The sequence below is a fragment of the Pagrus major genome, chromosome 12, assembly GCF_040436345.1.
Source record: "Pagrus major chromosome 12, Pma_NU_1.0".
NCBI lineage: Eukaryota > Metazoa > Chordata > Actinopteri > Spariformes > Sparidae > Pagrus > Pagrus major.
In genome coordinates this window covers 20949210-21001888 of record NC_133226.1, presented here as the reverse complement: position 1 = coordinate 21001888, position 52679 = coordinate 20949210, and the positions used below count along the sequence as shown (strand labels likewise).

At 40.2% G+C, this 52679-nt stretch overlaps 1 protein-coding gene across 4 annotated transcripts; it reads right to left on the bottom strand.

Moving 5' to 3' along the window:
• Positions 1-1036: 1036 nt before the first annotated feature.
• Positions 1037-52032, bottom strand: ptpn13 (protein tyrosine phosphatase non-receptor type 13). Of its 4 annotated transcripts, none has more exons than XM_073478323.1 (49): positions 51725-52032; positions 43456-43575; positions 40015-40181; positions 38333-38398; positions 36430-36615; positions 36056-36143; positions 33050-33682; positions 26329-26421; positions 23618-23717; positions 21424-21640; positions 19726-19800; positions 19448-19619; positions 18989-19139; positions 18760-18898; positions 18355-18507; positions 17689-17871; positions 17417-17579; positions 15487-15907; positions 14772-14878; positions 14254-14307; positions 12688-12777; positions 12401-12508; positions 12125-12256; positions 11158-11630; positions 10636-10767; positions 9294-9387; positions 8804-8889; positions 8542-8707; positions 8203-8417; positions 8003-8101; positions 7548-7921; positions 7306-7459; positions 6824-6979; positions 6493-6664; positions 6123-6333; positions 5895-5980; positions 5742-5803; positions 5175-5330; positions 4800-4965; positions 4555-4644; positions 4352-4446; positions 4195-4250; positions 4017-4114; positions 3538-3686; positions 3362-3452; positions 2664-3001; positions 2371-2586; positions 2232-2294; positions 1037-2141 (listed from the first exon to the last, which is right to left on the bottom strand). In XM_073478323.1, exons 2-49 carry the CDS (start codon positions 43568-43570, stop codon positions 2064-2066), a joined length of 7689 nt encoding a protein of 2562 aa, XP_073334424.1. In that variant the 5' UTR covers positions 43571-43575; positions 51725-52032; the 3' UTR covers positions 1037-2063. The 4 variants fall into 4 exon arrangements, with proteins under 4 accessions (XP_073334424.1, XP_073334425.1, XP_073334427.1 ...); XM_073478324.1 differs by having other exon boundaries at positions 10651-10767; XM_073478326.1 differs by lacking the exon at positions 10636-10767.
• Between the last annotated feature and the right edge of the window lie 647 nt (positions 52033-52679).

The following is a 52679-nucleotide window of genomic DNA, read 5'->3' as shown; positions in this document are numbered from 1 at the left end:
TTTCTTGCAATTTTTTGCCTTTATTAAAGGTGCACTTTATACTACTATGTTAATAAATAGGACAAATGTTAGCCTATATTTGTGAGATTTCATTTTGAATATAACAGACTTTTGGAAGACATAACATTTTATATGCTAACAAATATGCAACCGTTCTCAAAAGGCACAATACTTGGACACATTGATCACATTTCTCATTTTGTCCCCTTAAAACTGATGGTTGCACTGAGAAAAGGTAAAAATAAATTGTAGACTTAGATTATAATAAACTTTTTTTTTTTTACTTACCTCAGTGGTCTACGTTACATTTAACCCACGGTTTGTTTTACAGCGACCAGCAGGCTAGCATTAGCATGCTATCTAGGTTGTCCACAACAATCGAAATTAGGCACACCATGTGTAAATTCATACTCAGCTTCTTACAAAATACCCTGAGACATTTTCACTGATTTCCCTTTCTACTTTGTTTGTGAATACTTTTTACCTATTGCATCTATATATTACTCTATTTGCTAGGGGTTTTGGTTGCTGTGTACATTTTTGTGAGGAAACAATAAAAAAGCATGATTAAAAAGATATTTTAACTGGGAAGGAGCTTTCGAAAGAGATCATTATGATTCGCTTGATCTTTTTTATCGCTTAATGGTGAGTTCTGCACGATTTGCATTGCTGTATCTCAAATAGCAAAGAAAAATATCTGTCAACACATTCAGCAATATAAGCTTTATTTTGTTTAAATGGGCAACTGAACAGCCAAGTGAGTGTGATGTCATTAAAAGACTTCTGGAGACATGGCCATGTTTCCAGAATTATTTTACAGTGATGGGATAATTTTGGCACCACATAGTGGTGAAACTGGTGCAAGACAACACAACACTGTCAGCAACACCTACAGCTTCCTGCTTCTGTATTTCTGGAAAATTACACGGTTCCATTAGATAGCTCAGGAGTGTGCATTCATTCATAGAGAACAGATACAGTAACATGAACATCTGTAAATGGCAAGAAAAAGTATATAAATATGAATTCTCCAATGTTCAATCTTTGCACAGACTTGTTTAATCATTTCTATGGTCAATTATGAGGCCAGTTTGTGGTTTCCTGTGGCATTACAGCCAAGATGTTTGATCCCTAGGTTGACAAATCAACACCATATATAGCAGAATGTCATCACAAATTATTGCTCTAAGAATGGAAATTATCACTCCCCTAACAGCCTCAGAACAGCTTCTCATTATTGCAATACTGTGCAGTAACTTGTAGTGTAAATAAAGTACATTTCAAGTCATCAGCCTTTACACAGGTGCACAAGTTGTAGCTTCTCTTCCTCCGACTTATCAGTGGTTTTGTTAGACATGAAGCTTTGAAAAATATTGTTTCTATAAATGAAGTTTGGAATGTGATGGCAACCTTTATACACAGCATGAACACAAACAGTAAAGGTATATATAAAGGTAATATGCATAAAACAACAAAGTCAAGGAAAAATATTTCAGATTTTTAAAACAAATGAAACTTTCCTCTACATAACATTTAAAACGTATCCAGTTTAATTTTCAGGAGATGAATATGTACACTTTTAATTCCATCATTTACCCTCAGGCAGTAAGCAATTACTGTATAATAGATTTACAAAGCAAATACTGACATAGTATTCTGTCAAGGCATGTTCCAGCATCAAAATAGGATTTAAAATACACAAGTACAATTTTGTTCCACATAAAATACGAAGTCGTTGATCACTTTCATAATTATTTTAGAATATTCAAGAATCTGGAAAAAAAAAACCCATAAGTGTTCTCTTGTAGGTGACAATAAGAAATACAATCAGCAGTTCTCATAAATGCATTGTAAGGGAGTAGCAGCCGAAGAGAGAGAACTCAAAAAGCAAACATAAAAATATAGACTTCTTTAAAAGGATTTACTCTCAAGAGAACTGAATATTTAAAGGCAGTTTAAAAACATGTAGTGTAAATTTGGCAATTTCTGCCTGTGTCAACTCTCCTCCATTTTTGTTTTGCTCTTGTGAAACAGTCACCCAGCCTCTACAAATGTGGTTTCTACTATCCTGAGATGTTTTCCTCTGCTTGAAGGCATCTGAGGACATAGAGGATCACTTGATAGCAGAAAATATATTGGTCCTGTAAGAAAAAAAACAGAAAACGTGTGAGCGAAAAACATAATCCAAAGAGGTGTAGAATCAAATTCAAAGAGTGAACTTTAAAACTCACCTCTGTTTGGACCATTCCCTGTCTCTGAAGTCTCATGTTCCGAACGACATCTGAAATATCAAACTACAAGAAAAAGTTTATAAGATTGTGATCATGAACAAAATAATACAAACAAGAATAAAAGCTTCCGTCTACTTACATCAGCATCTTTACCGATGAGACCCAGAACCACGTCTATACAGATGAGGGTCCCTGATCGACCGATGCCTGCACTGCAGTGTGTGATGATGGGCCCCGATCGATGAACGTGCCTCATGTAAGAAATAAATGTGAGCAGCTGCTCGGGTTGTGTGGGTGTTCCGTGGTCAGGCCATCCCGTGTAGTTCAGATGAGTTACACGCTGTATTTCATTGGTCTGAGGAAAGAGGAACTCTTATGTTAATGTGTCTACTAAGGCTCAAGTTGTCATAAGAAAATGAGCTATAAACTAACCTGGATGTCTTTGACCTCGATGAGTCGTATGACAAAGTTGTCGAGATATTGGTCTTTAATCAGCGTGATCTGTAACCTGTCGTCCACCATCTCTGCTGTCCTTGGTGTGTCTGGCCAGTACCGCTGACATTTCACTTTCCCTCCCTCTACTTCCTGGGTCATCATGGCGATCACGTTAGACTTCTGCTCCCAGACCATTTGCCAGAAGTCACCCAGAGTCGTGGGTAAGGGTCCCTGACAGGCGATGTACAAGTAGTTCTCATCTTTCACTGACATCTTGATGAAGTTGGCGTTGATGTAGCCGCCATCTTTGCCCAGCACGACCCGAGTTGTGTCAACTAGATGCATATACAAGAAAATCATATTTTAAACATGACCAACACTTTCAAGGGACAGTTCAGTTTTCGGTCACTGTTTGTATAGTGAACTAAATTACTTGGCTAGGTGTAGGCAAAACATAAAAAATACTTGGTTAAGTTTAGGGAACTAAAATACTTGGTTAGGTACTAAATTACTAAAAAACAATCTAGATGCATAAACAGCACTGCAGGTAAGAGAATAAATATATATTTCTGATTTTGGGGTGAACTGTCCCTTTAAGTATCAAGCATTGGATTTAGTGACGTTTATTAAAAAGCTTTAATTTTCTGTTATGAAACACTATAAATATGGACCAGAACATTTGTGTTTGCTCTTACAGGGAACAATATTCTTGTAGCGATTCTTCTTCTTGTTCTCCTTCGTCTGGCCTATTAAACAGTCGTCCAGAGGCTGGAGGTTCTGAAGATTCTGCCAGGAGGGAAAACAGATGTTCATAAAAATGTCATGACATGCCAAAAATTCACAGGCGATGAAATTTTAAGCAGATTCTCACTTCAAACTCCTGCAGTGGGACCTTCTGCTCGAGGAGGCCTCTCATCATGCGCACCACGGTGTTGAGCTTTGCTCCTGTGTACTGGCCGTCAGGGACCACTTTGACGAGGGGTAAAGAGGTCAGCTCATCCTCGGTGATAATTGGCCCATCTGGGAGAGACAGAATTAAGACACGAAACAGTTCAAATGTCAAGAGTAATGGCCCAAAAACTTTATGTCAGTCACGAAACTGCAAAATAAAATGAGAGTTCTGATATTGAAAAAATACCCGACTCTAATGACACAACACTAAGAATGAAAAGAGAGACTGGCCTGCATGGAATAACATTTCTAAGACCTGTTAATTCCTCTTTATTCACTCCAACTTATTAAATGTTGATAACTACATCTGATGGAGACTCTCCTACCGCACGTCATTTTAATTTGTTGCAAAGAATTAACTTTTTTAGAGTCAAATCTGAAATCCAAAGTCCGTCTTACCATCTCTCGATTTGAAGTTCATGTTTTCAATCGGTAGTTCATCACTTCCCCATGTGATTTCATCTTCTTCTGGCTGTCCAGCACTCATTTGCAGATAGCTGTTGATTCAAAAACATAAATGTGAGATGTGAAGGAGAATCATGTGAATATATTCACTGTCCTAAAAAGCAAATCTTACTTTTCGTTCCTTGGATCGTCAACACTCTCCTCTTGCCATTCCACTTTCCGGGAACTCTATTGTGGAAGAATCATAAACAAAATAAACAAAAACTATCTGATATAGCCCTCGTATAGTTATATGTTTCATGAAGTCTGATGTCAGATTTGATTTGTACCTCAGGGGAGTCTTCAGGTAAAGAAGATCCATCACAATCTGTGTCCTCTGAAAGCTCTGCGCTGTGCTCCGTCTCTCTTGGACCGTCTTCATAGTCTGTGAAATGTGTTTGTATCATTTGATTTACAAATTAAATTAATTAAATTAAACATTGTTCTGCTGAGATTTCAGCACTTTATGTTGTAATATGTAATATGTTATTACCTGCTGGTGGTATTGCAGGATAGTTGCCAGATTTGAGCTCATCATGGAGAGCACGCAGCTTAGTCTTTGCCCCACTGTCCTCACTCATGTCTGAAAGACACAGGAAGGAAAGTGTAATTATTACAAGACGAATGCTAGTAACAATATAATTTAAAAGAGTTTTAGAGCTTTGTAAATGATAAAAAAAACATGTGAAACGTTTATTAAAGGGATAGAAATCCTATGTTTTGGATCTCTGTTTGTACCTGTGTTTCCGTTGCACTTGTCAGAGTTGATGGGCAGGTAGGCCAGGTATGTGTTTGGGTTCTGGTCCGGTGGTCTGGACACCATGAGGTGAACCAGGCCTTTAGCTTTACGGATGGTGGTGACAGCTTTGGTGTGGGACACTCCTGTCATTAGTTCTTCATTCACCTGCAAGAAAAAGACAATCATAATTTAATCTCTTCACTGAAGGTTGTGTATCGTCCCAGAACATCCAGAGAAACTTTAATAGTGTTTAATACAAAATCACAATCATGTAACAGCAGATCAAATGTTATGTTACATTTGTTAGACAGTTTAAAAGTACATTTATTAATATGACCCTGAATTCTGAGCAGCAAATGTCAAACATCACTCACTTTCAGCAGCCTGTCTCCCACTTGCAGTTTGCCTGAGGACTCTGCTACCCCTCCTGGTGTGATGGACTTGACAAAGATCCCCCTCTCTCCTCCAATCACAGAGAAACCCAGACCTCCTGCAAGAGGCTTCTCCAGATCCAGCTTTATGACCTCCTCCTGCACATTCATAAAAACAAACAAGTTATAAAAAAAGAATTAAAGGTGATCACACATTTGTTTAGACAACTGTCTGGTAGTTAATTAGCTATTAAGAAGGCAAAGCTAATGAATTAAAGAATGCTGTAAGATGTAAGCTCGATGGCAACAGTGAAGCATGATAGTAATCAAAATATCATTGTGACAAGGGTATACATCCACATCACATCAGCATTAACACATCAATACAATTTTTATAGGGGGCCGAAACGGCTGAAATCAAAATTAAATAATAGGTCAATAAAGAAACTTAATAGTCTATTTAATGCACCAAAAATTTGAAATTTCTTAACAGAAATCTTAAGAAATTCCACAGTAGAAGTTTTAACTCAACATTATTGGAATATAAAAATAAAATGATATCAAAATTACCTCTGAAGGACAAAGTGCTGCAAGACACTCTGTATCTCTTGGATCTTCTCCTTTAAGAAAGCCTGTTAAAGAAAATAAGGTTGCCATTATGCAAAATAATACAAATGATTTATTTATTTTTTACAGGTGGCACCACTAAGATGTGAAACATACCATTCATGCTGGATGAAACCTTGGGGCTATTGTTGTTGTTAAGAAAAGAGACACTTTTCTGCCCAGGGGAAACTGGCTTTCCATCCCTTTGACAAAAAGAGAAAAAAAAGAAAAAGAAAGTTAGTGAAATGATGGCACTTAAAGTATCTGGAGCTTTTTTGAAATGCCATTCAGATCAAATAACAACAAATTCAGCATGAAAAATATGCAAAATTTTTCTTAGACTACCTGGTGGCCTTGAGAGAGAGGTCGTCGAGGGAGAGCTCCAACAGTCTGGTGCTCTCACTCAGAGTCAGGTCCTGGGTGGGAGCACCGTTGATGTAGTGGATCAGATCTAATGATCTCAGGCTTCCCTCCTCAAAGGCCACTGAACCCGGCTCAATGTCTTTCACAAACAAGACACTGTATATACTGTCACTGCCACCATCCAGTACCAAACCTGGTGATACAACAAAAAGTAAGACAATTTAGTTTGACTTGAGCTAGATTTTTTTTTATGCCACATCTGGGAAAAAGACCTATGAACAGTGGATATACAGTACCTAAATTTAACTTGTTCAAGGGATGTTTAATCTTGTTAATGAGGGCTGCTTCTTACCCATTGGTTCTTGGCTACCCTTAAAACAAATGTCAGGCAGCAGGTGAGCTTCTATGGGGGGCTTCGGAGCCTCCAGGACCCTCCCTACCACCAAGTCAACCACACGGGGGGCCGCACGCACAAGATTAACCACCTCCGTGTGGCCCATATTGCCCACATCAGTGTTGTTCACCTGGAGATAAAAGATAAAATATAGAGGAACTGTAAGACACTTTCGGGAAACACACTTGGCTCTTGGCAAGAAAACAAATTAACTATTTCTAGGAATGTTGAAATGACTGAAACATGCTGTAGGCTGTGACCAGAATAAGGGATTAGGGATGAATCGTACCATAATCATTCGGTCCCCGGGCCTGAGCCTTCCATCTCCTTTGGCTGGATCCTGGACAATGTCATGGATGTAACACCCATGATCGTTACCTTTGGTGAGGGTAAAGCCCAGGCTGCCCTGTTCTGACTTTACCAAGGACACCTTTAGCTCGACTTCCTGAAAACAGAGATGAAACTCGGTTAGAGGATTCAAAATGTCGAACCACATTTTAGTGCAATTCTTTGAGAGTCTGACTTATCAGAAATGTTTTGATCACTGATCCCCATTTCACACTGGACAACACCCACTCATATTGGGCTTTTGTCTTCAATAAAAAGAGCACAATCTGCATTCATTTCTGGCTCAAATGACTCTGCAGTAGTTCTGGATGGACATGCCAATTTTGAAAAGAGTCAAATGCCTATTTTTGGTGGGTTAGAAATTTGGTGTAAAAATGGTAGAACTTTCTAGTTCTATCTAAACTTCCCTTCTTTAGTCCTTACCGGGACAAATTCCTCTATGTCCTGTCCGTTGCCTGATAAGGTGAGGTTTAAGGGCAGAGGCAGCGGAGGAGGCAGGGGATCTGGGCTCGGGGCAGAGGTGGAGGACACCATAGGCAGGGCAGGTGACTCCACGTCCACAGGGGAAGAAGGACACCTGTCCAAACAACAGTCAAGACAGAACTATATGAGAAATCAGACAATATAATTATTGCAAATGATAATAATAATCACTGATATGGTACCTCTTGCTGAGGTCCGATCTCGTCATTGACAGGTTGGGGGAGTAGAAGGCTGAATGGATGGTGTCGTCCAGCTGGCCAGTGCTGTCATAGCGTCCCAGTCCCATGTTACTGCTGGGGGTGTGGTAGACGCTCCGCTCCCAAGTTTGCCTACTGTGCTCCACAGTGTTCGGGCTGAAGGCTTCTTCTACCTCCTCGTCCCCGTCGGTGCTGTCACTGTAGCTGTTGTGTCGGCCAGGAGTTTTGAGCCGCAGCCTCTCCAGGGCCTCCTCCACCGCACATTGACTCCTCTTGGCTTGAGGAGAGGTTGTCTTGCCGAAGCTCAGGCTGGATTCTGGCTGGGTCACCAGTTCCTTTCGGGGTGATGACATGGGCGTCTGGAAAGAAATAAGGTAAAATAAAGCTTCCAAAAATTCCTGGTCCACACAGCAGTTACAGAGTGTTATTTACTGACTCACTAAAGCTGAAGTGTCCATTTCGGGAAGAACCCCATGTTCAGGTCTACAGAGAAGCAAAGTCACCTCCTGTCCTGTTCCTCGCAAGGCTGATATCACCTCCTGAGAGAATCACATACAAAATTCAAAATAAAAGATGCTTTCAAACTCTCTTCTCCACCGATTTCCAGGCGTGACGGCAGCAGGGAGATAATCCGACTTACATGTTGTGAGAGTCCTTTGAGGGAGGTTTGGTTGACCCGCATGATGACGTCGCCCACGTTGATGCGACCGCTCTCTGCAGCCGGTTGGCCAGGAAAGAGCTTTTTAACCCGAACCATGCTGGAGCCGTGGGGTTCGTCTGGGATGCTCTCCTCTCGACTGAAACTGAAGCCCAGCCCTGATGTGTTCTTCAGCAGACACACCTCAAACATGTTATCTGTGCGGACAGAGACACATCAGAATGTCACGTCAGTCGTTTATCATCATCTGAAGAAAGAGTGAGATGCTAAAACTCAAAATGCACAGCAGAATCCGTAATCGTGTGGCACGCTTTGCCTCACCTGGTGTAACAAAGCTGTACTCTGGTCTTTCTTTGACCTCAAGCAGCTGCTCTTTGTTGCTCTGGTCTTGGTCGCTGTCAGCACATGGCAGCGTGCACTGAGGTGTGAGGGGAGCATGGACACTGTCTGTAGGCAGGTGACCCTTCTCCAGCAACAAGTGCACCGTCTGAGGGAGACAATTGATTCACTAAGCATCAGTGGCCAGCTAGGTAGTAGCTAACAGCTAATCAGCGGAGTGCTTGTGATAAATGTCATCCCTTACCTGCCCAGTGTCTCTGAGAGCCTCTACTGCCTGCTGATGAGTGGCTCCCTCCAGACTTTTTCCATTGACGGCCATCACACGATCACCTGAGTGTAGGACACACAGAGAGGTTATGACACATAAAGTCAAAACACATGTACACAAACTCTTCTGTTAATTCAAATACCTCTGACTCAGTTTATATGTTTTCAGGAGTAAAATTCAAGCACTTTTTAAGGACTTAAACCAACCATTTCCAGACTCTTGAAGCATTTATCATCATGTCTAAATGTCTTATTATTAGTTTATGTTAGCAGGCGCCATTTCTAAAGTAACGTTAGACACTGTAGCTCTCATTAGCTACTGTTAGCAGAGCTGAGATTGGCCCTGAGAACGTGCATAAAGTCACATCCATTGGACTGTCGCGGAAAATCCAATCAAGAGTTCTTCACAAAGAAATCCGCAATCTTTTTTACATCATTATTTCTAACCGTACTGCTTATGCTATTACCTTTCTGTATCCGTCCATCGAGCTCAGCAGCTCCTTTTGGTATGATGGCTTTGACGTAGATGCCTCCATGTCGAACAGTTGTGTTGACTCCGCCCTAAGAAATAATCACACCTCTTAGTCCAGTCAGTCAGAGAGAAAACGGTTGAATTTGTATTTTCTATGGGGGTTGATGAAAGGTGTGGACATTTGTTTTTTTTTTCCCATTTTGGAATTTTGTAATTGTTAAACAATAAATGCTTTGTCTTTACTCAGGTTTCAGAAATATCACAATAGAGAATTTTTTATTAATTTTCTTTAATTCTGTTGTTTTTTTTATTGATGGCTGTGTGAACAGCACATACAAACTGGCTCAGATTTATGTAGAGTAGGTGTTGCCATATTTTTTAAAAATGTTATTAGCCGCTTCATGCCTGGTGGAACCCATTTGAGCCAAAATAAATCAAGATTATTTATGTTCTCAGCAGTTACTTTTGTTTCCTTGACTCACATTTACTTTACTTTAATTTTTCCTATTCCTGTCGGTGGATGATCTTGTATTATTAACATATTAGACAGAAGTGACTCAATAGCCAAAAACATGGTTACATGTAAAAGAGAGTGGTTAATTTCTTCATCCTTCATTGGTTCGTCCTTAGAATAACTTTATAATGACAGTATTTTGTTTTTTAAATGTCAAAGACAAAGCAATTATCATATCACAATTATGAATTAGTTGAAAATGAAAAACTCCACTGATGTTATTGAAAAATTACCCAGAAGTCAAATCTAAAAGATCAGAGATGAATTTCTATTCAGTGCCCATTTGGTTATGATGGTCATGATAATGGGTTGATGGTTAAGATGAATTTCATGGTTATTTCAGTATTTGTATTATTAATACAACACTCAGTTATTACTCTAAACACAAATGTTTGACAGCAATCTTGGTTTGAACACAGCCACATGATTTGTTACTGAGTGTTATTGTGGAGTAAATGAATCCATGCTAATCAATGAAGTGTTTAAAATCCCTCAGAGAGAAATTATATTAGTTTCACTCCAATGAGTCACTCTAGAGTCAGCAGCAAACATGTAGGACAGCTCACTAACCGGTCCTGTTGAAACTGTTTAACTGTGAAGTACTTAAGATACTGTGTGACTAAAAGAAAATTCTTACTGATTAAAAGAAAGGCAGCATGCAAACAGAATTAAGCAGACAATAATCCCGCAAGTGCTTCCAGATCAGACAACATTCAGCGTTAAGAAAGCAACCAAACCAAGCAACATATAAACCCAAATGTACAACAGTGACAAGATGAAGGAGGGAGGGGGAAAAGGGCCAAAACAAAAAGTTGGTGAAAACCTTGCCGAACAGTACCGTGACACTTAAGCCCAGGCTGCTGTCTTTTTTGGACAGCTCAACGTCAAATAGTTCTCCTGGACAGAGACTATTGACCCCTGAGGCATTACCATTTAAATTATCCATGATGTTTTCCTGCAAACAGAGAACAGGGTATTAAGTTGAATTATCACAAGCTGGGACATGCAGAGAGAAGAAAGGGGTGAAGTGAGAGTGAGGAAGCTGAAGGAGGTGGAGCGGAGAACAAACAAGCAGATATAACATTCAAGGAAGGACATGCAGTGCAATTGACTTTGTAAATGCAAAAGGTTACATACGACAAGCAGTTAGTTGTACCAAGCATCTGATCAGTAATGCTTGTTTGTGAAAGAAGCATTCTTATCCTGTTTTATGTATATAAAGCTTATATTTGCTTCCCCAGGTTAAAAGAAAACCTTTTGTGAGTTTCATTCATAGATGTCCTGATTAGACTTAAAAGCAAAGAATCCATTTAAACCACTGAATTCATAAACACGAAGGCCGCACCTTTTTGACCTTGAGCTTCTCTTGACTACTGGAATAAGTCTCTTCATCCATGTCTGAATCCCCCCTGTCAGAATGCTCGGACACTTTAGGAGCTTCTGACACTTTAGCTTTCCTAGTTTTGGGTGGCAGAGCCGGTGGCATAGGATCCAAACCCACGTTAGGTTCTGGTCTGTGAAGTTGGACAGCTGTGGCAGCAGCTGTAGCTCTTTCTAGACACTGCTGAACTCCATTAGCAGCAGGGGGCTGGCTGATTTTAGTAACACCACTTGTCCTGGAGTCCTGAGAACTGGTGTGCTGATGGACTGGGGAGGAGGTGGATGATGGTGTGCCAGCGCTGTGGAGAGGAGGGCTGGGGCTTCCCGTTCCCACCTGCTCCTCTGACGAGGTGTCAAAGTCTAGTTCTCTTCTCTGGCCAGAGTTAAGTGCCTTCAAAGCAGACTTGGCTTGGTAGGGAACAAAACCCGGAGAAGATTCTGTCAAAACAAGGAAGAAGAACAGCAATGTTAACACTGGTAATCTTTATTAGGTGTTTTTGAAATTGGATCTTAAACCTCCAAACCTTTACTTGTAATTGTCTTAAACATCTTACATTTTAATTATTGTTGTTTTTTTTTTTTCAAATTATCCAACCCAGAACAATAGTTTTTAATGGCTTTCTTTTTCATGGCTAATTGTGCCCTAATTGTGGCTCATATAGTCTTAGTGTGTTTCATTCCAAAAAACACAAAAGATTACGGTTGTCTTAACATAAAACCAATGATCTGTTGGTCAGTGTTAGTCTTACGATGGCAAAGCAGTTGTTATATTGGAAATATAAATCGAATCATGACCTTAAAACTGAAAGTCAAACTGAATCATGAATTTGGAGAATTGTCACACACCTACACTCTGTATGTGATGACATGGAACAAAAACAAAAAAACATGAATTTTACACATAGCAGCAACAATCGCATCCCTGCTTTTACCTTTGTAGAGCCTCTCTTTGGGCTGTGACACCACCAGTGTGACATCATCAGGAGCATTTTGGAGGATATCGATCGTGGAGGCATGAGAGAGCCCTTGCAGCTTCACGTCATTCACTGAAATCAACCGGTCACCTGCATCAACATTACAACCGTTACACACATGGAGGACGACCAGGTGTGGCGAGACAGCCAACTGCTAAACATTATCACAGCAGACAACAACAACACCATAATCCAAACATATAGGAGGAAGATTGCAGCAAAACAGTGACCCACCAGGTTTGAGGCAGCCGTTGACATCAGCAGGACCCCCAGGAGTGATGGAGCTAATGATGGTGCCAAGGTCCATACGACCAGAGTTCTCCCCTCCTACGACCTGAAACCCTAGAGAACACACGCAAGCACGAACAGATGAAAACAACATTCAAAACACAAAACATCAGGGGAACACAGACGCCTTAAATGCAATTTATAATACTTGTCAACTCTGACAGCTGAGAAGTGGCAGCAGAGGCAGCGTGAAATTGAGTTGTTGTTTTAGGAAAACATGTATACACCCTTACCCAGGCCATATTTCACATCTTTCTTCAGGTTTACAGTTGTGATTTCTCTCTCTGGAGACGGTAAGGCACTGAGCTTCTTTTTGAATGAGTCTGTGCAGCAGAAGGACAGACAGCATTTGTTTAATTTACAGGAATATACTGTAGATGTAAGTGCTGGAATGTAACTAAGTACATTTGACGTACTTGTACTAAGTGTTTCCATTTTTTGCAAATTTATACTTCTACTCCGCTACATCTTTGTGGCATATATTGAACTTTTTACTCCCCTACATTTGTCTGAAAGCTGCAGTTACCACTCAGATTACAATATTTCATACCATTCCTGTCCAGTGAAAACCATGTTTCTTTACATTTGGTAATTTTGAATTTGAATTTTTCATGATAAACTGAAGGATTGGGAGTTTCTTTATGGATTGAGAAAATTCTACTACTTCTAAAAAGGGCTCTATGTAACAATTTGTAACTATTTACATGTATTAAATACTGCAGATTAAAAAGTGATGTGAAGAATGAGACCTTCCCCGTTTCTCTTGGTTGCCTATATAAGCCTTTGGATGATTTGTTTAAGTTGTTTCATGCTGCTGGACTGTGGAATCTTTTTTTGAGGGACAGTCCAAGGGATATGACTTAATGCTGCATCTCATTGTCTCTCTCCGCTCTGCTAACAGAGAGCACCAATAGCTAATGTTAGTTTATTTAGCGGACTCAATTTCTAAACAACGACGGCATCCAGCGAAACACAGAAGTTCCAAAGTGCCCCTATGAGATTAAACTCTTAAAAAGAAACTGATTAGCTGGAAAATACATCGTCACAAAGCTGAAAATACAGCTCTGTGGTTCTCACAGGACAGTGCTGCTGCAAACATATGATGAGCTTATAGAACGTGATGCATTGCTGTAGATCGAACTACCCAACAGTATGTACAGGGACCGTTTTACTGCACAATGAGTTTTAATGTAGTAGTATTAGTACTTTTAAGTAAAAGATCTGCATTTTTCTTTCATCAGTGAATGGTGTTAGTGATTTCTGACCGATGCTTATCATGGGGTAGTTTTTGCTAAATAGATTTCAGAGGGGATATACTGTAGGCCACTCTGAGTGCAATAGTATATCTAAAATCTAACAATTAATCAGCTCAGGCAGGCATACAGCATACTGTGGGCCCCCTGCTTTAGCGCTGCTGGCTAATGGGCCTAAAAAGACGGGTTAAGCTAGGATGAAAGGGAAGGTCATGAGTTCTAAGTGCCAAGCATGAAGCTATTAAATGGTGGGACCGAAGCCAGTTCCATGGGTAGTCTGTACTGTACACAGACTCAATTCTCTATTATATAATTCTGATTTGGAACACAGACTTTTATTTAGTTTGTATATCCGTACTCAGCTGTGCCACGATTAACCGTATGGTTATACAAACTGAAGAGGGAGATTAACAATGTTACAACATGGTTGAAGGTGGAGAGCGGTGGGAGATTTCCTGCATTTTGACATTACACTGTGTAAAAAGGATGGAGATAATGTGTGTATGTATCTGGGGAAATGAAAGCTAGAAAAACGCTGATGCATACCGTTGACAGAGGCTGGGGTCGAAGGCACTCCAGAGGAATTGTGCATGCTGACACCTGGGAACAGAACACAAGAGATTAGCCTTGTACATGACACAGAACGATGAAAACTTCTTGTTTCGCTATCTGCTAATTTACAGGCAATAATGTTTATAGAAACATGTATTGTTATCAGTTAATAATGAACACAAGCAGAAGCAAACCTGCATAATCAGACCGATTTTCAGAAGCCATGTGTTAAATTATTAACAACCTTAATTTCTTAGGTTTGTTTGTCCGTTTATTTTGTTTGCTATAGTCTAATTTAAATATTCATAATATATGATACGTGTTTTTTGTTTATGTTTTTTCACTGTTTTCTCTGATTCTATGTGTATTTGCAGACAACTCCAATCTTCACTACTGATGAAATATATTCAATATTCTGGAGTCTCTCCATTTGTGAACACAGATGTACACTTTCCACTAACGCTTTGCTTCACCAGGGAGCCACATCATCCTTGACCAGTCAGCATCCTTACCTACAACATATGCATGGCCAGTATCCTCTATGGAAGAAGAGTCAGATTCCTTTTTGGACCTGCTGAGACTCCAGGCTGGGCTGCTGTGGGTCACTGTGCTAAATGATCTGAAAAGGAGAAGACACTCACTTTCATTCTTATTTACTATTTACATTTATGTGTATTACAGTTTTTAATGCATACAGAATCCTCTGTCATCTGTACAGCTGACACGAGAGGGAGCAGCTAGCACAAAAACAGGTTTGTTACAAATTAAAATAGGAACACACACGCTGGTTGGCACAATATCGCAAAAACACAAACACAGACACAAGGGCGCATGCACACCCACACAGACCCCAGAGGGTTAATTAAAAGCTGGAAGTAGAGCTCTCTGTGTCTCTGTGGTGTTAGGCAGTGCTTTAGTCCCACCAACATGTCCTCACTTAGTAACCTTAGTCTGTCTTGAAGCGAGCTTGGAGACTGTGACACTAAAGACTTCACCAACTAATAAACACAAGATCCCACTTCCTTAACTGAGCTTGAAATAAAACTTTAAAAAGGCTCAATTAAAGGAGTAAAACTTCATAAAACATCCTAGTTCCTGCTTAGTTTAATGGATTGTAAAGTAATGAAATGCCAAATAAACTCCTACTCCCACTATGATTTTTATTCAGAACTACACTCTCTCATAAACTAGTGTATTTAGCAACAAATCTGGCTTCCTTCAACTCACTTATTCTGCTGGTGTGCAAGGGAGTCTGTGTCTGAGCTGGCTCTCTGGTGCTGTTGGAAGTGAGAGGCCAGTTGGTTGGGTTGTGCCTGATTCTGGCCACGATACGACTCCGCCACTCGGTGCTCTGGAGACTCTGGCATTTGTCCGAGGTTGTGGTGGGAGCGGCTCATTATCCGTGGATTGGAAAGGACCGTGGAGGCCGCTGGATTGAAACCTGGAAAGTGAAGCTCATCCTGGACCAATATTGGGCCAGACGGTGCCTTGTTGAGGGCCACCTCTGAGTAGGAGATCCTCTTCAGGTGGTCTGGGTTGGAGCGTGTCGACAGGCTAGGGGCCAGGCTGCCTGAGCTCACCGTCCTCCCCACTGAGTCTCCACTGCGAGGGTCGAGGGAATACTGCAAACTGCTCAATGGGCAGTTCTCTGAACACCAGGGAGGACAGGAAAAACAGAATGTGACTGGACAGTTTAAAAATTATGAATAATGATTCTTATTTACAACCCAGTGTTTCCCACACATATACTTTACTTGGTGATTTTAGCATTTCTTTCTTTTTTGTTTCATCCATCCAAGAGACACCATTCACGCTCAACTAACTAATTTAATGCAGGACATATCTGGAACAACCTCCTTGAAAACTGCAGGTCTGCTCCAACTCTCACCTCTTTTAAAATCAAGGCTACAGACCTTTCTGTTTGCCACTGCATTTCACTGAAGCAATTTCAAGGCTTTGAACTGCACTATGACTTTTATTATTATTTCTAGTCTTTCTCTTCTCTTTTAAACCTATTCTATTTTAGCCTACTTTCCTATTTCTTAACTTGTTGAAATAGTTGGGATGCCCTTTAAAACATAAATTAAAACAGAATGTGATCATTTGCTAATCAAATAAGAGTAAATTGAAAATAGTACAAATATAATGTTGTACCTCATCAACTTCATCGTTTTTTGGAAATACATTCTTATTCTGAATTTGATGCCTGAAACATGTTTCAAACAAAAACACCTGTTTGGAACGTTCCATAGGTAAACAGGTTCATTGGTGTCAGGTGAGAGCATCATGATTGGGTGTGTAAGGGGAATCTTTGAAAGGCTCAATTGTTCACAAGCAAGGATGGGGCGAGGTCCACCACTGTGTGAAAGACATGATTGTATAAAGGATTTCTGTTGTCAGTAAACAGTTTCCTGCAGATGACTGCATTTCTTATTTATTTACATTTTACACAATGTCCCAACTTTATTTGAAAAATGATTGTACTAAAATAACAAAGCAGGGAAATTCTGAAGAGCTTAAATGATCTGAGTCATTAACATCCCTCAGACATCTCAAGTTATTATTGTCTAGATGGAAAATGCAGGTACTGGAGATATCCATCCTAATCATCATGTCTAATGGTCAGGCCAGAGTCTTCTTGGCAGTCAAAAACCCAGATGTGGCTTTATGTCAACAAGCTAGAGGGAGTACGAGGCATGGGGCAGACAAAGTTATTCTCTTGTTCATCCAAGTGAAACAAATCAAACCATGGAAGACACCGTGAAAGAAAGAAATAATCAGTTCAAGTTTGCAAACACGTGTTGATGGAGATTTTACATAATTGGAATATCTGTGGAGAAATTAAACTTGCACAGTGACGAGTGAGGGGAATGGACATGATGAAAGATTATATTCATATGCAAATGTTACAATGTGGTAGACCAAAAATGTATTTTTTGGCAAATGAGAAATATGCCAAATTTTAGAGAGGGGAATGAGTGGGCAGTAGCTTTAATCTGCAGAGGATATGTGGAATGGCTGACACATGCATCTGCAGCTGGAGGTTTGCTGTGATGGGTCACTTCTGTTTTCCTTCCTCTCAGTGAAAATATGTCTTGCCAGCCAAATATTCACATCTGTCTGAGCCCCAGGCCATATAATGTGAACCCCCTCCTACCTAGGTCTTGAAGCTCCTGGTTATTTTGGCGCGCCTTCATCTGCAGGTGGAACTTGTGCTGATCAGAGCAGAGCTGTAGCAGATACTGACAGGTCTTGTTGCTGTCTGTCTGAAACAGGTGCTTAATCCCATCTGATGTGTTCTGAAGGCAGATCTTCTTTTTCTACAAGATATTAAGTTAGTATTTACATGAAAGTGAGGGCAGGGCTGTGTAGAATGAGTACATTGCATTTGCCATATTTATTTCTGATAATATAGACACAAATACATACTGTAAAAGAAATCTTTTTTGTCTCCCTCCAGGGGAACCTTAGCACCGCGGTCCGATTTCCGTTAAGGACCTCAAAGATGAGCACCCCCTTGCAGTAGACACCCAGCATAATGCCTGTCTGCGACCTCTTTTCAGGAAGCACCCGATGGAAATGGACGCCATACTCTGTCAGCCTCTGGCTCACCTTAAAAAAAAGAAAAATCAAGACAGAGAGTATTAAATTCTCTAAATTACACAATAATGAGATAGAAGGAAGAGATGGATTAAAATTGAGGACTTTTCATGCAGAGAGGAGGTTTTTTTAATCAGGTCAGTGGCCGACTAGTGCACTGATTTTTATCTGATTATATATAATATGATGACATTATTCAATCTGAAGAAAATAGAGCTGCTTCGGAGACTGAAGAGTCTTTTCTGAGAAATATTGCAAAGAAAAAGTAGAATGCATTTGTGGGACTGAACTACTTTTGTTTGATACATAAACTCAAATCCATTTCTTCTTTTTCCAAAGTAAACTCATTGGCACTTCCTTTTCTGGAACACCACAGAAAATATACATTGTGTTTGTCATAGAACACTACTACTTTCCACATGTGTGGTAATTACTAAAAATATTCTGTTCCGTCAAACTGAAACAATGATTCTTATACACTCTAGTCTTGCTGACCTTGAGAAATTCAAACTCAGTCTCAGACTCAGATGCTCCATAGTAGTTGCTGTGAAGTTTGGGCAGCTCCTCCTTGATGGTTGTCTGGTTCACCTTATCCAGAACAGACACCGGCAGGTAGTGCTCCAGCCTGAAATAAGTCTTCCCGTGGAGCTGAGGTACAGAAATTAACAGGGTTACTTTTAAAATCACTTAATCGTTTCATGAAGTTTAATCTAATAGGACCAATATTAAACTTTATTAAGTTTTACAAGAGGAGTTGGTACTCATACAATAAACCTAAGATAGGATTCTAAAAACGAATTAAATGAATTAAATGAAAAAATCAGAAAGGCATGAATGACTCTTAAGTGAAGTGTTGCTAGCTGACTGATAACACATAGATGATTTAAAGAGATTCGGTACCTCAGGTTGGTAGTCACCAAACTCAGCCTGCAGTGCCAGAGAAGCAAGGACCATGGCATTTTCTGTGTCACAGCGCACCCTCTCCTCCAAGATATCCTTCCTCAGCTGTAGGTAGTGCTGATGTTTGGTCATAGCATGCCTGTTATACACAGAAAAAAACAAACATTTAAATTTTTCGTTAAACATATTATGCCGACACACATTCTCATCTATGATAATAGACTCTTACTGTATGAGGTTGACGTCATCAAGGAAGAATTTGATGCGTAAGAAAAGATTAAAAGGCACATCGGATTTCTTCTTCTTAGGATCCTCCTTCCATCCCTCCGGGGCCACTTTGGTTAGTTTGGCATCAGGATCAACGAAGAAAAACTCATTATCTGTGTGGATGATTTTAACGGGGAGAAAGTTAGGGGGTGGGGGAGATGGTGGAAAATAGGGGGAGATGGAAGTCAGTAATGTCTGTCTGCCTGCAGCAGTGTAGGTTTTGCATCTTTAATGAGACATCAGGTGTAGATGAATTTACATGGAAAGACCATTAACCTCTGTACTAAAAATTAATGCAGCCTCATCCAATATTCTTGGCATTTCATCTCAGTTTTATCCTTTGCATTTAAGATGGGAAGATTTTCTTCTACATGTATCTGCCACTCAAACCACAGTCATGCACAGGAACAGCATACTTTACCTCTGAGGTATGCTAGGCCAAAGAGGTGGTGCTCCACAAGCCCGATGTGGGCAACCACCATATCAAGAACGTCTTTACACACCGCCTTGATGTCACAGCTCAGCTCCAGCTTTTGGCTGTTCAGCAGCACCACAACCACCTTCCTCTGCACTTCCTCCACCTTACCACGTTTCTTGTTGGTAGAGAGAGGGAAAAACAGATGAAGTTATAAATGAGACAAGCAGTTTCTTTGACACACACCATGAATACATACATTGCTAATAAATTGACTTCCTCACCATTATTGAAGAGGGAACAGATAAGGCAACACAGGGCTCACTGGCCATCTTCACAAACTCAGGCCCATGGAAGTTCTGCCATTGGGGTAAAGATGGAAAGAAATTGTCAGAGAGAGAGAGAGAGAGCCTTTATTTTTCACCAAAGATTTTAATGAATCTGTTCCCGTTGGTTGGCTCGTGTGTTGGTTGGTTTGTCGGCAGGATTACACAAAAACTACTGAACGGATTTTCATGAGACTTGAATGGAGGATGGATCCGGGCCCAGATTAGACACCATTAACTTCTGATATGGATTTGGATAAAGAGACGGATCCAGAACATTTATTGTCACTTTTTTTTAACATTGTAAGGTTGAGCATTTTTTGACATTTTCCCTAATTTCCCAGAGTACAATTTTATGTTGATTTAAATAAAAATCCAGATCTAACAGATTTAAAAAAGAGAGGTTAGTCTTTTCAGACGCTATACGGTAACTTAAAGGGATACAAACCTGCAGCTACCACAAATGTGTATCTGAGGTAATGAGGGTTCAGAAAGGCATCAACTGTGATTAGACTTGATTGGATTAAAGGGGACAGTTGCGCCTTGGCAGAGGTATGCTCTCTACTAAGTGCAATTCTAATTTGATTAATTGATTGCCAGTTTTCCATTTCATTCTTTGCAATTCTCTTATTATTAACTCACGTATGTTTCGACAAACATTGAAATTTGATACATTCTGCATATTTTTTACCCTTTAAGTAAGAAATGCTATGTGGTTTACCACAGTCTATCACTATCAGTATCAACAGATATATAAATCAGGCTGGTTTGGTTTGCTATTATGAAAACTGATCCTGTTTGAAATATAATCACCAGTTATGAGTGCTGAGCTTCCTTACAAAAACTTCTGATAGACATGCATGACCGACTCTGAAAGACATTTTAAACCATTCCTTTCTACACCTGTTTTAATAGCTGCTCTGATCATGAGATTTCAATGACGACAGCTCATGTGATGTTTCCAAGTGTTGCACACACACTTCCTTGTTGGATCTCTGCTGTAATCAAGTCTCACCAGAAGAGGAAGAGCAAGATTCCTTCACTCTAGCTCGAAGGTTTTTGTTTTACCAACTGGAAACCCCCCACATCCGAAATGACATAAATTTTCAATCTACCATAAACACCCTACAGCGAATATGTCTCGCCTTTGCAAGTACAATTAACCAAATGGGAATATAATTCATGTACAGTATTTGAGGTTTACTGTCAATATCAGCAGATTTGTTGGTATGTTTTCCACTTGTGTTAGCACATTTTCTCAATTTGTGATAGTTGGTGGGATAAATCAGACTGTACCCACATGTCCCGCAAATTTGTAATCACCAAAGGGAGGCCGACATGAATAATGTTTTCCAGCAGAACAACGAGTGAGCACATCATTAACAAACTAGTTGCGAATGAGCTCATGGGAGTTAAATTTGTACATCCATCAACAAATATTGCAATATAAACGGTGAGACCTTAGGGGAGGGAGTTCCTATTGCAGTGAGCGTGTTGAAATGATGCCTTCAACCAGTTTCTGGATTTGGCTGTGTCGTGTGTTTGTGTTTATATGTGATCAACAGCTCCATAGCAATAAAGGAAGTTTTGTACATAAACAAAATAAATGTTTGCATAGCAAAATAAGAGTTTGCTGAGCCAACGTAGAGCAAAGACCTTAGGTTTGCGCAGTTGCACGGAGGAGGTGTAGAGAGGGTCTCGAAGGTCGAGCATGGAAGTGCGAGCTGGGGCCAGGACGTCATCTGTGGGGTAGAGGTTGGCCCTGGACAGCCTGCTGGCCAGGTGGGCCTGGAGTCGCTGCACCTCCTCCTCTTGCTTCTGGAGGAGCAGCTCTGCTCCAGCCAGACCTTCATCAGCTGCCCCTTCATACTGCCTACAGGGAGAAGAAAAGAGGAGAGGAGGAGGGTTGGTGTCAGAACAGTCTGATACTGTTAAAAAGCTGAATGGAAACAAGACTGTTGTTCAGTGTGTGATGCCTCGTGAGATTTTTCTCTTATTTACTGACTTTTTTTTTTGCTTTCTCCATAAAAGAACAACTTAAAGTAGAAACATGTGGGGGAATATGTCAGACACAATGTGTTTACACACAAAAGACAAACACAAACACCAAACACTAGCGGATGTATTTTCTTTAAGCATCAAGGGAAAACAAGTGCTCTGTGCATTTGCTAGCAGGCATAGCAACAGCAGGCAGTTCTCTGTAATGCCAGAGATTAGAGAGATAGAGATTGCTGAATGTGGATGTCACATTGGATGACCTCACTAGCGAAGCATGAGGCTGACCCTGCTGCGCCACACCAGCTGTGTGTGGCCCAGAGGAGCGAACAGGGTGGCTTCATCGGCAGCTTCCCTTGTCTGTGGAGGGTTTTCAGTGCAGGCACCGATTCCTCAGGGGAACAAAGGAGCAAATGTATACAAATGCATTCGATTCAAGATGTAAACACTGCTATGCAGTGGGGCAGGTTGTGAAACTCATGCAATAATATAGGCGTGGACATTTCTCAATTCTAAGATGCATTGCGATACAGACATGAAATATTCTGCATCGACGCAGTGACACCAGCATAATCAGGAGGAAAAAGTCTCACTGAGATCAAAAATCTCTTTTTCAAGAGGCTCCTGGCCAAGACGGGCATTAGCACAGTTGGGTTACAGACATAAAAAAAAACATATAACAATTAAAATAAAGACAGATAACGAAATGCTGAGACATTAACTATCAAAACATTCAAAACATCTACAGCCAACCACTTTAAAATGCATCTAATGAGACCAACCCCCGAAGATTCAGACAATTTTGTAACCAATTCCAAGCAGAGGGAGCAGCACACAAATGCCCTTTAACACAGTTAAATACTGACTTTAGGGACAGTTAGTAGACAAAAGTCCTTGGAGTGAAGGCCGTACCTTCTAGTACTTTTTTGAAAGATGTGAAGTTTCAGCCTACACAAAATTATACCCTATTAATGTTGATTTTCCAGCCACGTCTGGACAATTAAGTTGTAAAGTTACAATTCAGTGTTGCTCTCTTGCATTGAATTGTGGGCGAACATTAAGTTTGTTGGGAAATGTGCCAGAGTGGGGAAGCGAGTTATAAAAATAAAAAAAAGTATTTTGAAAGCAGACATCTGGTGACATTTCAGATTTAATGAATTGACTGGGAAGCACGAATTGGAAAAAAAAAGTTAGCCATTTCCACCTGAAGCTAAAGTCTGCAACGAAGAAAACGCACCAGCTACTCAGCCAAGAATTGAGTAGGTGCAGTCAACTTTTCCGCCCAACTCAGAGAGTTGTCTCCAGCAGTGTCCTGTTTGTGATGCTTGTCACATTTAATAAGTGCCCTGTCTCAGAGCTGTTATGTGATGACAGTATTTTGTAGATGACAGCACACTTGCTTTGCGCTGCAGACAGACTTATGTCTGTCACACAGGTACTGGTGTTGAATAGATGTAGCTTTTCATATTGTAGACTGAGTCTGACTTTTAAAAGGCTTTCTAAATAAAAAGGGAATCTAGATATATCTGATACTAAAATAAAAAAAGGATAAAATACAATAAAACTGAGGATGCAATACGTTGAGATGCATCAAGATGCATCCGTTGAGCATTTGCATAGTTGACAGGTGAATTGGAAACAAATCATGAGGCCACCTAAGATTCACACCTCTATGCAGTAACATTTCCCACAACTCTTTAGAGATAGAGTTTTTAGTTAAAGGATTCAACAATTTGCAGATAACAACTGGCTTGGAAATCAGGTTACTCTGAGCAACTGGAGTGGCAGAAAGAAGATGGAGAGTAGCTGTAGATTGACTGCTTAAGGGACAAAACACAACACTTGTGTGCGTTACCTGAGCCTGTGTGCATTGTGACTCGTCAGTGACAGGGCATCGTGTTCAGAGGAAAGCGCCAGCTGGGAGCCATACCTCCTCACGTCGCCTGGTTTCTTAGCTGGAAGAGACATGGAAGTATTAGCTGTACACACGCAAAAAGGATTACATTTTGTTTTCAAATGTACACATTCAGATCACAACACACCCCTCCAGATTCAGACACCCACACTGTGAGGCACATATACCTGTATGAACATGTGTTGGAGGAGGTGGGGTAGTTATAGGAGACTCAAATCAGGTCAAACCAGCGATACAAATAGGATCTCTGTTGATTTCAATTTGCAATATGTTAAATACATTTTTCAAAATAAAACTGACACTGTCTCCACGAGTACGTCTTAACTCTTCCCAGCTGCCTGAGCTCAAAGTCAAACTTTCGTGCAGCGGTGCATAAGTATGGGCGTGGGTCATCTTGAATAAATTTGCTTTTGACCTTTGTTATCTCGCGTAATTACATATTGTGAGTCTTAATGTGTGAGTTGCTGTTATGTTTATGCTTTCTCCTATTGTGTGCAACATCTCCAGACTGTCATGGTAACCAGTGAATACATATCACAACTCACACAACATGGGTATTGGGTTTTTTTTTCTACAGCTCGGTTGGAAAGATTAAATCTGAGCTGTTGTTCAACACTGCAGCCATAGTTTTGTTTAATGCTGTAGGACAACCTACAGGATATTGTATTAAGTCTTTCTTTGTTGCACAATTTCATTTTGCACTGACAGTGATGGTAATGTTATCTTGCGCAATCCTAAATTGCTAAAGACATGACCTAATTCCATTAGCAGCACCAGATGAGTGACTGACAGCAGCTGTCGTGGCGGTTACCTGGAAACTACAAAAGGATCTTTCTGGTGCTTCTCAAAATTGAGAATTGTCTTTAGTTTAGCCCATAAAGTATGGTCTGTGAGGTTTGGCATTAAGACAGCACAGAATCTGGCTTTAAGCTGGACAGACAAAGAATAATTGATATGCCAGTCTTTTTGAATCCCAGACTAGTGCTGGCTTTCTTTAAAATGATTCACTCACCATTACAGGTGTAAATCAGCCCATGATTAGATGGATAAAGCAAAACCAGCAGGGCTCTAGATCTTGTGGAACAAGAATGAGAACCACGTAATCCCAGTGTGAATAATAGATTTAGTCAATTGTAATGAACATGTTATTACTGGCCTGGAAAAGTTGAGCAATTTTATTAAAATATAGCATACTTTGGTTTTTCACTTTTTCTTCTGCTGCACGCACATAACATAGATTAGTAATGTGCTTTGCTGCACCTGCCACCTGTTGCTGAATAGTTTGCACAGACACACAAATCATGTGGCGTAGGACAGGCCAATTCAACTACTGTTTTAGAAGGGCCAGATTTGGAAAAAAAGTGAAGTGCCAAGGCGCCAGACTTTTACATTCCCTATGTGTGACGTGTAAAGCTCAGATGTTAAAATAAAAAAAACAATCCACTTTTTTCCCCTCCACTTTCGTTTTTAGTTCTCACCACAACGAGACATTATATATTTGGTGTACATATAAAAAAATTCCCCATCGCCCTTGCGGGCGGTTTTGTGTTCTGCTTCCCTCCTCCAAGCTCGGGTCCGCTACCAGAGGCCTGGGAGCTTAAGGGTTCTGCGCAGCATCTTAGCTGTTCCAAGGACTATAAATAGAAGTACAAAAAGTAAAATAAACAATGCACGGTTATTATCTTACAAGTAGGTTGTCAGTTTGATTCTTGTAAATTCTGTCAGTTAAAGCCTGTTCAGGTCCACGGCCCACCAGCAGGCCATTCGGCTAGTTCGCCAAACTTTACAAACGTAGCTTACAGGCTAGAAACACTGGATGCGTGTGTAGCGCTACTGCGTGGCGTGACCCCTCGCTTTTTCTTTCGGCTTCCATGTTAACAGGTTAGACTGGCCTCACTGCATGCATGAGTCGCGCTTCTCAAGTGCGTGTCAAGCGAGTCTGCTGCGTCGCTTTATCTAGAGATTCGAAGTATTGGCTATTTTTAGTGCGACATGTGCATGGTTCTCAGACCTGAAAATGACCTTTAGACAGTCATATCAACATCACACCAGCGTTTCACTACAGGTTTAATGTCTTTATCTATAGAAGATGTCACAGACATGAAGAGAATACACACAGGTCAAGGGCACTTTTTTTTCCTATGCACTCTTTTTTCTTCCTCCCTCTCTTTCCCCCTCCCACTTTCTCACTCTTTCAACCTCCCTCCGGATGATTAATGCATCATCTACCCAATGAGACTTTAGTTAGTTTATGTAATTGTTTGCTCTTCGAATAAGCCTATAGGCTCTGACTAAGAACTTGTTTCTGACCATTTTACATTCATAACGTTAGTGTAAGTTGTTAAGGAAATAAAGAACAATAATGAGTTTTTGCCCCTGTTACTCTCAAGCAGCCCAAAACCATGCCTGTACTCCAAATGATTCAACAACACCTTTGAATTTACTTTGGGACTGGTACAGGCGTTGAGGATAACTTTACATAAAGTTAAAACTGAGTATTTCTGTGCTTGGCAACAGACAGAACTAACGAATAAGCTAATTAGCACTACTAACAAAATGATCTCAGGACTGGATTGACAATGTCAAAGGGCCTCCAGCTGAATAAGTCTAAGTATTAAAATGATTACGTTTTCCTCAGAGGCATCTTTTACCTTGCCTGTAGTCTGGATCAGAGGAGGTCACCGAGGGGCTTTCACTTGATGAACTGTAATCACTGTGGTACCTCTGGTGGGTGTGGACTGGATCTGAAGGAAGACGGAGATCATCAGTCAATCTTGTAAAAATAATACAACATGAACCATGCAGTAATATGAGGATGTCTGCGTAATGATGAAACAGATCAAACAAACTTCATGCACATGAGAAAACTTAAAAATGGTTATATGGACTTCTTTGAGAGGGATGTTAAGGTAAAGTGGTTTCTTTTTCAAGAACTTCACAAATGGTTGTATAACTCCAGCAACAGGTGAACTGACGAGCTACCGTTTCCTTTTACAGGACACTCCGACTGATGTAACCCCAGACCAATAGACTGTGGCACACAAAGCAGGTATTAGTCATGCTGTTGGTAAACACTCCAAATGAAAGACATATGTAACCTCGACTGAAAAGTGTGTGTGGGCATGCCTCCTGTCAGGTTAGAGAGCTTTTTGTTGAGGGCGTAATCTTTTGTCCTGCTTGACTGGGTGAACCACAGCAAGTACAGACGAGCTCACCACAATTATTTACTTCTCTCTAAGCAATGCTTCATAAACTCAATAACAAACTGAAAATCTGTGGCAACACAGGAAAACACGATAAACACTCTGAACACTAACCCTAACCTAATGTGTTTTGTGTTTCGCTTCTTAGTGCACAGAACTTGAAAGTCCTGCTCTTCAGTATCTGCTACATAGCTTGAATAAGTGGCATTCCCTTGTCATTACTAATGGATCTTAGTTCGGAGTCTCACAGGACAACAGACATCTCCTTGTAATGACGTCTTTTTTCACTATACATCATAAGTAAAAAGCATTAAAATAGTTTTCCATCTTCTGCTAGTCCTTGAGTCACTAAAACGGTACACTGAGGAGCATTGGGGCTGTTTCTTCAGTGTAATTACCTTGCAATTTACCGTCTTAGCTTTAGCTGTAGGTTGTATCATTATATATACTTGCACATTTTACGCATACATGCACAGATAGTCACACACATGCACTTTTTCTACACTGTCCACTATGTTGCTATATGTGCAGCTATGTTAATTTTGGAGACCTACAGGATGAAGTGGGGGAAGACAATACAGAGAGAACCCCATTTCTGCCACAAGAACGGCCCTCCACTACTAACAGGATTTTCCAAAAGGGGCTTTTTGGAAATAAATTAGAACAGTATGATTTTATTACAGCTTGGCAGGAGAGAGAAACCAAAACAAGCAAACAAACAAACATGTGAATTCAAGTATTTTTGTGATCTTTTTGTAAAAATGCATTGAGAGACAAGAAAAAAAAACAACAACAACGCACAGCAACATTTAAGTTAAAGCAACTGCACAAAGTTTTGTGTGTTGTTGATTCTGGTGACCCCTATGGATAAGAGTGGTACGAGCACCACCGCCTCCTGTCATGGTTTGGAAGCGAGTGAGAGAAAGACGCAACATATTTTTAAAAAGATTTTTCTTTTATAAAACACATCTGTTTGCTCAATGCATGGCGATGGAGCATGTACCTATTTGTGGCTTTGTAAGATTAATAAGTGCCGTTCATACACCTAGATTAGCATACATGTAGCCTACAGATAACAGATTTGGTTGCTTGGTAATAGTATTTTTTGTAGCGAAAGCTTCAGTTATCAACATTCATTGGTAATGTTATGATTTCGTGTGGAATCCGACCCAATGACGGAAAAATAATTATATAGAAATAGTACGTTTAAGCAACAAATGCATTTACATCCACCAATCACGCTCCATTACACAACTCTAAATGATTTTCATAAGCCAGGAACAAACAGTGGCTGATTTTAAGACTATCCCATCTTCCATTAAAGAATATTAATCTCACACTGAAAAAAAGCATGCATAGTTAGGTCAGGTGAATGTCGCTGATGTGGCAAAAATAACAGAAAAGACCACAGTTTGTTAGAGTTCAATTTGATGGAGGCCTTCAGAGGTGTCATTTTAATCTTAATGTAGTTTTTGCACTGTACTTTTTATTTGTAGATAAATATATGTTAAAAAAAATTGCTAAAATACCCAGCCTACCCTATAATATATTGTGCAGGGGGGATGCATAACAAATTTAGCGCAACAGAACCACAACTGTAATTGACGTGAAAATTTTTTTTGTGTGTGGCCCAGGTGGAAACTTCAATCTTTGTACACGATTCGACTTTCTGGTCAAACAAATGAGCTTAACTGTGACTGACCAACAACCACATGAGACACTGAGGGTGAATCAGCATATTTAGAAAAAAAACCTGGGATCAACATTTCATTGTGACCTCAAAAACAACTACTGCCCTTCAAAGCAATGGAGGAACGCGAGACAGAGAGGGGCACAGCTAATTAAGAGAGATTAACAGCGATATCTTGCTGAGAAACTACAAAAAGGTCAAAAATAGAAGTGCTGCTCCCGCCCATTGAATGTTATTACATCCCAAGAAATACTATAAAAAACAGATACAGACAAAAGACCTATTGCATTAATGAAATAAATCCCTTTCTCTTTCACCTTAATAGCAGTAAAGCTGATGAGTAGCAAGCATGCATACACACAAAAAGATGATGAAAGAAAGAAAAAAAGAGGAGAATTTCAGTCATTGTCAGCCAGTTTTAGTAATGATTAAATACTTTCTGTGAGGCTTACTCCAACTCACTTCTTACGCAACTCTATCTTGTTTTTTTCTTAGGGAGTCACATGCACACCCATACACATTTCAACTGGAAGAGCGTCATTTCCAGGGAACAATTCATGCAACCTGCATTTATCTCCTTACTTCTCTTTCCTCCCTTTATCTCCTCAACTCTTCTCCCACGTCCTAGTTTGCCCCCCCTCTCCTCGATTCCCTGCCGAACTGACACTTTTGCACAACTTTTCAGTGAGTACACAAACAGCCTTTATAGGCTATGGCCTTTTGAGGTGTTCATGCTGAGAAGAGACACAAACTCAGACTGTGGGGTTATTTAAAGTCTGGTGGTCCCAGGGAGAAAGAAGGAACTCCCTTTAAAGCGTAGGCTGAAATGAATAATAGCTTACAGGAACCCTTAAGTTCCCCCCTCAAGTTAACATGATGACTCAGAAGAAAAACACTGTGTGTAGATTTTATGAAACTGCAAGTGAAGAAAAAAAACCACATGTGGAAAAATGTCCATTTACAATATATTTATACTAATCCTGAACCTTTAAAGTGCTTTTTTTTTTTAGACATTTTGCAGAGTGTGAAGAAAAATGAGTAAGGCAGTTGATTACCATGGATCATAAATACATCTAATGATCAAAAGCTTTTCATAGCTCTCGTGCGGCAGATTCAACAAACCTACAAATGTTAATACATTCATGAACAATTTGAGGGTTGTACTTCAGTGAACACCTCCCCTTCCCCTGAGGCAGCGGTGTTCTGTATTGTTGTCCAAGCTGGACCCACCCGGGCCCAAAGCCCCATGACCTGCTGCCAAGTGCCGGAAAAGTCCAATAATGTTTGGAATTCCCTCATCCGCTACGCATGACTCCAATTATAGCCTCTAGGTCTGCAAGGAAAGTTTCTCCTGATTGAAGCACCTTGGCACCAAAAAGGAGGGGGGTGGGGGGGATTGCAGAGGCACCGGATGAGACATAGGGGACCCAGGTATAAACATGCCCATGCACACACAGGCATGCACACACACAAAATGTTTAGTTACGTTCATGTAATACATATTTTAGTTGGGCACGATTTTCAAGTACACACACACACACACACACACACACACACACACACAAAGGAGGGCACAGAAGCAGTGTGTAACTGGGTGAAACCTGAGAGCACTGACCACTGCTGCGCCATCACTTTCCTGCAGAAAAGAACAGAAAAAAGTAAGAGAAGAAGAAAGAAAAAGACGTCTCTGCCAAGTAACACATCCACGAGGCCCTGCAAATGGTCTGCGCTCAATTAGGCCCCATTCATACTATCGCGAAATAGCTCTGGGATGGAATACAAAAATATTTGGGCTTCATAGTCAACCTCAGTCAGATTTGATGGGAGTAAACATTCCTTTGTATCAGCATATTGTCGTACATCAACTACGATTTAATATAATCAGAAGCTATTGACACAAATACACAAAGATAATCCACTCAGTCCTCTCTCAGCAAGCACACACACACATATGTATACATACAGTGTGATAGGTGGGACAATAGACTGGTGCTACCCACCACTCTTCTAGGCAAAGCAGCTCCTCTCTACTTCACACTATCATATGAAATCTAAAATGCCAAGTGACTCTGATTACAATCAGCAAAAGGCAAAGGGGAGGGGAGGGAAGGAAGGCAGGACTCGGTGGGGATGAAAAGCCACAGTCGTAGAGAAGAATGCCGTCGGTTGGTGGATCGGTCAGCATTAAAAATAGCTGCCAGAAAAGCAGGGAGCCTGGAGGTTGGAGGGAGCTGCAGAGTGGGGAGTATGTGAAACCAGCAGGAGGAGGAAAGGGAAGAAGAGGTAGAAGACAGTGGTTTATCATATGAAACCATTCATCCTTCATGCTCCTCCACTGTCCCCAGATGGCCAGCAGGCCCATATAGCCCCATGTGACTCTGCATAAAACCAACCTGCCTATAGAGACTTTACTGAGAATTCAATAAGCTCCAGAGGGAAACTTAAAGCTCTTGGGGCTGACTACTGAGGTGCTAAACAATTGTGTTGTGTGTGCTCGGTGTAAGCATGCGATTATGTAAATACCTTGCGTATGTGTGCTTATATCTGTGTGTTTACAGGCATGGTAGAAAGAAAAACAAAAAGAGTAAGGGACTTGGCGATATAGCATGTGTGACAGTTAGCAGCAGGCTAGAATTAAACTGGTCTGTAATTAGAATCAGCCATTTGGAAACCTCTGTACCAGTGACTCATACATTCTGTCTAAACATTGCTGCACAGCCACCACCAACGATACTCTGTTCAAGCCAGCACCCAGCTCCCATCCCACATGGTAGTTACAGACAGACACACAACCTGTAACTAGTCCCAGTGTCTGCTCACGTCATTCAGTCGCCGTCACATTTTCACCTCCCAGTGCAGCCCAGCTGATGGCTGCCTGCAGCCTCTTTACCCACGCTGCTGTACCCTCTTTTATTGCCGGATAAATTCATTTTACCACACAGTTTGACATCCCCATATATTCCCATATATCTCAATGACACAGCTGGAACCTTGTTAAGCTGTAGTTTACTGAAGATTTTATTCATTGTCTTAGTAGCAGACTAAAGCTGGGATTTTCCCATTTTAAATGTGGGTCACCTCGCATTTAGCATCAAATTAGTATCTTTAAACGATGACGCTCGCTCACTACCTGTTCTAACGAAGAGCCTGCACAACACATCACACAATAATGACACAGGTTGAAGCTCAGATCTGTCACCAACATCCCATTATGCTGCAACACCTATGACCAGGTGATTTGCGTGCATAATCTGTTGCAATGAAAAGAAAAACAAAAGGGCGGTGATAAAAGATCTGAATAAAGCTGATAACATGTTTGTACATTCTGTTTGGTAGAGGTAAGCAACATTGCAGCTTGCTAGTCTTACATGGGACACCTGTGTGTGATCATCATAGAAAAGCCAAAAAATTGACAAGGGAATCAATGTATTTTTTATTAGGAGAACTACTTTTTCAAATTGTGACTATTGTCTCTCAGAGGCTGTTTAAATTGTTTGAGGTTCAATCAATAATTCCCACTTAAAAAGGTGGGCAATCTGACGACTTTGGATCATGATCTGCTTTTCAGGTGAATCATAGAGATTGCAGTATTTAGTGTCCTCTTACTTCTGTTGCTGAACTTCCATGAAAATCCAATGTTACATAACATACCAATAGAGGGATGTAGCCAACTTGATAACTGTTCTGACTGGATGAATTATGTTACGTGGCTCTTCCTTTGGTGATGTGAATAATGCAAAATGACTTACAATGACTTGTTTTTTGGCTAGATCGCCTATCCCTACTCCCACTAACTTCTAACCAGACAACCATTACATTGAAATGTCAAGATTTTATCTTTACACGCCTAATAACTAAAAGATTATCAGCGAAGATTATTGTTTGATAACGTGCGTTAATCAAGAAAGGCCAAAAATGGTCAGTTTAAAAGTGAAGAATATCCATAATAAGCCATGTGCACAATAAGGGTCAGGCTATGCTGCAAAAAGAATGAGATTAAAGTGAAAAGCCGGCCGTCATAAACAAAAGACAAAATCTTGTTTAAATACAGGGGCCATCCTTGCAGCACCCAGTTTCAAATGTAAAAAAATGGCAGAAATACTTGTTGTACTAGTTGTGTAGAGAATGAAAAAAGAGTGCTTGAGTGAGAGGTTCAAACACTGACTACATTTTTACAGTGAGACGTGGGTGGGAATGTCGGATTGTAGATTTCGGAAAGTTACAGGAATCGTTGGACACTTTTTCCCAAATTCAGACATCAAAGAAGATGTGGGGGATTCCAAAGCTTTTCAACCTTCCGACAAACAATTCTGATGAAGCATATTGGCACCTGCACAAGCAAACTAAATCCCAGTTTGATTTACAACTTGACATAAAAACAACTTTGCAGTCAAACCTGATGACTCAATTCAAAATGACTCAACACTGAAAACTACTGCTCCTCTTCACTGCACATTTATTATAAGAAAGTATACTCACCATCCACTGCTTGCCTCAGCACCTGAAGCTTTCTCTGTCTCTCCTTTATCCTGTCATAGGCACCGGGGAGGCCTGAGCCTACCGATAAGGCTGAGTGGTGATGTGGCTTCCTGCTCTTCAGTCCACCAAACTCAGGGTAGCGAGAATCCCTCTCTCTAGATGCCCGCAAGGGTGATTTGACCCTGCCCATTGAGTGGGTACTTATGGCACTGCTGCCCCTGCGCGCATCCTCCAAAGCCCCAAAACGAAGAGCCTCTGGGTCAATGTAAGCCAAGTCCACAGAGGAAGCCCAGGTCTTCCGAGCCTGACTGAGGCTTATGTCCCCACTGTGGAAGGGTAAAGACCTCCGGTCTAGTTCCACAGGCCGGCCCTTCTGCTGAGGGTGAAAGGGGTGCAGATATGGATACGAGTGCTGGTGCTGGAGTGAGGGGGGTTTGGGGTAAAGTTCTGTGGGGGATTCAGAGTTGGGGTGATAGTCAGACGGGGAATACTGTAGGGCTGCCCCCTCGTCGCCCTTCAACAGGTCCTGGATTGGCAGAGAGCCCATGGAGCGACTAAGGCCCCTGTTAAGAGACGTCTGCTCCTGAGTCCTGGCTCGGTAGCGCTCCAGAACCCTGGGGGCAGCACTCCTCCCTGAGAACAGGAGAGAACCAAAGTTTTATTAAACCATGAGCCTCAAAACACATAGTGACACACCAAATCTTCATCTTGAAACCAGCAAAGAAAAATGAACAGCAGCAGTGGCATTTATTTTTAGGATATCTATCTTTCTTATAAGTATGAGTATGCAGTATGAGAGATAATCAGAAAGACATTCCAAGCAGATTGCATAGTTATAACCACTCGGCTCATTACAGAAAGTGGTATTTATGATCAGGACGACCTAGAGAGGGATTAACAAGGATTTTGTTGTGAATAAATACACTGCGCTTCATTATGCTTAAGTGCCTGTCCAACCTGGCGCCCATTTCCAACAGTATCAGCATGACACGACAACTAAACACAGCACTGTCAGTTGCAGACTTTCCCTTTTTTAATACGTTGGCTTGGCCTCAACATACTGAGCACCTGCAGTGGGCCTCTCGCAGCCCCAGATAGCCCGCTACAGTAAATGAATAATTGGGTAGGCATACAGTATGTCCTCAGTTTCCCCAATTAGTCATAATAAGAGATGTATAGTACAATAAATTATGATTGACAATCCTGCTTACATAACATCTAATAATAACCTAGTGTAGGGACACAGCTTCTTGTTTATGAAGGCTGGTTGGATAAATTCACTATAAATTCTAATTTCAATATTTTTCATCAGGCCACAACTGATTTAGCACAGTTATTTGTTGGATTAGATGGCATTTACTCAGAATTTGTAGCAGCAATAGGAAGTTTGTGTTTTACAGCTTGGGGGAGGAAAGCAGCACACATTAATGGCAAATAAAAGTAATTAATTTGTAAAGTAAACCAACAACAGCACACAGAAAAGCAAATTAAGAAACATGGCACGGCTGCTCTTGACCTTAAGGGGCAGCAATAATTTCTGCAGACAGTCTGTTTTTGTTCAGGAGACAAATTTTTCCCATTATTTAAAAACAAACACTAGAACATACTGTGCCACAATAACAAACAACTTCTCCAGCCTCGTCTGTCACTGTCTTTCTCTTGAAACGAAATAATGAATGTTGCCTTCTTTGACTGTTCATAAATTTCAAGTTGGACTTTCCAGACATGCTGTATATAAACTCTGCCAGTGACAGCTCTTGTTTTAGAGAGAAAAAGATAGACAGACAGGCAGAAAAGTGCACGAGTGGGAGCAAAAACAAGAGGAGGAGACGCAGAAATGAGAGAGCAGGAGGAGACGTTAAGTCCTGTAAAAACGCTGCATGTGGTGGTTTAATCTATAAAGCATATGCTTGGTCTTAACAGGGAAACACATCAAAGACAGACGGGCGGACTTCCAGGAACTCAGAGAAGCACCGGACAAGATTGAACAAAAAATAAAAACCTTTTCTGAACAGGATGTCTCATTTTTCAAAGAAGTCAATTGTTGGCAAGTTTTTCAGTAAATACTCCTATAATGTAGCCGTCATACAGACTATAGCAATGAAAAAATGCCAGTATAAAATATCAAACATAAAAAGGAGACAATGACTGAGTTCCCCTCGCAGCAATTAGACCTTGGAACCACTGGCATACAGAAGGGAGAGAGCAGCTCCTTGAGAAGAAAGGCTCTTAAGAACTGAGTAATACTCTTTGCATGTACTTTCCCTAGGGCTGGCTGGTGCTCAAGTGGGGAAACAAAGCTCTGATACAAACAGCAGACAGGCAGCTTCACTGGTGACTCCAAAATATGCATCTGTAATCAATGCCATGCCGTGCTTACATAATGGGGACGGGAAGCCATGTTTTTGCTCTGCTCTCCTTTCCATGGCCTGGAGAGTTGCCGGAGTTCTCTCAGAAACCACTGAGGAGATTTGGTCATATTTTCCTGAATTAAACCCCATTCGAGGTTACAGCGTGTTGTTCCTCGTCTACTTTCGATTCTTTCCCACAAACTCAGAAAGTGTGGATGTAAGTGATGAATAGCTTGACAACCAGGGCAGGCATTTACATCTGTATCTCCCTAAATAATGTAAACAACTACCAAACAGTCGGTCCAACATAACCTCAGAACAGATAACATACTCTCTTGACCTTTAAGAACTGTTCTCATTATTATTTTCTTTACAGAACCTTCTAATGTGGAATCTTGTGATTTGTCCACATTCCAGTCTTTGTGCCACTCAAATGAAAGATACACAGAACACAGCAAACATAACAAAAGTGTTACTGAAGATTAATAACAACCAGGCCCCTTTATCATGAATTGTTGGCAGCCAAGAAATCGGAATCACTGCCTAAATAAATAACTCTTTCTACACCTCTCAAAAGTTCCTTTGGCAACACAACAAGCAAAAACAGCTCAGATTGCTCTGTGTTTAATGTGTGTGTCGGTGCAACTCATCTTACCTGAGGGCAAACCTTTGCCCCTCAGCCTCTCCCGAATCTCCTTACTCCGCTCTGGAAGAGACTCTCTATCAGTCAGCAGACCGTCCAGCTGAGAGAAAGACGGTGAGAGTGAAAGAAAAACAAAGCAGGGGAGAAAGAGGGGGAGGACAGAAGTTAAAGGGTCATTCCTTCTGAGTCATCCATCCTGACATCATGTTCTGTCAGTGTGAGCCCCATTATTTGTTGTGTATTTCAACAAACCTACTGACAGAGCAGATACAAGTCTTAGGAAAAAGCTTGAGGGCTTTCTGGTGAGTAGCCAAAATCAAAATATAGAAAAATAGACAGGAATGTCATATCTGACCCACATAATAACAAAAACAAAAACTGCGTACCTGGGAAAGGCTGCCCAGTACCAACCGGACCAGTTTTCTGATATAGGAGAAGGGAGGATCACAAGTGGAATTTCTGATGTGTTTGCTGCAGATGTCCAGCACCGTGCGCAACGACATTCGACTCAATGTAACATCATCACACATGTTGAGAAGCAGGCTGTTCAGATGTTCCCCCAACTTCATAGGCTGTAAATCAAACAGCAAGAAGACAGTTCAAACATGATGTTCTACTGGTATCTCTAAACCAGATATCATGCTGACCTCGACTGTGTTTAGATAAAGAAACAGAGCTAAGCCTTGCCAGCATGACACAAACACCTCACCTACTTTAAAAAGTCTAAACTAAGATTATAAGTTTAAACTTTACTTTTGTTATTTGCAAGGAAATGTATATTAGTTTAATGGACTGAGTCTTAGCCCCCTACAGTTAATATGTTGTACAATTAAATACTTGTTTCTTCCCTGAGAAAGGCTATCTGCAGTCCTGAGTAGCGTTAAAAGGAAATTTAGTCAACTATGGAATTCTTTCTTTAATCACGTACCACAGGCGATCAGAAATACCTTGATTGACCAACTTTCCACCAAATTTTCTATTATATTTATCAGGATTGTTACTTTTGAAAGGGAGAAACAACCTAAATGTTCTCCTTGTTTGTGTTTTTAGCTTTGTTTTAACATTAGGGTGATCTTTTGTCTTGCATGGGACTTTCTTTTGTTTTTTGTCACAGAGCATTGACTGAGCTTTATAGTGTTGTTATAAATGTTGTAATCTGGGTGGATGTGATTGGGATGGGGGGGAAGTGTTATCGTAAATGTTTTGGTTTTGTCTTATACATATGTATGGTGTAAGTGGGTTCACTATGAAATACTAAAATGTATTACAAGAAGTTAAGCTAAGTCTCCATTTTCCCCACAGACTTTGCTTTGTCCATGTAAAAATAAAAACATTGTAAAACTTGGTATTCAGTGTACTTGCAAAGTTTGGGTTTGACATCACTTTGGTATGAAACACTGATTTTAATCGGATTTCGGTTTGCAATCTACTATCATGCTACATTGGTTTCCTTTGTAGAGTGCAGTAAATAAATGTGTGTCAGAGCAAACATTGTAATTAGATTATCTGTATTCTCTTCACATGTATGCCATTTCTGTACACGATATGTAAAGAAAGCATGTAGGTACAAACATGGCACAGTGGATGAAGGGAGATTAAGTGTCAATACTGTCAGTGTGGACACTTGACGTCTTTTGTGACACTTTATTTGAATCCATCAGAAACAACATGTTGCATTTTGTTTATTTAGAAGATTCACAGCTGCCACAAGAACTATTACAGTACTTTCTTCATGTGTTAGGGAAAGGACATGATAAGAGTGGACTGGGGCCTTTCAGTGAAGCGGAGTGGATGGGCGGTACTTTCTCATAAATGTGAGCGTGGATTGTGTTTTACACCTGGCTGACTCTTGCTGAGATATGAACACATTATGAGCCAGACCAAACACATTCCAAGTGCATTTACAGCGTGAACTTTTTCTTGTCTTGATGAGATACTCAGATGTGATTGTCAGATTCCACTTAAGAAGATAATGTGTGTTTTCAGTGTGGTTATCGGGCATTTGGGCTACAATACGCACGTTTAAATGTTGACCTTTAAAATATACTCTTCTGTCTTCAGTCAAATAACATGCACATCAATCTACAAGAAGACATCTTTAATAATCATTAATACTGACATGTCAGCATCTTATTTCCTCGTGCCTTTCGGTTCTGCACTATTTGAGACAATATGTGGCGTTTTCGGAAACATAAACGAAAACACAATCACCAAATAACAAAGTGTGAATATAGTCCCATTTCATGACTCTTTGTCATTTGATAGGAAGTAACCTTGGTAATGATTTACCTGACTTTGGGGGATCTCGTAGTCCGCTCCCCAGAACAGGGTCATCCCTAAGGAATACATGTGCATCTGTGGAGAATAAAAAAACATCACTTGAGCTTCTTAAGCAGCATTACACTTCATTCAACGTTGTTCTTTAAAGAATCATTTCCCATAAACAAACGATGAGACAAGACTAAAGCAATCGTGGGCACATAGAAAGAGAAGGCTAAAGATTTTGTTTCATTTAGATAAACTAGGCACTGAACCTTATTAAAAAAGTCAAACAGCCCTGTGAAAGAAAGCGAGACAGACTAAAAGCTCAATAACTGCTGGAGTGCAATAAAAGTTGAATTCATTCTTATTTGGAAAGGAAAAGGACAGGGGCTTTCAGCCTAAATCCAAAAACCTTTTTCCATTTCCCTCTCCTTATTACTCTGCTCTCACTGCTTGGGAGAGAAATCACTTCCCCTGAATGTTGGGCTTGGTAGAGGAAAGAATAATTCATGGATTGCCAAAGAATGCAACATAGCCTTCAAGGTCTTTCAGGAACAGAGCTCGGGTGCACCCTTAAAGACACACTCACATTCTCAGAAGATGTGGAAATTTAAAAGCCGCCCATTAAAAGTAACAACACCACCCTGAATGTTGAAAAAGTGAAAGGAAAATCGTGGCACTCGCAGCTGACGTATGTTTACCCACAGTCTCTGATAATGAGAGAAACAGATTATATTTTCTACACTGAAATAACTCAGCTGGGGAGGCGGGACCAGCACTGGAAAACTGACTCAGCACAAAACTGTGTTGAGGTCTGTGGGACCGTGCCAGAGACGGGAATCCAGTCATGCAAGATTTTAGCTCTTCTACCAGAGTGGAGGGGGTGTGGTTCTCTGCATATGCAAAAGAAGTTTCGAGTGCTTTGCAGGAGACAATATGGTTGCTCATGACCTTACTTCTGAATGTTGCAACTACACGACCATGTCACATCTGCAAGCAATCAATAATTATTCTCAGAGGTTTGTGGTGGTATGTTACTTATTAAACACCTGTGTGCCCTGACACAACAACTAAGTTTTCTACACCCACCCACTGTCATTAAAAACTTACTGGCTGTAGTACATGTCAAATGAAATAAGTAAATGCTAAATTCAACGATAGGAGAGAACAAACAAATATGGCAATGGGATATTTTCTTTTTAAATATTAAAAGGTTTTTGGTTTATGAGTGATACTGTAGATGAAACACCGGATTATTTTGAAGATCAAACAGTCAAAACATCAAAACAAGGATTATATTGGAGTTCAGGCATATCCCTAATCTTGAAAACATAAGGCTTAAAATTAAGCATTTTCCAAACCCTGTTAAAACTTTTTTTTGTTATGTCAGATGTCACATTTTGTTGCTTGGTGGTCACTTTAGCATCTGGAGGATAGTGTCTGGTTGCCATGGAGATGGCTACACACGTTTCAGTAAAAAATGCTGAAAGCAAGTATGAGTTTGTTTAGTAGAGAACTCCAAACAGGGAATAGACCAGACAGCTCCACTTTAAACTAAAAGTTATCACCCGGATTTTGCTGAAAGCATATAAGCAATAACACAAGATTCTGGAAAAGGTGATAAAACTCGCACCAGTGAAGCATTCGAGGATGTAGACTAGAGAATTTGTGAGATTCTGTCACCACATGGGTTACGTAAAGATTTATACCTTCTCTATATCAGCAACGCAAGACAAGGAGACCCCTTCCAGGACTTCAGGGGCTGTGAAGGCTCGTAAGTCCTGCTGGGTGACATACTCATCTGTAAAGGAGATGTTGCCAGAGGGCATGAGCAGGAGGGACCAGGGAGAGATGATAAAGCCCATGGCTGCAGGGTCTGCAGAGGGAAACAGGCAATTAAACCACTGGAGAAAAAAAATACACAATTCAACTTCCATTATTTAAATTTCCCATGGTGTTCATATGAAGTACTGTGTTTTCAAGCTTGATACTTGCATCAAAATTTGCACAGCCTGAATGCGGTGACTGTACACATATGCAACCACAGTGGATGTTTCTTGCGAAGGCTTTGGCGTTTATGGAAACTCAAGATGATTGAAGTAAACAAAAACACATGTTGCTTTCTTAGCCTGCAGGAAAATAACTGTTGAGGCACAGAAGCAGAAAGGAATGGCTACACAGCGTAATTCTCTATTCCTACAAAGCCACAGCCAGCGCTATGGTCAGAGAACGTTTTAAAAATACACAAAGGAATGTTTGAGCAGCGCTGCAAAATTCTTTTCTTTGACTGATACTCAGAGAGGAGCGGAGAGGAACTGAGGAGCTGGATTTGAGGCACCATATATCTGCTTTCAAAAGCTGGAATTTACTAAGTAAATAGAAGTTTCCTGTTTAAAACTCATGTGACCATTTGGAGATCTTACTCAAAAGTAGACTGGGTTACTAGGTGTATCCCATACTAAACTTTTCCTCTGGATAATAGAACTGAGCAGAAGTACATGACTCAGCCTGAGCAAGTTCTAAGATAACACACTAATCAACAGTTTCACCAAACTGCAGATATAAGCAGAAACCATACCAGATGGAAACTCCTAATAGAAAGCAGAAATATTCAAAACATGACTTGGCCACGCACCATTTGATTCCCTTCTCACTTCAAAGGGCAGCAAATTGTAACACTGTAAGCTCTTTATCCTTTAACAATGTAGTATTTCAGTCTGATAAGCTGCTATCTGAGCTAGAGGAAGGGAATAATTCTGAACTATTACACCAAGAGCCTGTCCTCTAAAAAGTATGTTTCAAAACTTACTTTCTACAGTGTACCATGCATTCAATTCCCAAAAGCAAGAGGCTGGCAGATGTTAAGTGGCTATAGCCTCTGCAGAGCAGGCAGAGAGATCAAGAACAACGCTCAATTTTGTAAATGCTGGTTTCTACTTGATCCTAAATATTTTATAGACAAAGCCATGAAGGGGAACTCCTCTAACAAATCAGAAATATTCACACATTGCCTGTTCAAACAAATCATTCTTATACAAACATAGTAACTAACCACCACCGTTTACACACAGGGGAAGAAAGACTGCGCTGGTGGTTTAGTGTTTGACATTGTTTGTCTATTCACAATGTCTGAAAAGTGTGTGACAAGTCATATAACGACTTGCTAAGTAAACTCTAAGTTGGCACCCTCCATACATTAGGAAACCTGACATTCAGTTTCACTGCACTCAAACAGAACAAAATACACCTAAAATCTGAAATTTCCTAAAACATTTCATCTAATTCTGCAAAGAAAGACACTGACTTTTCCTGTTTTAATGTTTTTTAAGGCCCCCCTCCAGCGTCCTTCTTGTTCCTACAGGTTTGAGCTTCACCGTGTAGAAAGATGTATGAGCAGTTTGACAATAGACCGCTTTTTTTCACCTGTATTCATCTGCTGAAAACATGATTTAAAGAGGCGGGCCTACGAGCATGATTTGTGACATCATAAATAGATTGGAAGCCAATCTTGGTCCAATATGTATACATCAGGAATGGACTTTACAATGAAGGACGAGACGTCTTGTGTCCAGCATATAATTTTCAATAGAATGGGAGTAGGTGCCATTTTTAAGTATTTTATTGTGGCAATTATACTTTCTTTTCTGTAAAAAACACTTCCGTAAGAAAATTTTAATGTATTTATTCACCAGCAAAAACTCTGTTATCTTCCATAGCTGACCAGAATATCTAGCAAATCTTCTGACAATTTGAAGTTTAAATGGTTGCCATTATTAATCCCCTCTCGTGGTAAACATACTTCTTTACATAGCTCAGTGACTCTTTAATAACTGGTTCCAACATCTGCTCTTCAAATCTTAGCTTCACTCAGTCAGCAGTCTAAAACTGTGCACATGAGAAGCCACAATTTACTCAATATAGCTACACAACTACACGCTGGAAGAAAATGAAGGATGTGTTAACAAACACAATCACTGCAGCACAACAACATGCAGAGATTCAAACAAGATCATCTAAAATACTCCAAGTATCCAACCTTGCATTTTGTCCTTCTTAGGTTCTGAGCTTTATCTTAGAAGCCTTGATTACTTCAATACATGAGCACAATCCTATCTTTGTAAAAGTGACCTCCTCATAAAAAGCATATTTTCAGGCCACACTGATGAGACAGAATTCCTAAAGCAGGCCAGGATTGTCTGCAATGGAACCAGTCAGCAAAACTGGAAGTTGAGGTCAAGGTGGTTTATGCAGAAATGCTCAAATCTTGGTTACTGCTTCATGGAAATTCACAAGGACAATGGTAAATAGTTTAGATGACACAACTATGACCAACATAGACAGGTTTACCACTTTTGTTTGAGACTAGGCACCACCCACACACTGCAGTACCTGTTGACTCACATCCGGTCCAGTATCTCCAGAGCTAAACCTCCATTAGTCACAAAGAAGTTTATTTAAGTTGCAAAGTCACTCTGGAATTTGTCAGCCTTATCTTTCTTCAAGGACAATCACAGACACTTACAGGACCCACAAAAATTATTAGAACACGTGAAACTGCACAGTCAACACTTGTACTAATGACGCAGAACAAAAGGCAACAAACTGACAATGAAGAGTGCAACAAATCTGCAATTTAGATGAGACAAAATTAGCCAGTTTAAAAGCTTTAATCTTGTTTGTTTTGACTTACTTTTTTGCAACTAACTAGCAACTAACAATTATTTTCATAGCGATTAATCTTGTGTATATTTTGAAAATCAATTTGTCTATAAAATGTCATTTGGGAAAAAAGTTTTACAATCATAAATGCCAAAGAAAAGTAGCAAATCTGTACATTATAGAAGCCAGAACCCGCAAATGTTTGACATATTTGCTTGAAGAATGTCTTAAATGATTCATCGATTATCAAAAGAGTTGGCAGTTTGTTGCCACTCTAATACAAAATGGAACCTGTAATTCAGGAGATCTGGACACCAGATTTTCATTCAGCTCCTTAAAAAAGTGGTGTTGACAGATTTAGAGAGTAGGATGTCCAAAAATAGGACAGGAATGACATAAGAAGCTATGCAAGTAAAAGAAACTGTGTTTTGTGTGTTTGTACAATCATTTCTTGGAAACATCTTTGCACACTTAATTCCACATGTGCATACCTTTGTGAAAAAGTTCCTGGAGGCTCTCAGCACTCTGGCTGAGCACTGCCCAGACCTCCTCCTCCTGGAGCGGGCCTCCCCGAACCTCAAGGGCTTCTGCCAGAGACACGTGCATCTTCCCTGTGCAAGCAAAGACAAGAGGACAACTGATTTACACCAGAAAATAAACAGAAAAAAAACTTTAACCAGGTTGGTGCTTTATTTCCTGCTGCTGTATATGATAGGAGCTCTGGCACAAGGTCAAATCAGGCTGGAAAACACATAGAGCTTCTCCTTTGCAAGTCAAAGCAATATATACTTTTTTCATTCAATTTCTCAGGTGAGTCATGATGTCAAGATTTTCTGTTTCTTTTTAATTCAGATGGGCATATTATCCGAACAAGTCCAATCCTGTAAGTATCCACACCCTACTGAAATGAAAGTTAATGAGCCGAAATATCCAAACAATATCACAAAGCATTGGTGCATTTAATACCAGTTCTGATCAACATTTTTTCTCTCTCATGCCCTGGGGTAAACTCCCACATCTTCTAAATGTAAGCCATCTTATCATCCTCTGCAACTGAAGAGGTGCGAGCACATGATGTGCACATGCACACACAGACACGCACACAAACACACCCTGGTCTACTTGAGTTACATTCAACAAAGTAGCAGTTTATTACTCAAAGCCTCTGCCAGCCTCTCAGATTTAAGATGGCAGCTTCCAATTTAAGAGGACACTTATCTAGAAAAGCAAAACACTATTTCTTTTGGTGTGGTCTTAAAGCTGCTTGCTGCTCTGCAATTAAGTAATGACACACTTCTGTTTCCTGGTTACATCTCATAAAACTAGAACAGGGGCAAACTCAAGCAAACTAGTTTATATTATCTTGTGGATAATAGAGGATAAAGATATAGCAAATTCAGTTTTTGGTGTAAAATATATGTAAATACACATCAACCAATGTCACACAACAGTAAATTTACATGACGATATACATTGTGTGGTGGTTCATATTATGTTGGGTCGCAAATCACACTGTTTACTAGAGTACTCAAATGGTATTCGATTTTTTGGGCCAATGCCAATACCAATATTAGGAAATGAAAGATTCCAATACTGACATATTGACCAATATTGACACATTTTTTTTCACTGATCCCTCAAATGTGCTTATCAAAGTCTTTTGACAAAGATATGTTACAGAGGCAGGATCATTTACAGTTAAACAATAACAAAAAAGTTGGATTTATTGGTAAATATCGAGCAACATATAAATGAATCTGTGATAGGCCAACCAATATATCGCTCGGGTTCTACTCTTTACAGCAATTTTTTCCACATTTTGATGATGCTTTGCATTCCACGGGATGAAGGCCAGAAATTTGCATCAAGGCAACAAAAACAAAGAAAGACACATAATGAGGAAGGGTTATGGAGATTTGTGGGCTTAAAATGCCATAGACCAGCTGAAAGTCAACTGTTTAGTGCCCTGAATAAAAGGAACAACAGGTTAGGTTAGGTTAATCTGTTTTTATCACCGTTTCCCTTAAAATCCCAGCTCGTGTGCTGTAGTGACACTGAGGTCTTATCCTCTCAATCAATCCATGACATCAAAATGATGCAAATGTGAGCAAAATGGGAAGCTCCTAGTTTTGACAGGCCACTGCTAACAGAGCAGCAATTATTAGCACCTGCATTACACACTATGTACACTAGGGGATGCATGATATATATTGGACAGATAAATTATAGGCCCAATAATGGGAAATTTACATTATCGGCAGATAAAGAAATTATAGCCGATAACACAAAGAACAAATTGCTTTTGTTGGCTTAACAAGTGCAGCATGTGCACACAGTAGGTGGTGGTATGCACCTTTACAGTTGTTTTGTGAGCAGCCAATAAAAACAGAGAAGATGAACAACAAACACGCTGTTGTTGCACTCATAACGCCGAACTGCAGCACCTGTGTAGAGCCACGCAATATAGACATGACGTCACTTGTGTGAACTGTTTTTTTTTTTTTTTTTTTACAAGAAGAACACAAAACTCGAGGAAAAAAGTCTTCATGTTTAGTCATAAAATCTTGTCACAGCTATGGAATATCAAATAAACCATCTTTGCTCACTACATCTTAGCCTTTCTTGCACTTAGGTGTGCATGAAAAAGCATAAAAATGTTGGTTTCTATTATCGGTTATTTTATTGGTATCGGCCTTGAGAGTCAGGTAATTATTGGCTGAAAAAAATTCATATGGTGCATCGCTAATGTACACACTCATACAAAACTTGTAGGTGCTACTGTAGAAGTGCATGTGCACGTCCAGATACAGTGTGTTTAACTTTTATTTCACAGTCCGCCAAGGAGATTTTAGGATATATAAAAAAGGATTATGCTTTCAACATTTAAAGGTTTTATTTGAATTCTCATATAATATTGTATGTGCAGTGAAAAGCAGACTGGGATACTCTTGAGGCTATAAAAAAGGCTATATTGTGCAGAAATACAGGGAAAGGTAAAAATTTGAAAAAGATATTAAACATATGTCAGAGTTGTAAAGCAATTCAGAGGATAATTTGCCAGACACAGCTGAGGATTTACAGACATATGGTACAGTTAGACGTAATTGTGCCACAATAGCGGGGGTAAAGAAGCAAAAAGAACCACACAAATAATAAAAAGCAGAGTAGAGCAGCCACAAGTGTGTCTGAACTGTATTATCACTTCCCCTGGGAAGAATGTTAACATGCTCAAACCACGTCACAACGAGGCTGTTGTTCTCTGAAAAGGACAATCCATGCTGTGATCGATAGTCCTTAGAGCTTGTATCATAGCAAATTATGGTCTTCTGTCTACTATACACTATAATCTGCCGAAAACCAAAAGAAGATTACTGACTTACTGTTGCGGTATTACTGTGCAACCAGACTTGATTTTTCAGATAAAGCTAAAATCCATGAGACCACCTTTAAAAATTGCCCAAGTCCCACCTGACATTGTTGTTTCATGGTATTATAATATGATATATGGTAATACTGTTACTAATTATACTGTGTATAATACTGCTGAAACCTGCTGTTAGTGATAACCTTTTATTCTTCCTCGATCTTTTTCTCCTGTCATATTAATTAGACCTGAAAGATTCAAAATTGTGCAAGTTTCCCAATACGTATCCCCAAAATATGACACCTACTGACAATCAGGGTACAATATAAGTAGAAAATCTGTTTTTATTCAAGGCTGGTGAAACTTGAAAATAATGTTTTTTTTCCCTGTGAAAACAAACCCATTTTAACAGCCCATGAAAAAAACATTATCACTGTTGACATATCTTGTGAATTTTTTTTTATAGCAATTTTTACTCTTTGCCACAAATTTGAGCAAAGCCACATTAAACGCAGCACATCAAAAACACAAAAAACAAAGCAGATGAAATCACATATAAACTGGAAAGGAGTCATAATTCCTCTGTAAGATAAAGGAAGCATCACTCGTGTCTGGGACATGTACCAAATTACAAGCCAACACATTTGGTGATCATTCATTTTCTATAGAACCACTGTCCTTAAATGACTTAAGATAATCTTTTAAAACACGTTTTTTCTAACTTTTTTTTATTTTATTCTTTTAAAGTAAAGTAAAGGCAAATCACAAAGTGTGACAAAACTGCAAATATCATGTCTGTTCCTGAAAGATTGGCAGGTGCACACATTTGGCTAATAGAGACAAAAGTGCCAACAGCAAAGATGCCCAAACCTAGTGAGTCAGATCATATCTGGCTGTGTTCTGTGATGTTGCCGTTTTGCTAATGGCAATATACCTGTTGGTTTGACTCTTGGGTATGGACCACACCTGTGTACTCAACTGGCTAGGTTTTCTCTTGATTTTTAGATTTACACATAAGTTTAAATTTCACAATTAATATCAGCGAAAGTAAGACAAACAAACAAGACCAAAGGTGCCAAAAAATTCTGTAATTTAAGGCAACCATGGTCATGCAGCAATTGGACAGGCGAGTAGAGGTGAGAATTTAAGCAGTTTGAATAGGGATGGTAATGGAGAGCAAGTTTCAACTTGTCCCATCCATTTGAATCGTGTGTCTCCTTGGTTATCAATTCCTCTTATCCATGTCAGCATGTTTTTCTGAAAGTTGCGCATTGCAAAACAATGACATCAAACTCGTGTTTCAATGCTGCTGGAAACTTACAACAAGAAGGAGTCATGGCGGAAAGGAAGAAACATTACAAAGCGAAGTGACAGCAGTGATGGTTGTAATGTCTGTAATATGGTCATTTCAAGTCAGGGTGGAAACACCACCAATATGCAGAAACATCTTTCTACGCAACATGGGCTTAAATTCCAGGAATGCCATGCACTTGACACACTTGATTTTTGGGGCCAATGCCGATACGGATACTGGGGAAAAGTGTAATGCTGGCTCAAATGTGGTTATCAAACACTTGTGACAAAGATATGTAACAGAAGCAGGATATTTTAAGATATCAGTGCAATGAAACAGCATCTTTTTCTTTAACCCAACATTTTTAAAACAAGCTATGCAACACCATGGCACAGTTTGGAATTATGAGCTAAATTTGAGCATATCACTAATCCATGAACTCTTAGCATAAACTGGGTCAGCAGCCTCATTAGTGTTGGGCTTAATTTCTGAAAGCAACATGAGAAACAACGTCCGTTCTATGAATCTGAGTTTGTAGAAGAGAGTTAATGAGTAAGCATGTCACAGGCCTAAATGTTTATGCAGGAATGCAGGTTAACCATTCTAGTCAATGGGAGGCGTGAAGTCTGAGGCGAAGTGGGTTACTACCCATCTTGCTCATTACCCATGAGAATGGGGAGAGCGGGTGCTGTGAAGACTGATTGTTTTGCGGCCCTTGTTATTTCAACAGAGACCTACAGTGGAATGTTTTTTATCCGCACTGAGGCTGCTGCACAGGCCAGCTCCTCTCACATTGGACTATGGTCCTGCTCATTATTGAGGGGGCTTAGGAGGCAGCGGCCCAAAACAGCGAGAGCAGACAGCCTTCACCACTTCAGCGCCTCATTCTCTTTTTCTTTTTCAAACAGTGGGGATGTTTGTTCCCAGGTATTCCCACACTATAGCTAGAAAGGAAAACCTAAACAAGGCTTAGTCTGCTGCTGCTGCTAAGTGTTTGAAAGTCTTGGCCACAGTCACAAGGATTTTAAAGAAAATAATCCTGGAAACGTGATAGTGCTCTTTACTCTGCACTTAGGTGAAGCCTTTCCTTTCCTCCCACCTTCCTGTCAGCAACACAGCTACAACCCATGAAATGGATTTGAAAACAATCCCCTGAAAAAAATGGACTTCATTTGAGTAACCCACACCAAAAAGGTAGAATTAATATCAGTTCCTGTTTCGTTTTCATTACCTATCCCAATACATTTTCTAGGAACAAAATAATTAGAAGAAACATGTATATCTTTATATCAAACTTTTCTCTTATCCTAAATCTTTTAATAATGGGAGTAGCTGCACTTTCGAAGCAATCACCCATAAAAACACCAGATTCCACTTCTATTTCCAAAAGCATAACTCGTAACATAAGATATGAGAAGGAATTTGTTCATATCCTCCAAACATCAGAACTGTGGTCTCAGCTGGCAAATGCATTTGGAACAGAAGCCGACGAGAAGAGGTCTTTTGCGCCAACATTGAGGTGAAAATCTTCCTGAAGTTATCCATGCCAGGAAAATTCAACAACAAACTCTGAGTGAACCTCTATTCCCAGAATCATATGCAGCCTGCAAGCACACGATTCAAATTCAAAACACACACGGTGTCTAGGAAGGCCTGGATCAGAATATCTTTTGAACCAATATGACTGATGATGTAAGGACTGATGTTTTCAGAATGAGCATAGCAAACCAAAACCAGACTGTAGGCTATGAAGCTGATAAAATGCAAACTGAAGATGTAAAGCTAATGAACTTTCTCCTTTAATGCTCATGAATATGTAGTATAAGACTGCAACTAACCATTATTTTCAATTTTGTTTAATATGTTGGTTATTTCCTCAATTAATAGTTTAGTTAGTATGTCCATAAAAAGCCAGTTCAGTTCACTGTCATACAGGAGTAAAGAAACAAGAAAACATTCACATTTAAGAAAAATTCAAGAAAATTTTGACTTAATTTCTCGTAAAAACATTACTCGAAGCGATAAATCCATCATCAAAATAGATATAGTACTTTTACTAACTGCTTACTAATTTTTCTTACTACTGCAAAACTGTGCACGAGTAGAGAGTTACTGGTTGCATTCACAGCAGTGTCTGACGAAAGTGCCCTGTGAAGAAAACAGTAGCGGGAATGGAGCAGAAGCGATGACTCAACTAAATAAAAGGGAAAACCTGATGGTTGGTTTTCATTAATCATGACCTACTTACAAATTTAGTCAATTAGCCAACATGCTTTCCCAGATTATCTCGCAATAAGTTTCGCACAAGGTTGTTGACATCCGGCATTGGAGCACCAAGCCTGCTACCTTCCAGTAATGGACTGGTTTCTCTAACCAATAAGCCACACTGACTGAATGCTAGTGTTTTGGTTTTTTAGCTCAGGACCAGCCAGAAAGAGAAAGAGAGAGCCATGACTATTCCATGATTATCAGCCCAGCTCTGGACCAACGGCCCTTACTTCTCATTTTGGTCTCGACCTCATCCGCTCCATTTCTGTTAATCACAGGGTTTCTATGAGTACCGTGACATGAAGAGCATGGTTTTGCAAAACCTCACTCCAACCCCCCCAACTCTTCCCAACACACACACATACACACACACAAACCCAACCCACTGACTATTTTCTCCATTTTTTCCTATGATGATGCTCACACCATCTCCATCATACCCACTTCAGATGGTTCATCTCGCTCAGTCACACAGAGTCCCCATGTCTTTTTTTTCAGTCATGAATAGGGGTTTGACAAAATATCAATGCGGCAATATGCAGGCAATGAATATACTTGGCAAGGTTTATGCAATAAAAATACTTGGTTGGGTTTATGCAATAAAAATACTCGGGTAGGTTTAGGGAACTAAAATACTTGGTTAGGTTCAGGGAACTAAAATACCTGGTTAGGTTTAGTGAACTAAAATACTTGTTAGGTTTAGGGAACTAAGACACTTGTTAGGTTTGGCAACAAATATACTTAAGTTAGGTTTCGGTAACAGAAGTACTTGGTTAGGCTTAGGAAAACATGGTTTGGGTTTAAATACACCCTTTCATGTCATTACGCACATGTTTGAAAGGATAATTTTACCCCCCCACCACCACCCCTGAGTCGGTAAGCTATGACATTACAAAAAGCGTTATTGGTCAGTTTCAATGATGGTCCGGGTGTAACATTAATTACGATGTTCTGCGAACAACACCAACATGGCAATATCAGCGCAAGGGTGCACGTGGATATGGACAAGTTGCAGTCAGTGTGAGATAGAGACACTAGGTCAGCATGCACTTTTTTTTATACATCTCAGTTTATGTCAAATTTGGTGAAACTGACACCACAATGCAGTGAATTCAATAACTTCTGAACTTCTACAGCTTTTTGGGGTATTTTGTATCCTTCAGTTAGACAGTTACTGACAGATGATGATAGTCTTGCAATGTGTCGAGTATCTTGGTACTATTGTGGGGTATGATGAGTTAGGCTACTCTGTAATTCCCGGCCTTCGTCATGAATGACATCTTTAAAACCTCCATGATGACCTTTGACTCTGAGTTAGCTTTAGTACTTTTCTATGGTAATGAAGGGGGAGGGGGTACAAATTGCATTCGTACAACCCCCATAAAACCTTCAGCCTGCACTGACACAGGAGAAAATTAATTTTCCTCAAGAAAAAAAAAAGAAAAATCACATAAATAGTGCTGGTGGGTGAACTTGAAAGCTAACTCGGCTAGACACCCTGTTATTTTTACAGTGGTGTCTCCTCCCTCCCAAACTTAAAATACAGTGACTGGTGTGGTCAAAGATGCCCCCATGTCAGACAGCAGCGGTGGGAGCGGTATTGTTGTCACGTTAATGTTCCCAACAGCAAAACATTTGGGTCGAAACCTGCTAAAAAATCATCAAATTTAGCGTAAAAACAAGCTAGCTAACATCCGAGTTAACGTTTTTTTTCTTTTTAGATAATAGGAGCATCGGCGCTCGAGCCTCGCGACAACACAACTCAACTCCTCGGTTTTCCCGTCAACACAAAAGTTAGCAAACAACACAATAAAAGTTATGTAAATGTGCTTACCAGTCGAGGAAGAGCTACACAATCACTTGAGAGGGAAATGTTCGTACTCCGACGAGGCTATGAGTGCGCACACGAACGGGACCAGAGGCCATCCCATCCACAAAGCAACATCTCGGGTAGTGTCAGCGGCGAGGCAGGCAGGCAGGCAGTCAGGCAGGCAGGCAGGCAACAGGTTTCCTCCACACGTTCAGCTATAAAATCCACTCTACTGCAGGTACTCTTTTCCGAGCCTCCACAGTTAAAAAAAACAAACAAATCTCTTGCTCAAAAGTCGTGTTTCATGGCCACTAACACAGCATTGAGGTCCCTTCCAGCAGCGCAGCCAAGTCACCGTTTAGTGCTGAGAAGCGGAATAACCCCTCCTTTAGCCCAGCTAGCGTGGGCTGACTGGGAGTAACCAGACACCTTGCTGTGGCCGTCCATTGGCTCTCCCTGCTGGGGGACTGTCATTTAGCCGTCTCTATAGTAACACACACAACTGGGAGTAAAATGTACAGTAAGGCTTGGGTCCTGCAGGTTTATTAAATGTTTTCCAACGCTTTTATGGGCGATACACTTCAAAATTATTACACATGTGAACTAAAATCTGTTTGAGTTTATTAGACCAAATGTTACTCTGAAGATGAGGCATTTCACATGGGACTGCATGTGTTTACATTAAAGGGGCACTGTGTAGTTTTGGAGAAGTTATTCAAACTCAGAATTTTAATATTTACAGATTAGTGAGGTAATGATACAAAGAAATATCAGATTTTTTTCCCACCATAACTGAATAAAGAAGCTGTTCTCAGAGGTTTGATGCCAGAGAGGTGGCAGGGTCCGCCAAATATAAACAAAGTAGAACAGTATGACATTGTGTTGTTGTAAACAAACTAAATAAACAAACTCTCTTTGTTTTCATGACTGAATAAGCAAACTGACCTTAAAGGGGCACTACGTGGTTTTGGAGGAGAAA

Coding starts and splice junctions, on each gene's coding strand:
- ptpn13 (XM_073478323.1), bottom strand. CDS start 43,570: ATGCACGTGTCTCTGGCAGAAGCCCTTGAGGTTCGGGGAGGCCCGCTC. Junction 8,890..9,293: donor CGATGGACGGATACAGAAAG/GTAATAGCATAA, acceptor TCCTACACTCAG/GTGATCGTGTGATGGCCGTC. Junction 8,708..8,803: donor CTCTCAGAGACACTGGGCAG/GTAAGGGATGAC, acceptor TGTCTCCCTCAG/ACGGTGCACTTGTTGCTGGA.